Here is a 72,089-nt window from a genome sequence, read left to right on the forward strand (position 1 = left end):
GAGGGAAAAAATCTCAAAAAACAAGCTCTTATCTATGAGTTTAAGGGTATGGCCCAGTTTAACTTTTTAAATGATTCGATCTCCAAAACATGGAGCATGCACATTTATAAAACTAAATGGACTTTTCTCTATGCTATAAGGGTTCTTATATAGTTATGTAGATCTAGAGAAGATAGAACCTTTATTCGTACAATGAAAGGTCACTGGTGTTGGAATACGCACCTATTGTTGCAAAAATTCTAATTTCTTGAGTCCAATAAGTTATCGTACCTTTCTCAATTATGTCAATAAGGGTGCACCTTCCTAACCTCCCTTTGCAACATTGGTTAGATGTTTGATGTTAAGGAATATGAAATCTGTCATGCAATTTCATGGCATTACATCCTAAAACTAGTGGTCTTGTGCACTCTACATCGGCAAGAACACAAGTTTGAGTTTGACATAACTAAAGGACTGCCAGCACTAGTATAGTTGCAAGTAGGTGAAAAAACATGAAAACAAACCTTGAATCATGCAAGTATTCATTTTTGGTGCCGAAAATGCTTCTTATTATCATTTATCAATTAAAAGCAGGGCATCAAAGATGACAGGTAGTTCAGCTGAGATGTCTTCTCCAAAGGGTAGAATTGAGATGGCTGCTTAATGGTATAAAGCTCTTCCCCCTTTCTTCTCCACTACAATTTGTGGCTATAGTTCATGCTTCCTCTCCTCAGGAGAGAGTGGTCAAGAAAAATTGCATTTTGATCAAAGAAAATAGAACTGATTTGGAGAAGTTGAGAAGAAAAAGATACAATTTAGAATATGTTCAAAGATGTTTTGACTCCAAAAAACACTAGTGTAGGTGATTTCATTTCTGAATCCGTTTCTAACTCCAAAATTCAATCTATTATGGAGTAGAGGAGGTAACTGAAGGCTGGAAGTGGTCTTATGGTACTTTGTTTTCAGGACAAAAATGGCTACTTTAATGTAAGCATGCTATGTTATTGTGGATAGTTCATACTTTATTGTATTGTGTGTTTTTAAGATGGTCTGCATCTAAAACTTATACAAAGTAATTGGCTTTTATCAAAAATAATATGTGCTTTGACAATATTATCTGCCATATGAGATGCGTTGTCACATCTAATGCAAACACTATCATGCCTTTATAAATAGACGATCAGGCATATAGCCATTTACAAAAAGAATATCCTTCCAAATGAAAACGATTAAAAAATAAACTATAAATGACAAAATAACAATATGCCAAAAATATGCTTGGAAGTTAACCACTACTTTATCACAAGTATACAACGAGATCAACATGACACAAATAAGCAGAAAAATTATCATTTTCTTTTACCACTTGCTCCAGCTATATTGCCCAACTGACTAAAAAAAATGGAAATCGCCAAAACAAAATTTACACATTTTTCATAACCATGACAGTGGAGAAACCTGAATATTCAATGATGCTAAAAAAAATTCAAGTCTTCAAATAAAAATTTGAGAAATTTGCTGGAAATCGGTATTCCTCAAAATTATCACTACCTGTTCAAATTAATATATTGGATTAATTTCACAACTAAAAAGCTGAAATAGCTTTTACACAATCCATTGACCCACCAGAATGGCAATCGTGTTCTTCTATATTGTATATTTTCATATCTATTATCCTTTTGCTATTCCATATAATTTGTTAAATAGTGGGAATAAAAACTGAAGTGCAGCTGCTTTTTTCTCGAGCAATGACATTTCTACTGATAAAAATAGAATAATATTACAAAATTGGAGAACCGGAAGCATTAATGACATTCCAGAAGGATATCTGTCACAACACTGTAATCTATCCATGGTTGTCACCTTCGGCAGAAACAAAATTTTCATATCCAACATTGCACGGCTGAATACCACATTTCCCCTCCAACTTTTGTTAGGTATGTTCCCAAGTTTCAGACACTTCTGTACATTCTTATGATATATTTGCTGCTGCTTCTGATAAAGACATGTTATGCTTGTAAAAAGTGCCTTCATTGGCATTGATTTTTTTGAGAGACAAGAGAAACACCTCTAATAAAAGCATTCATTTATCTAATGATAAGACAAGTTATGCATTTTCATATAGAGGATAATTTGACAAAACCATCTTTAGAGAATACTATGCTTCAGCCACTACGGTAACCTCTGTGTCTTCAACATCTGTATCAGAGACAGCTTTCTCCATGGAAGCATTTAAAGATTTCTCAAGGTCATCATGTTTATCTCTTAAATCCTCTAAAACTTTTGCTTTTACATTCTCTGCGAGTTCCTGGCAGGTGTCTGGATTCTCTGCAAGATATGCTTTGGCTTTATCTCTACCATTGAATTTTACACCATTCAAACTATAATGATTCCCTGATTTTGGGATTAATCCATGTTTATGACCTAAATCCAAGACCTCAGCTGCAGAAGAAATTCCTTTGCCAAATTCGATTTCAAATTCTGCCGTTTTGAAAGGAGGTGCCAGTTTGTTCTTCACAACTTTTACTTGAACGTTGCTTCCAACCATCTGGCAAAACAATTAAAATAGAAATATGAATAAAACTACATAATAAATGTGATTAGGCACAATAAGACCCTTCAGGAAACCATATGCAGACATGAACATAATTGCCATATCATGGGCAAATAAGACTATGAGCAAGCTCTTCACAAGAAAGCAACATAAATAGCCAGAGTGACTAAATTTAAAGACAAAAAACAATAGCATATATAATTTTTTCTATTTAATTTTATAACAATAAAGTTCATAGTTTCTAAAAAGTACCATCTTGAAAAAAATCCAATTGTCAATTTAGCAGAAAATCATTAAAACCGGTCTCTTGAAACAAATTTCTGTATCCATCTTGCCTTACAATTAATTAGTTTCTTGATCAAGAAACGAAAACAAACTATATATAATTATTCCTATCAAATCTAACAACACTCAAGATCTCTGCTGGCTGTAATATCTACTTTCTACCACTTCCAAAGATAATTGGTAAAAATTGATGCACAACTCTCAAAATATCATTTTTGAACTTTTGAAAAAATGAGGACTGTTAGCCAATTCTTTAAATACAAGGTAAAGACTGTATATATGGAGAAATTTATTTTTTTCGACAGTAAATATTCTTTTCAGCTCCAGAAATATTGCTTTCTTGAAAATTGCATTCACCTATCTTGAGGCATCTTCAACTCTTGGAATGATTCCCAGGAAACACATATCACACAACTCTTTCTTTGAATAAACAATTCTACATTGAACTAACAGAAAACTTTGCGAAAAAGAGGACAGCAAAGATAGGTTCAATTATCTGTCCTAAGAATGCTATCCATTTTCCCCACCAATGTCCATCCATAAAGTAGTACTAATTATTGCAATACTCAAAAGTCAAGAAGCAAAGTACCCAACAAGACTGGTGTGGATCAGATAAGATAATGAGCATATTCAATTAGCTCAGCTAATACATGGCATAACTCAAATAAACTAATCAAGATTTGGATGACTTGCAAGTACTTTCCCAATAGTGAGGTTATGCTGCTTAGAGTACAGAAGACCTCAAAGAACCTTATTTCTTTTATTTTTATCAAGCTGTACCCCAAGGTTATAAATTTATAACACATAACATCACACATCACCAACTGATCCTGTCCAAGTATCAGTTCAGGCATAGATTCCTGCAGGAGCATCCAAAGTTGTAAATGATGTAGTACCGTTGCCAGAAGCTTAACAAGCTAGACAAAAAGAAGTGGAGTAACTAGATGTTATTGACAGGGTTAAAGGCAAGAGAATGCTAGAGAATTTGCTAGGGGGAGCATGTTGTTACAAGCTACACAAAAAGAAGTGGCATAACTAGATGGTATCTGTAGGGTTACAGGTAAGTAATTTAGGGATGTAATCAGAGGCATTTACACTCTTACAAGAAGCAAGCCTGGAGAAACAAGTAACTGAGAGTATCTACACTCTAACAAGCAAAGCCTAGCAAACAATTAAGGATCGCAATGATCCCACAGACGATGGGTGGTTGAATTGTAGGATGGAATATGGAGAACTTGGAAGTAAATGAAGCATCCTGGATCATGGAGAATCACCAGTTGACAACTAAAAGCTGATGGTATGGCATGATGGTCAAACTAATAATTATGAAATACAAAACCAGTTCAGCATGCACATACACATAAAATTTTCAATTTATAAGTTCTGCAGAAATATGACAACTTACAACTAGATAAAAGAAAACACAATACAAAATGTGTCTACTATTCAAAACTGATTTAGATAATCATACTTGACGTTCTTGGTCTTCAATGTGGTACAAAACTATTTTGTGGTGCCTTTCCTCCAGCTCTGCTATTCATCATCTGTGGGATCGATACAATGATAATTGCGTTTCTCCAGGCTTACTTGTAAAGTTTGAATAACCATGACTACCTTCAAGTGTGAATTTTCCCACCTTACCATGAATAGTTCTATTATCATGAACAAACCAGTCTGAGTTCAATAACATAGATAAGCAATCTGGGTTTCGTACATGCCAATTACATTGAGATCAACTCATCTTAATGCCCATGAAATCAACCTCTACTCCTGCCATGATTCCTATTGATGACGAGGGAGTTCAATCTGCCAACATAAATTATTTGCTGACTGCTGAAAGAAGGAAAATACAATGCTTGCATACGCCTCATAAAAATCCCATTTATGTCTGCTCTGGATTTTAAAATGGCATCCATCTCTGACATGTTACTTGCTATCTATTTGAAAATAAATTATAGTTACGATGTATGTTCCCCTTTTCCAGCATGGGTGTGAGTTATACAATGGCTACTCGGTAGAAGGTAATTGCTTAATGTGCTAGCTTGATCCCTATATTATTTCAAGATGACAACTCTTCATGATAGTCAAATTTCTAGACCAAATTTTTGAAAATTCATCCCAGCTTTTATATAAAACTTAAAAAACATTTAAAATTCTGAAATATTTCAAAATATTAGCCAAATGATAAAGAAATATTTAACTGAAGCAGATGCTTTTAGCTTTTAGCCCTAATCACACTTAACTTCACCTATCTATAAATGTTTTAAAATTCTTTTAACTTAAAAGACAGAATGAATCTATGCTTCTAGCGTTGTGGGATATTTGAAATGTAGTTTTGTCAGTTGGAAGCCCTGATGCCATACAATTCTTATGTACACTTCAATTTTTTTCTCGGTCAAGGAATGTTTTCATCTAAATTTTCCTAAAAGATGGTAGCAAGCATTTTTTCAGTCAACTATGCCATGTAGATTGTCAATTTATGCACATGAAGCTCATTCTTTAGTCATCTTGTAAATGACAAAAAATTGTAGGGAAGGAACTTTAATTGCCATCTGACAAGGATTCTGCATCTGAACTCTATTTTAGTTCTGCTGCTTATCACTACATTCTGTCCAGAGTCAATACTTGTCATTTAATACTTCTTTAGAGCTCATGTGCATTGCTTGCATAATTTTGGGATTTTTTGTAGACTTTCTCCTCAAGTTTGACACAAAAATTGTAGCAGAAGTTACATGATATGCACATTGATGTGTACTCCAAATAAACTTCGAAACCATAAACATTATTTTTGTTCTTCAATCTCTGGGTGTACTTAAGGTTACATGCTTGTGATTTTACTGTCAAGCTTCATACGAATAACTTTTACTTTCAATCTCTATCTCTCTTGAAACCCTAAACAATGGGAATCGTATGCATGATTCTCCCATCAATACTTCTACTAGTTGGTCACATCTTCATGAGTAATGTAATGAAAAATAAACCACATGGATACTAGATTTTCACTCCAAAAGTCTTGCATGTCAATATGGCCTAAACTTTGACCTTTCCATTACTGAGTCATTCTTATGATGGAAGTTCAGTAATTTATTATTACAAACAACCGTAAAGGAAAGGAAAGGCTGGCATTTAGTTCGATTATTTTTCTCTCTTTTACATTAAAACATTCTATTCCTACCCACAACTATCCAGTCCAATTGGATAGGTACAACTGTGTCCAGAATCAGACATATTATGATCAGAAAAAATGTAGATATCTGTTGAATATTTCAATAAAAATTATAATTCTTAAAAGAGAGTTTCGGGAATTTTCTTCCTTGCAACCTTGTTCTTTCTAACCACAGAAATATCTCTTCATTGCTCGGCTGACCCAACAACCATTTTTCCAAAAATTATTTCCTTCTGAGACAAGATGAACCTTGGAGGAAAGCCAACTTATACAAAACCCAAGCATAGGAATATATTTCCTGATTTGTGATATGTTGATTCAAACTTGCCATTTTAGGATTTATTATTTCTAAACAAAAAAAATGAACAGAAACAATCGAAAGCTCCTAAAATCCAAAGATATTTAAGTACATACCTCTTCCCCTTTCTTTACACCTCCAATTCTACGGATATTTAATCGGACAGATGCATAAAACTTCAATGCATTTCCTCCAGACGTAACTTCTAATGGGCCTCCAAAGCCAAAACCACCTAACTTTGCTCTCACCTGCAATAATAAACCACGGAATAATCATATTCTCAGATGTTTCATTGACAAATCACCCAAAACAGCATTAAACATAATCAATTGAAGAAAGATATACTTCTTACCTGATTTATAAAAATGAGAAGTGTTTGTGAACAAGATAAAGCATGGGTCAACTTCCGCAGGCATTGGCTCATCAATCTTGCCTGCAGTGCCACATGAGTATCCCCAACTTCACCATCCAGTTCAGTTTTAGGTACAAGCGCTGCTACCTGTTATTGTCAGAAAAACAACATTTAACTATAATCATAAAAAATGAAAGCGCTTGATAACAAAAAAAAGCATAACCAGTGGCAGAAATTATTTAACAATCCATGTTAAAGGAATAGTCAAAGATGGAAAGCAAGTCGATATCCCATCAAAGCTACCTAGATAGAACTACAATTCTAACTGTTATAGCAAAAAATAAATCAAAATTTATAAAAAAAATCTTATCATGTTTCCTACTACATGAGAAAGGCCAAAAAAGTTGCAAAAGCAACCATAAGATACAACACCAACTCCTTTAAGTATTTTGACTGTGCCATGACCATCAATTTAATTGTACTGGCTATATTGGGTAGATTCGACATTAATCTAGAGGTTTAATGCCACCAAGGCTATCCATTATTAAATGATTGAATAAGAAATAAACACATCAAACACCCACACCCCTGTAAATACCAAATGCTTAGTCAAACCTGTCATCCGACGCAACTAAATGTGACATGGTAGCAAGCCAATTAAAACTTTCAATAGTGAATTTTTCATTTTAATAAAGATCAGAAATATACACAATACACAGGTATTCTAAGAATTATATAGAGAGAGAATTTTAGTAAAACTTTGCCCACAAGAAAATTATAGTTTTGGGAAATTGGTAAAGGAAGCTATGCATTTTGCAAATGGTAGCCCAGAAGGTTTTCCATACAGAATACCAAGGACACAAATGATAGATATTTTCATCTTTACAATGATAGAGTTGACAAGGAACACTGCAGATGGGATCTCTAGAATTTACACAACATGTAGATTATCTTCTAACCAAATCAACATCAAATAATAGGTCAACTGTATTCTACAGATTAATCATTCACAATCCTTGCTGAATAAAATAAGTTTATAAACTTGTAATACCTGCTTACCCAACAAAATAACGTTACAAGAAGGACACTCATCTAGATTTCTGCGAAACAATTTTGATTTAGAATCATCAGGGCTCATTGTAGGATTATATATTATTGTTTGAAACTGGCTTAAAAATAGGTTTTCTCTATTGGTTGAGACACATGAAAACATGCTCCATAATTATTAAAAATCCTTCTTATAGCACTAAGATCAGCCGTGTCATTGTTTAGCCATCTTTAACTTTTCTGCTGAGAAAAAAAAATAGAGAAAGCTAGGAAGCAGTTGTACTTACACTATCAACCACAATAACATCAATCGATCCACTCCGAATAAAAGTATCTACGAGACAGAGAGCCTGCTCACCACAATCAGGCTGAGCAAGCAGTAGATTTTTTGTGTCAACACCTATAGCTTCTGCCAGTGTTGGGTCAAGAGAATGTTCTGCATCAACAAAAACACAGTAGCCTGCCAACAAACAAGAACAAGAGAATAAGAAACATAAGCAAGAAAAAAACATGATATATAATCCATCATCTTCAAGGACCTGTCAACCTAATGGCTTATTGTTCTTCTAAATCCATTAACTCTTGATCATCAAGTATTTTTAACTCTTTGACTTTAAGTTCTCAGTGCTGCTCAATTGAAGACTCAACTTTAGTACATTGATAAAATACTCTAACAACACTAAGACATAAATGATGGGCAAACAGGATGGTATGTATAATTGATCGAAGGGTGCAATACATTTGCATTCATATTTTTATTTGTTTCAAAGATGATTATTATATCCACCAACTGCTCCAACAATGATAGCGGGCCATAGGAATAATAGCTCACTTGCAAATAATTACTTTGACTTATTTCTGTTTTCTCATGGGTTGCATATTTAGTAATAACTGTTCTGTTTGAACTTAATACAGGAACTCCATAGATAAGAATCAATAAGCATTGTGTTTCAAGTACAATAAGTATCCTTTGTAATGCCTTTTTCCATACTTACATTCTGCCTGAACTGCCAAAATTCATTCTCCTCCAATTCGAACAATGCTGTGAACATTTTCCTTTGTACGATATATTTTATAACTTTTAATTAACCAAACAAAAAGACATTTGCTGGAACTCCTAACATTAAATGTTATAAGAATTACGTTTAATATTACCTTTATTATGGCATACAGTTTACAATGTTAATTTCCCAACAGACCCTGTTTGTGTGTAAGTAAATTTGACTTTAACCCACCTCTTACAAAAACAGATACACAAAAAAAATGGTTTCTAGGGTTCAAAAGCTCCTATCTTCCCTTCTACACCCATTTCTTGCACTATCACCATCAGCTCCAAGCCAATTCTCTTCACATTGTAACCACCTGCCTTCTATTGATCAGATCCCTGAATCATCTGTCCCAGAGACACCAGGGAAGTCCTCTATCACCCAAAAGTATTATGGAGGTAGGCTTTCTCTCATCTGTGTGACCTTGTTCAATCCAACCCACCTTTTAACTGGAAGTTCATTAATACCTATTACCGTATGCTTTTCACTTTGCTAATATCACTCTTCCTCTGCACCTGGAGTGACATCTATTGCAAGATGGATGCCTTTAAGCTTACAGATTTTGTCTTTCTTCATTTCCCTTTATCTTTCTCTAAATGATTCTCCTTTATACTGAGCAATACTGTTCTGATCCTACTTTGACTTCCTTTTACATTACAAGGGTTTGCCCTGTCCACTTCATCACAGGTCACTTATCTTCGGCAAGCAATGCAATGATCAAATTATCTAGTGCTTGCATGGGAAAATAACTTACAGTACAATACAATTGTTGTCGTTTGTGCACAAACTATGTAGCAAATGTATTTCTTGATTTTTCAAAAACAAAATGCTTTGCATCTTCATATTAGGCAAAGAATCAGCAAACTAAAAACACAACGAATTATAGAGATATTTTAAGATTTAAAGCTGCTAATTTGCACCCTTCACTTAATAAACTTTGAAGGCATAATAAAACAATCAATTAAAAGCTTCTTTGATTATATACCCAAGTATACATCGAACAAATGAGTACAGAAGCAGACTTGAGTTGAAGGAAACAAGATTTTTAAATATAAAAATATCCTTGAGTGCCTTCGGTGAATAAAACTCATTGATATCCCTTGCATCAAATATAAAAAAATACACGATGCAGTCATGAACTATAGCAGCGAGGAGCCTATATCACTTGGCCCAGCCTCACTCTATGTGGATTCCTATGCATGTGTCTCAAACAAATCCGCAATGCTGCTGCACTCATAGTTGCATTACTCAGAATTGGGATTGACTCAACAAAACAAAAGCATAGAGATTTAATTGGGAAGAACTTGAGAGAATTGAAAGGATTGTTATTTTTCCTTTATAGCACGGCTCAAAATCTTTTTTTATTTTTATTTTTGCTTTTTAAAGTTAGAGCAGGGGTCAAGGGGCAGAACACCCAACAACATCGAGGGATAGCATCACTTACAGCATCCAAGGGATATGAACTTACCACACTCACATGCATGCCATTTTTCATAATTTTATCACTGTTAACCTATGTTGTTGGTTCAAGTTTGAGTTTGCACATCCAATTTATGGATCCATCAAAAAAAACATTAGGGTTAGGTTCATTCTAGGTTTGCAATACCAAAAACATGTTGCAAGGTTCGGCCATTCTAATGCGTGCACCCGCACTGGGTTCAGCCCTTCTGATGCACACACCTGCACCAAGTTTGCCCAGGTACAAGTTCGCCTAGGTACGTGTTGTGACGCTTTCACACATCGCCCCATTGCAAATGGGGACCCCCACTTTTCACATTTTAGGTAGGTGTCTTGCTTAGATTTTCTTGGCTTAGCAATAGTTTCTTAGTCTTTAACCTTTTACTGAGAGGAGGTTGATTCGATCAGGTAAAGGTTCCAAGTGTTGTCAATATTGCAAAAGATGTCAAAAATTGCTGTCATCATTGTCATAGGCATAAGGTTTGTTAATTGGAATAGATATACAAGCCAGGAGGGGTGTAATTTATCCATCTTGGTGAGCCAGCAAGGTTTGTGCACCTGACCATGCATTATGTGCCCAAGATCACTAGATACTCGATGCACACAACCCGGAATGAATGGGACCTTTGAGGAAATCAAAATGACTAGTTTTAGGTTTGTTGATTGGAATTGGTATACAAGCCAAGAGAGGTGTAATTTGTCTAAGTGGTGGGAGTCTATCTTGGTGCGCCAGCAGGGTTTGTGCACCTGACTATGTATTATGCGCCCAAGATCACTAGATGCACACAACCTGGAATGAATGGGACCTTTGAGGAGATTAAAATGACTAGTTTGATTAAATGATTGAAAGTTTGAGTGGAGGAGTAAAATTGACTAAGTCTAGAGAAAACAATGCCTCAACATCTTGTGCAAATACATCATCATAATGCACCCAACTCTCTCCAATCTTAAGCACAATTAAGGGATCTGAAACCTATCACTGAGCAAGATAAAGACAACAAAATAGAGAGAGATAACATCCAAGTTGGAAGGAAACGAAAATTTGACTAAGTATGAAAGGTGGGCGCACATTGCATTTGCCGCCCTAGTTGTGCAATACCGTGTAAGATTTGCGCCATACAGCATGAAGCATAGGATTGTTTGAGGTGATCTAATGGTTGTGCTAATTGCTTCCCAATGATAAAATCGATCCAAGAAAGACGATGAGCAACGGCAACAAGTTCATGGAGTATGAGGATAACATCACCAAAATCTTGCCTAAGTCTAGAGGGAGGTGCTCAGTGCATGTTCATATGCACATTGTGCCCTAAGTTGTACAAAGGAAGGTAAGATTTCTGCCTAACCTAGAAGGGATATTAAAGTCTTTGTGTCACCTAGAACTTCACAAGAACCTAGCAACATATCAATCAAGGTGCCAAAAGTTGACGGAAAGGAGACACAATTTTGCCAAGTTTGAGCACATAGTGCATGCCCTCATGCACATTACGCCCCATATTGTGTATGTCCAGGAGTAGAATGTGCCCCATTTGTGCAGAGGCAGGTGTAAAATGCGCCCTCCTTGAAGATATGACTCAAACACCCATGCACTAAGTGTAGCAACAAGTTAAGTAGGAAATCAGTATAATATATGTGAAATTTTGCCCAAGTCCTACCTAGGGCGCATTATACACACCCCCATGCATTATGCGCTTCATGTTGTGCAAGGTCACAGACACAATGCACTCATCATGATGAAGGTAAAGAATCAACCAGAGCAAGAGGGAAGTATAATCAGACCTGCAACACATGAAGTGATGATCAGACCTTAAACAGTGATTAATAAGACCTAAATGGGAGAAAGAACAAGATTTCAGCAAGGCATTCAATATGAAATCAGAGAAGGAGAAACACAAAATTTTGACTGAGTGATGATCTTGGTGCATAGAGCAGGCCCACTTATATTCTCTGTGCTCAGAAAGCAAAAGCAACATTTTGTGCACACTCAAGTGAAATTTGCTCCCTATTTTGTGCTTAACACTAGGTAAAATGCACCATAGCAACAATTTGTGTAGTACTCCTTGCAAATTGTGCCCACCCCCAAAGCTTGTGCAATTAAATATATGATTTGTGCCCATCTTTGTGCATAGGGAGGGTTATAATGTGCTCAACCATGAAATAGGGTTCTGACCTAAGTCAAACGTGTGGCATAGGGCAGATCAAAAATGAAATGTGTAAGGTTAAGACCCAAGGGTGGCGTGTTGATCTTAATTAAGATGAACAGACCTAAACTGAAACATGTAGCCTTGCTTAAGGCAAGTGAATACAAGGAAAAACAATTAGATGAAGAGCTGAAATGTATGGGCCCAAAGCATGTGGCATGAGGACCTAATTGAAACGTGCAGATCTTAATGAAAACATAAGGAGTATTAAACATAGGGGCCGGACCTAAATGAGGCATGTGAGATTGAAATCAGACCTAGTCCTGAATGCAACATACATTTTATACTTAAACTTGTGAATCATTTAATGACTATTTCTTTGATTCATAATGTTTTAATTCATATTATTTTTCTTTTGCAAGTCTGATTGTAAGTGGATACAAAGGGAAGCATAAAGAGGTTAAAGCAAGAATTCACTTCATCAACATGTACAAGGATATTAATGGAGCTTGTTGACGATTATAGCGGCGAGAGACTCCTTGGCCAACTACGATCAAATATGCAATTAGCCTTTTGGCTTTGCATATTTATGTTGACCAATAATTAATAAAGGGTGATTCATTTTTGTTTAGCAAAATATTTAAAGGGCCGACTTGGGAAAATCAGCCACCCTTGAGAAGAGTCATGTTGATTCGAAGGGAGCTGACCCTTGAAGAAGAGACACCTTTGCTAGGGTATAAGGGGAGATCAATTCTCCTCTCCTTGGATTGAATCTCATCCACTGCAGTTCGTATATCTTCTACAGCAGTTTGTATTGTTTCATCTAGCTTCAAGGAGTGAAGCGATTTTGTAAAGACATCTTGCACTTTGATAAATATAATAAGAGATCTTGTTGCTGGGTTTTTCCTCCCTCATGTTGGAGGGTTTTCCCAAAGTATTTTGATGTGTCAATTATTCAATATTGTTTGAGCTCTGCTTAATCTAATTCTGATCATAAAAATAACATGGTATCAGAGCAGGTTTAAGAAAGATCGTGAGTAGAATTGATTAAGCATCAAACCCTCTGTTGTTGTTCTCATTTTTTTAGTGCGTCTATCTTAGCATCTATTAGAACATATTCGATTCTGTGCCTATTCTTTAGAAATTATATCAAGCTGTATGTTGGGCTACTGAGGCGTATTTTAGATTGGCTTATTAATGGCGACATCACTGTTGGAGAAAACCCAGGGGTGTGGAAGCCGTAGAAACGACTGGCACAGTTGTGTTACATTAACTCAGGTTGCGGAATTGACTCACTGCCGCTACATATTCATACTTTTTTTTCATGGTGTTGAGAGTGGAATATTCATACTCTTTCTACGAGCGTTATTGGCAACTTCATATCAGATCTAAGGCACTCTTTATCCTTATTCTTGAGGAGGCGATATCATTGTCTAAGCCGGATTGACCCCTCTATTTGTTTGAGAAGAGGTCGTGGCGTATTTTGAAGGCTCGAACTTCTTTCTCATTATTTGATTGGCATACATCACCAGACACAAGTTTGAGGATTTTAGCATCATTAGAGAAGCTAACTTGGGTGGCATGAGAAGCTAGCTTTTGCTGTTGGGGTGCACTTGGATTATCATCGAGAGAGGCCGTAAGGGAAAAACAGTGAGGAGAATACGAGCTGCAATTTGCTAATATTTTTTCCCCTTCATCGCATAGCCTTGGCATGATCAGGATGGAAGTTATCTGTTGGCGCAACAACTTGATCTGGACAACTTTATTATTGATGGCAGGACTTCTATTATTCATCGAGATTTCTTAACCATTGACCTGTGAGTGGCATAAGTTCCAGATTATCGGCTCATTCCTTCCAGCGTGAGTCTTATGTGAAGGCAAGGCCTGGGAGTTCCATACTGCGAGCGCCTTTCAACTGGCTGAAGGGTGATTGTTTGGTTTGTGTGCCTGTGACTTCCAACGCAGGCCATATCGACTTGTATCAGCACTCATAGGAAGGACGATCCCCTATCGCTGCTGTGCAGATTGGTCAAGTTCGAGTTCTCTGCAATGCTCGTCACCGGTGGAAGTTAAGTTGTAAGCTGTGAATGTTTCGTCAAACGAAATGATGTGTTCGTCCCCATATTATCTGTTGCTTCAGTGATTGGCGCCGCAGAGATTGTTTGTGTAGGAGTTTTAATTATTATTGAAGATCGAGTTCCGAAGCTCCAACAATAGGAATCGCGGCCAAACTGAATTGGAAATTTGACGACAGGACTGAGTTGATCCTCGAGCCACAACTGTTGATTGCTGATGTCATTTCCAACGCTCCTTCAAAAGGAGTTCAAGAAGATGCAGTGTCCAGATTTGTAAGGCTTCTTCATTGGAATAAATAAATCAAGTTTCGGAGCCTATGAGCAGGTGTGTATGATTTGGACATATGCATATTGGCAGCCCATTTGACAATCAATAGATCAAGTTCTGGTGCATAGTTGTTTTTATGAAGTCTTGACCATAGCTGTATGCTAAGTGTCAGGACCATGGAAAGGGCAGAACCACATCTAGGCATCATGCAAGAAGAGTTCTGTAGGCTGGTGATATGTTTCTTTATTTTTTTTATTTTTTATTTTGTAACTGTATAGCTCTCTAAATGAGATATACCGAGACAAGGTGGTCTCGAAGTAGAGTTTTTAGAATAAATTTATAATTACTCTATCATTAGTCTGAGTTTATGGGGGTGCAGCTATTCTGGCTCTGAGTAAAATGTTCCGCCTACATAGTGTGAGAATTGAGGCAATGATAACAGAGTGGTGTGGTCCGAGGGATATCACCGCTGTTGTTTCTTGACAGCAGAGGAGAGACCTGATAAACCCCTTTGGTACAACACAAACAAAATCTCTGAAAGCTCAAGAGCTTGGTAACAATCAGATTGCCTTATCTTCGTAGACTTCAGGTTTGCTGAAAATATTCAGGTTGAGAATTTGTTTGTAGTTGATTCCAATTGGTTCATCGATAAATTTGAATGGTCAAAGACCATATTTAAATTTACCTAGCCATCACTTCAAATCTCTGTGTTATGTATTTTGGGTCACTGTTAATACTGGGACATGGGCCTGTGATCCTGCCATGAACCTGTAGAAGGAAGGTTGTGGTCTGATCTGAGCGCAAGAGCAGCAAGTTATATTGAATGCAGTGATTAGTATTTATCAGGATCAATAAAGAGATAAGCATCCAATGCTCATGAATTTTTATGCAGTTATTAATTCATACAATAACATTAGGATAGTGTATGCTTCTGGCATTGGTATGTCTCTTCTGGATAATTTAGCTCTATGAACTATTATTAAACTCTCTAAAAATGCTTTCAGGACGGACCAAGAAGCATAAGGCCGACGAGAGAGAGTTTGCATTCAAGGGAGAAAGAGCTTGATGCATCCTCTGAGGAAGACACGCAGGCTGAAGAATGGAGACACAGCTTGCTGCCATAGGACTGAGTGAGTGGCTGAGGACTTATTGTCATCAATTTCTTCGAAGAGAAGGAAATAACATTCAGAGGGAGTCTGACAAACCAACAGAGGCAACCTTGGACAAGGAGGTTAGATGGTTGATGCAAGAACTTGAAGCTTCAGAGGGAGCCACATCATCATGAGGGTTTGTTGTTAATGCATTCTTCTTTGTGAGAGAGAAGTTTGAGATGCAAGCCCTTGTTAATGCATTCTTCTCTGTGAGAGAGAAGTTTCAGGTGCAAGCCCTTGTTAATGCATTTGTCTCTGTGAGAGAGAAGTTTGAGGTGAAAGCCCTTGTTCCACCCTCTGGGAGTAGCCAAGGTGGATGTCATGTTGAGAGACTCCATGACAACATCACTTGTGTTTGTTCACCCTCTGGGAGTAACCATGGTGACTATCATGATGAAATGACGACATCACGGTGAGTGACTCCATGATGGGCACTTGTGTACATATTCATTTCCATACATGGGAGTAGCCATGATGGATGTCATCACGTTGAATGCCTCCGTGATGAACTTTGTTCCACCCTCTGGGAGTAGCCATGGTGAATGCCATTCCATGACATAGATATCAAAGAGGAGTCCTCCCTAGCTAAGAGGGAGTGTTGACAATTGTAGTGACGGGAGAGTCCTTGGCCGACTATGATCAAATATGCAATTAGCCTTTTGGCTTTGCATATTTATGTTGACCGATAATTAATAAAGGGTGATTCATTTTTGTTTAGCAAAATATTTAAAGGGCTGACTTGGGAAAATCAGCCACCCTTGAGAAGAGTCATGTTGATTCGAAGGGAGCTGACCCTTGAAGAAGAGACACCTTCGCTAGGGTATAAGGGGAGATCAATTCTCCTCTCCTTTGATTGAATCTCATCCACTGCAGTTCGTATATCATCCACTGCAGTTCGTATATCTTCTACAGCAATTCGTATTGTTTCATACATCCAGCTTCAAGGAGTGAAGCGATTTTGTAAAGACATCTTGCAATTTGATAAATATAATAAGAGGTCTTGTTGCTGGGTTTTTTCTCCCTCATGTTGGAGGGTTTTCCCAAAGTATTTTGCTGTGTCCATTATTCAATATTGTTTGAGCTCTGCTTAATCTTAATTCTGATCATAAACATAACAGAGTTGGCATCAAAGCCTCAATGATGTTATGTCAAAGGGTCAACATGTCAAGTCATGAACGAGGATGGTAACAAAGACAAAGATGTTTACAATCTTGAGAATCATTGTTAGTACTCTAAGGTGAAAGATTTCAAAACAACTCAATTTGGAATCAAACTTTGTCAAGAAGTGAACTAGTTCATGATCCCCAAACATGAGGATGGAAATGCAAGTGTGATCAAATCAGAAGAGTTAATCAAAGTTAGAAGTTCGGTTTGATCAAGATGATGCAATTTGGGAATATGCCTTCATCACACCACACCGGGCTTGAAGATGTTGAATATCAAGAGATATTGCCTGAGGCATCAACACTCCTTCAAGATGATGTATCAAATCTACAATGCAAGCTGAGATGGCATCCCAATCATCATTCCACCAATCACAAGATTCTAAGTCAAGATGTCTAGATGCAATGTACTTGACTCACCCTATGGATGCACAAAGTTCGAGATACCTAACCTATTTTATCATTGGTGTGCATTCAAGAGCACGTGTCCATCAACCTGTAATTATTTCATTGGCCGAGAGGGAATTTGTTATAACTAACCCTAATTAGGGTTTTGTCATGTAATCTCAGCCATTGATCTTGAATTGATCTGAGCCTTTGAATTGTAAAGGTTAATAGTTAATAAATAAGAGTTTATAGATAGCAATTAGATAGCAAGTAGAGTAGAGTAGGAGGAGGAAAGAAGGAATTGTTGCCAAGACTTGTTGATTTTAATACATGATTTTCATTAAGAATGGTAGATTTCTATGTGTAATGTCTACATGTTGCATGGTTTCTTTATACTTCTTAAGTTTTAGTTGAAGTTCACTGATTATGATGCAGAAGTGTGTGGATGTTGATAGTTCCTTGGTTCATACTTTTTGTGGTTTGCTGATTGTAAGCTACAGTGCAAAGTTAGCCTGAACCTCGTTATTGTGCCAAGTTCAATTGTGGATATGTGTTCAAGTTGCGCCACATTCGGTTATCTAAATGGATGTTCATGATATGAAAACCTTTATCATCCTTAGAAGATCAAACTAGTTTTATGAAGTTGTTCCTAGCATGGCAAAGCAAAGCTTAGTTTAAGGAATGTGTCCATCTAAACATCATCCATTGCTATCATTGATCTTAGAATTAGAATAGTTTCTTAAACCCTAATTGCTTTTGCTATTTGTTTTTTCAAGTTAAGCAAGTCTAAGCAACATTCATGTACAATATAAGCCCCCCTTGTGATTCCAGCAAAATCACATCATATCACTGATTCTATATCCAACATAAAGTCAAGACTTGACTATCGGAACCTTGGAGTCGTCTTGTTTGATCACATAGTTTAGCATCTGAGAGGTCTTTGTTCAAGAGGGGATAAGATACTTAGTATTTTATTCTTTGTTTAAAGGTGTCATAAAAAACACATCAACAATACGCCCTAGGTATGTACCCAAGTGTCTAGGAACACCCAAGGTACGTACCAGGCATACTCGTACATAATAAAACTTGAACAACTTCAAAGAGGTGGGGGATACCTTTTGAATTGTAATGTGTAAAACCAACTTTAAAAGCTCGTATTATTGAGTGAGACTTCACTTTTGTGGCATTGGTGGGAAAGGGATTAGAGTATGTGAAGGCCCAAATAAGAAAGAGTTGTCAAGCGAAAAAATTGTGACAATCATTAGAGAACAAGAATGTAATGTCTCTTTCTTGGATTACCTTGTATTTTGCCCTAAATTCACAAAATCCAAATGAAACAAGGAACATAATTTAGTTAGAGAGATAATCCTTACCTAAGAAAAGAATGAGGTAAGTCTATCTTGGAAACTTGCAACCTAGTTAGATAATAATGTAGACATAATACATATAATATATCTATCTCTAAGGTTAAAGGAGAAACACACGTATAGCACATAAATCCAAATAATCTCAGACTCAAACATAACGAGGATGGAGATGGGATGGTCATGATGAGGTGCCCTAAATATCCCTGACCCTAGGCCCAAGAGTAGAACCCTGTCCCTCTTGGCCTCATGTGGTCCTTTACCATTCTCATGAGGTGGCGTACCTAGTGAAGCCTGTACATCGTTCCCCTCTATCATGCTATTCTTCTTTCACCTTATGATTGAGGATCCCCTTTCTTGTCTACCTCAAAAACTAACACCTATAGGGTTTGGAGGGAAGATTGCAATAGGGTGGCCTTGACTCAACCCTAGGCCCCAGATTAGGACCTTATCCTTTTTGGCCTCGTGGTCCTTAATCGATGGTCCTTAACCATCATCATGAGGTGGCCTCGTGCTCCTTAACCATCTTTATGAAGCACCATACCTAGTGAGGAATCTTTCATTGTTCCCCCTACTATGTCCCTTATCCCACTACCACAATTGAAAGCATCAATAATATACAAATTATGCATCACGATTCACAATACACAAAAATTATGCAAAATTATCTTTATCATCAAGATACATAGAGAATGTTTGCAAAGATATGAAGTGCATGGAGATTAGATTATTCCAAGAAGGTAGTTTATAAATGCATAACATTATATGTGCATAAATATTACAAGTGCATGGGTATTATAAGTGCATACAGATTATTATATTGTTTTCCTCTTTTCATACCAAATTGCAAGGGTTAATGTCCTTCGTGCTAGATGCCTAAAATATGATGTTTCTTCCTTTTCTCCCCTCTTCTTCAATGTTGGTCTTGTCTTATCATACCTTTCCATCAATTTGTAGGGTGACATCCCTCCTCTAAGGTTGTGACCGATGGGAGGGGTCATATCTTTTTGTTGTTCACCTAAGTTCTTCAACATTTAATCACTCCTTCTACTCCGAATTTGTTAATGCTTAATCCTCCATCGCTTAGTGTTTAATTAGTGCTGATCATTTTGTTGGTTAAGCGAGAATCATAATTCATAGAGAAGAGAGACAGTGCTCCATCAAGCAATCGTTCCTTGCTATGATCAATACACAATAATAAATGTCTATGATTTGCTCCAAGTGGTAAATCGATAAATTGTGGAGTCTCCCTATCGTGAGACAATTTCTTATTGGATTTTGTTGAATCATGTCGAGGTCATGACAAAGAAACTAATGCTACAGTTCAAAGAGAAAAACTAAGATCTCATCCTTTCAGCAAAGAAAAAATCAATTACTTTACCTACAGATTCTCAACCGATAACGGCCCCCCAATATCCTTTCTTGGAGACACCTTCTATCCAAGTAGAAGATCCCACTCCTTCCCACAAAAGAGGCCCATTGGACAAGGCAATTACAAATTTGCAACAGAAAAAGTTGCACGTTGCATTTATGCCAATGGTCTTCCTTTCAACTTGGTGAGATCACCATATTGGTGGCAACAATTAATATTGCACCTTCAAAATAAATATTTAGTTACATGTATAAACTATTGATTGGACCAAGCTTATATATGTATATTTTTTTTCATACATTTGCAATATCCATTTTGTCACTTATCTAATTGGTCCACATTCAATATAACTACATTTTCCTCACTATTTATTTTGAGCAAGCCCTTTCAAAATAAATAGTGCACCTTCTAGTTTCACAACATCTACGTATGAAATGGTGCGCAACACCTTATTGGCAAGAGAAAATAATTTTGTAGAGACATCACTCAAACCAATTAGGGATTCTTGGATTGAAATGCGAGTTTCTATTGTTTTTGATTGATGGAAAGATTGCAAAAACTGTCCTTTAATAAATGTTAAAGCAGTGTCCCCCAAAGGGGCAATGGTTTTTAAGGCAATTAATTGTGAGGGGCAAATCAAAGATGCAAATTTCATTTCTGAAATCTTCATTGAGTCCATAGAGATGGTGGGTCCTGAAAATGTTGTCCAAATAATTATAGACATGCAAAAAATTGTAGGGAAGCAAGTGCTTTGGTTGGGAAAGATATACCACACTTTTGGACACCATGCATTGTATGCTCCCTTAAATGGTGATGCAAGCAATTGACACTCAAATAGAGTGGGTGAAAGATATATACCAAGAGGGTGATGAGATCCAAATGTTTGTGACAAACCACCATATGTCACAAGGCACTTCCAAGACTTTCTCAAGGTTGGAATTGTTGAAAGTATATTTAATTTATTTTTTAATTTTATTTATGCCATGTTTAATATGTAAGTGATATTTTTTAATGTGTTATTAACATATTTTTTACATGATCCTACGTTGTTGAGACCCGATTTGCATCACATAGTTGTTTTGAGATGACTTTTGAAGGTGCAAGAGGAATTTGGTGCCATGGTTATTAGTAACCACTGGAGTGTTTCAAAGCAATCAAATTCAAAGAGGGCTTAGACATTTAGGTCATTGATCCTAAATGACGATTGGTGTGCTCATGTGGAATGTCTTGAATTTCATCGAGCCTATCATGAGTATGATCAAGTATACTGATACCAATCAGCAATGTTTCAAAGAAATCTATGATGACATGGACTCCATGATAGAAAAAATCAAAGGCATATAAGCACAAAAAGAGGAAGACCCCGAAGAATTTTTTTTCCGAAGTGTGGAAAAAATCATCCATCACTGCTGGAACAAGATGAACAAATCTTTGCAACTCCTTGCGTAGAGCTATAGCACTCAGATACTTGCTTTGCCAAAAGTGGTTGAACATGTTAGGTAAAAATTTGGGTTGTTCATCTCAAGACAAGATCATAATCCTTGTGCTCTTAACAACCAATACATTATAGATGCTTGTACATGGTACCTCCAAGGGCAAGATTATTTGTTCCTCCAACCTCTTGCAATCAAGATTATATCAAGAGTATTTTTTATTTTTTAACATTTGTATTGTAGATTTTAGTACTTAACATTCTTTAATTTATTTTGCATTTTATATTTTTAAGTTGTGTTGGTCTCTCCAATTTCAATAGGTTGCAAGTTCTTTCACTAGACGGAATTGGCATACATACTCCTTTATCCACTCAATGAAGTGTAACTGATTGTTTACAAAGAAAGAAAAAGACTTGGTTTATGTTCATTCCATTTCGCGTCTTCTATCACATAAGCAAGAACACTACAAGAATGGGTCAACGAAGCATTGGGATATAGCCCTTGAATATACCAATTTGGATGCATCTATTCAAGAGCTTGCAAGAGTCGAGACACTTACACACAGGCCTGGAATTTGACGGCCACCCATGTCTGTCATATGATTTTTTTATGACGGTTTAGTCATTCTAATGCCTTTCGTTTTACGTTTTTAAAAAAGTGTCAATTTTTTTATTTGTGAATAGTTTAATATAAATTTTTTAAGGTTCATAGAATTGAAGTTCAAGTAAAATACAATTGGGAAAAAAAATGTAAAAATTTAAAAAACAATGATAAATTAGTAATGCACTAAAAAAATCATAAATTTACTTGTAAGTTTCTAAATTCAGATCCAAAAATCTTGTTTATTATAGAAATAGAAACTATTTTAAAATTTTTTATTACAATATTTTAAAAAATTAGAAATGATTATATCTTATCATTTCAATTGTTAGAAGTTTCTATATTGATATTTAAGACAATCTTATAAAAAACATTAAAAAATAAATTGACAATGTTTCTAAATTTATATAAGAAAAAACATACTAAAAATTCATATAAAATAATATAAAATTAGAAACAATTATATCTTAATCCTACCATTTTAAAATATTTTAAATAAATTCATATATTTATAATAAACGTTGTAAAATAATATATATCAATATATATTACCTATTATAATTTTTTACCGATTATTAATAAATTTAAGTGTCTTATATACGATTTTTGGAAAAAATAGCATGTCGATACATATGATCCACTAATTTGATTAGTTGTAATATACTGTCTAAAAGTACAAAAACGGTCATATAGCCAATCAAATTCCAAGCCTGCTTACACATGATGCACCTAGTGGGAGTGGCACTGCATTTACTTGTGGTTCAAATGATCTTGAACTTGAAGCAAAGATGATCTTGATCTAGAGATCCTTTCGATGATTGATGCAGATTGAAGACAATTATTATTTTTTATTGTCAATTTTGTAATTGTAATATTTTCACTTGAACTGTGACCCTAGACATATATGATATATATTATATGGCATATGACAATATTGAAATTCTAAACTATCAATTGGCATTTGGTATTTATCTTTATCACTTCTATTTTGGCATTTTAGTTTTACAATTCTATATAGTTCTTTAAATTTTTTGTGTATATATATATCAAAGATGAAAAACTATGTGATTTTTGAAAAACAGTATTCGCATGCCATTTTTGGCTGCGAGCCCAAGTTTTGCCCTAACTCGCCACAAGTTAAACAACTGAAAATAAAGGAAAATCGTGTGGTTTTGGGTCAAAAATCGACAGTAAAAACAAAAAACACTTTAACTTGCAAAAACCTAAAAAAATTCACTTATTTCCCAACCATTTGACAAAGGTTTTTAACTTCTTACAATGCAAAATAAACACAGAGATAGCACGCAACACAAATTCAGCGCACAATCACACGATTTCGTTAGGGCACAGCCACAAATTCTTCATAGTTATTACAATTTAATTCAAAAGTCCCACAATTTCGTGAAGGCTTGAATACTTCATACGATTTATGGAGCACAGTCACACTTCAATCTCTTTGTTCTTCAGATTTTTGGGCTCTTCAATAAGGTTTGGAGTCTATTTCAGTAAAAAAAAAATTACCATAAAACCATTTCAATGTTAATAATCATAGATGGTCATAAGTAAACATAGTGTTTCTATGTAACCATAAAAGTTAAAAAATTTAAACCACTTTTCCCATTAACCATTAAGCCCTTTTTTTCATTATTTTATGCCATTTAAAAAATGTGCACTCCGGTAGAATGATTTGTTGGGTAGGTTTTAAACTTTTACATGATATTCATATTTGTTTATCATATGTCCATAACATTAAAAAATTTCTTCATAGGTTTCCGTTTTACCAATATTGCTCTTACCTTGTTAATCTTTAGAGCAACACTGGTATTTTTCTTAACTAATTTTTCGTTAAAAATCTGTTGTTATAAACATAAGCATATCTCTAAGCTCTCGTTAAGATCCATATGATTTATTACATCAACAGTTTTTCTTTCATGTTAAATGATTTATTTCATAAGTAACCACTGAATTTATCAGATGTCATTTGGTAAGTAACCATTGAATTTATCGGATGCCATTTGGTAGATAACATGCTGTAATTGTTGTCACAGAAAATTGACAGAATATTAAGTCTCAAATTCTCAATTGGGATCAAAATAATGCTAGGAAAATTGAAAGAAGTAGGAGAGAATCCAAAAGATTTATGGTTAAAATCTGTTGTTCATAACACTTGCCGTCCATAAGATTACATAGCATTTCTTGCAGTTTCTAAAAGACTCAAAGTGAAAACAATTTTCAATCATTTGAATGTCAAATCTGTCATACCTGTACTATTTTTTATGTTGACTCCCTCTTTTGCTAGGTTCTCTTCCTACTTTTTTGAACAAAAATGGCTTCTATAGGTAAAGGTGGTGGCAGAAAGAGAGACCCATGTTGCAAACATGGGACACCAAGTCCAACACAAGATGTCATTTGTATCCATTGCACTAAGCTTATGAAAGGTGGCATTAATCAGCTCAAATATCACCTTGCAAAAATTGAATGTCGAGATATCAGACTATGTAAGTTGTGTCCTAAAGAGGGTACGAGGGATGCAATAGCAACACTTGAAGCATATGATCAAAAGAAAGCAACAAAAAAGAGAACAGCAGAGGCAATGGCAACCTCAAGGGCAGATTTGAGTTCTATAGGGTCACATGCAAATGTGGGGGCATCTAGTTCTTCCCTTGGGCCATGGATATGAGGATTAGAAGTGTGGGCAGCCATATGGAAAACTATTTTGTTCCACATAGTCCTGGTGCACAACCTGGATTGCAAGGCACTGCATGGAATAAAGAGGCTTACCATCAAGCAAAGTTGGTGTGTGCTAGATTTTGGTTCTACAACAATATTTTGTTCAATGTTGTTTCTTGTCCGTATTGGGAGCAATTGGTCACTGCATTGACCGTGGCAAGTAAGGGGTTAAAGTCCCCAAGTCATTATGAGATGAGTGGGCCATTATTGCAAGATGAGGTCCAAAACACTCACCAATTAATGGAAGAGCAAAGGAGTATTTGAGAAAATAATGCCTGCACCATTCTATCTGATGGGTGGACGGATGGTATGAATAGGACACTCATCAAATTTCTAGCTGCTTCAAGGTCACGGTATTTTTAAAATCAATTGATGCCTCCAATCGAGTGAAGAATGCAGAGACATTGTGCAACATGTTAATAGTCTTTAGCAGCACTAGGGATTTACTTTTTCAAGAGAGGATAGGATACTCGGCATTCTATTATGTGTTGACAAAGGATCAACGCGTACTTTTCCCACATCAACAAAAGCATTGTGTCAGTTAAAAGGCAAATTATGTTCACCCAAAGGCAATAAATGAGAAGGAAAACCTACCAATTCCATTGTTCAGATCTATTATAATAAAAAATTTAAGTATCATTCTTCAAAAACTAGCTAAATTTTGATATACAAATTCCAGTTGTCAAAAGTCCTTGCTAAACTATACATCCTTAATATCGTTAAGCTTCACTACACAGCTGGTATATAAACATTCGAGACAGTAAAAATTACCTCCACTTTTTTGGGCTTGTGCTACTGCATGAAGAGCAAGGGTTGTTTTCCCCGAAGCCTCCGGGCCATAGATTTCAACTACACGTCCCTGCACAATATTCCAAGTGAACTAAGCAATTGCATTTTTATTTTTATATTTGAATGGCACCATGAAATAAAAAAGGAAAAGTACTACGCAAAGCACTTATATATATTATCAAATGCTCAATACTTGAAATTTAAATGCATATGCTTTCATCAAAAATCAAAAAAACAAACCTTCGGAAGCCCCCCAACTCCTAGTGCAATGTCTAGCCCAACAGACCCAGTTGAAATGACAGGCACCTGTCTTCTGCCAGAAGTTCGGCCAAGCCACATAACAGTCTCCTTCCCAAAATCCTTGGCTATTTGATTCAAGGTTGCTTCAAGGGCAGCTTCCTTTTCAGACATCTCATCACCAGATTCTTGACTGGAGTCTGATTTGTTCTTCTTCCTACCTAAAAGATACAAACTAGTAAATTTTGAATATTTAACTCCAACTAAAACTTAGTCAATAAAGTACTGAAAAATGCTTTAATTCAATATTAGAAACAAAAGACATTTTACTACATCACCAAACAAATAAGCTTGTTTCCTTTCTATGGGTACTACATCCCACAGGGAAAACACTGATAGTTTAGCATTCTGTCACCCAACAATTTCATAAATGTCTCTCTGAGGCATTCTTTGACAACCTCATTAAAAGAGAACAACTGTTAATCACTGGTAAGTTTAAGTGACAACAACAACCAAGAATTCACACAAAAAACATTAGCATGTAGAGTCTACGCGCTTAATACCAGTTTCAATAATCATACTAGAAAAATGTTTTAATTCAATATTAGAAACAAAAGACATTGTACTACACTGCCAAACAAATAAGCTTGTTTCCTTTCCATGGGTACTACATTCAAGGGGGAAAACGCTGATAGTTTAGCATTCTGTCACCCAACAATTTTAGAAATGTCTATCTGAGAACAACCGCTAATCACTGGTAAGTTTAAGTGACAACAACAATCAAGAATTCACAAAAAATTATTAGCATGTAGAGTCAATGAGCTTAATACCAGTTTCAATAATCATATAATAGCCAGCTTTCAACTTCATCTATACACCAAATAACTACTCTGATTAATGTGTAGGTGTTAATTGCCATACCAGATAACCAGTTAAAAAGCCAGTCATCTGAATACAGAATGAGGTCCTAGATCCAATTGGTTTATTGCCACAGTCTCCAAACGTCAAGGAGTCTTGATCTTGCCACTTTACAATAGAGAAGTGGGGGACTTTCGTCATCGTATCAAAGATATATAGAAAATTGCAATTTTTTGGATCCAGCAAAAGCCTTACGATAGGGACCTTGACATAATATAAATTGGACTAATGCAAATGTTTCTTTAAGTCACAAATCAATGTTCAGCATTCCAATGAAAGATTAATCAAAAGGCCAAAAATATGTCTTAGTAAGTTCAGTTTGATGCAAAAGTATGCCTTTAACAGTTATATTCTAGAGTATTTTATCCACGTATTAAACTAAACAATCTATAAATGTTTTTTTTTCTTATGAAGGAGGTATTAAATGGAAATAATCATCTAGCCCAATATGACCAATTATTTATCATTTATAACTATAAACTCTGAGAATCTACTGAACCATTGTTTAAGGAGAACAGAAATGAAAAGACAATCAGAAAATGTTTGGTCCAAAATGAAAGAGGGTTTTTAAGTAGGATGGATTGCAGGGGTAACTGCAAGGCCAACCTCAAGCTGACAATGAAGGTTATTGTTCTAAAGTCTTGAGGAAAGTAAAGAGTCAAATGCAATGCATTATGTAGAGACTTGTATAATTGTATTATTATAGCTGCAATCTGGGAACAGCAGTTGCTGATAAATTTTTCTACCATGGAGGAAAATGGGGAGGCATCAACTCCTCTGCAAATGATTTCTCATATGATATAATCCTATTAGGAAAAATTATACTCTCAACGCAGAAGAACTGAAAGCCAATGTACATCAGCACAAAATACTGGAACTGTGGTTGAACAAAAAAATACAAAAGAACAGAATTGAATATTTAAACCAGAGCAAAGTCAATTTTACTTTTTCGGCTTTTAATATTTAATGAAGTGTAAGTGAGGCATGCATTTTATTTGAGACACTCTCACATTTAAAATTTAGGAAATTAGTGGAAGGAAAAATAACACTTTATAATGGAAAATGAAAGTGAAGTTTGGGTTTCCACAGGTTGCCATCCTCATGCAATGCAATATTTTCTAAATGAGTAAATTACCTATAGGTACCTATCTACTAGGAATTCTTCTTCTGATCAATGAAAATTGTCTCCCCAAACACAGCTTGGGAACCCACCTTCTCCAATTCCTTCATGTGGTAGCAAGGCCTTCACAATCATTGTAAAGTTAAAACACAAAGTTGTGGTAATTTGATGGAGCTGAATTATTTTTTCGAGTTTTTGTGTGTTGTGGTGAAAGAGTGCTCAATTTCCTAGTCATTTAAAGGAAGAAAAAAAAAAAGACATAATTGTCTATGATATAAGGAGCCAAGTGGTAACTCTTGGTTCAAGAAAAGATGATGGCTGCATATGCAGCTTCATTGTATAATACCCTATGCTCTGATGCAAATAAGTGCAAGTAACAGGTTTGAAGGGTGCTGCATGGAAGAAGGCATCCAGCAGCAAGGAATGCACAGCAACAAGCAAGGAATGCCGCAGCAACAAGGAAAGTGCACATAAAAGAGCCAAAAAGTAGGAGAAAGAAGGTACAGTAGCTTGAAGGAGCAGTGAACAGCAATGAAGGAGGACAAACAGCAAGATAAGAGCAATGCACAACGGTGGATGGGGACAAACAACAATCATTTCAAATGCCACTTTAAAGAAAATCTAGGCAGCAAACCCTTTTGACCAGATATTTCACAAACTCTTTTTTAAGATAAAATTCTTTCCTGTTTTTAAGGAGACATGGAATTTTGGTACTTAATTTTTGCAATTGGGATATAAATAACTTTTCTTTGCTAAGATTTGTTTTTATCTGTTTGTAAAGGAATTTTCTTACAGAGTTTGAAATCTACTTTTTTCTCTTTGTAAACTGTAGGCGAGATCAGTGCAAGCCAACCTAACTATACTACATCATGACAAAGTTTTAAATCAAAAGACTGGATAATGGGACAGAAGATGCTTATGCATTGATGTAATTAAAGAATAGGTCATAGGACTAAAGACAGACAAAAAAATCAGGTAAAAAATGAAGAATGGAAAGAACTCATTAAAGACAGTAAGAAATAGCTTATATGAAAAAATAGTTAGAGCAAATGAGAAAAGGGACAAGGAACAACACTTGTTAACAGGAAAAAGCTATGGTTCACTGCAAGCCTATTCAGTGAAGATAACAATTTTTTGTCTAAAGCACAATATTAAGTGAGAGCAACAGGAAAGCTTTGATACTAGCAGTTTGCTAGATTTTTCTCTTTTTCAAATGTTTTTATTTTTGTTTCTTCAGAAATCAAAATTTGCACACTATTTAGAGTCCAATCAATTCATAGGGTCAAATTACATGAAATGGAAGAAATTCATTAAAGGAAACTTTAATGATCTATGGAGCATGATAGAAAGCAAAATTGGCCCAACAATTCATACAGAGGCCACAAACAAAGATGCATTTGAACTCCAATCAAAAAGCTATAGACATATTTCAATGTTCATGTGCATATAAAACCTATGTCCATGTCCATTCATCTGAAAATAGTTGGAAAGCTTGGCATACAACCACAGTACAAAACAAATCAACTTGATATTGCAATTGTATAAACAGAAGTTTTCTAAGAGTGTAAAATCAGTTTTTCTCAAAAAACAAAAAAAATTACATCATGCATAATAATAGCCAAAATAGATCAAACCATGATAACAGTAACCTTGAATGGTCATCCCTCTATGTACAAAAAAATAGTAAAAACCCTGTAATTCATATATAAATTGAGCAACGGATATATGACAATCCATGAGTTATTGATACACATTCCTACAGTCTACCTTGTCATATAGCCAAAACAGGAGAAGATGCCTTTACAGAAACACAAGCAGAGACAGTAATGGCAAAGGTGTAAGAAAAGGTCGTGCAATAGAGGCAATAATTTTATCAGAGGAAGGAGTAGTCAAATTGGTAAAAGTTCACATCCTAGTCATGAAGAAGAAAGCCATTACAAAGCAAGAAGCACAAATAATGACCATGGTAATCGAAGATTATGTACTGGCAAAAAGAAGGTAACGTGATATAGATGCAGTAAAACAAGACATTATGCTTCTGACCATTAAACATCATTTGAAAAACTTCCAGAGAAACATGATTCAACAAATTATGCCTTATACAAAGATGATTACATCAACCATGGTGGAGGAGAAACTAATTTTGAAGCCACTTTTAGAGTAATGAAGGAAGATACAGAATGTGTTATCCTGGGAAAAAAAGATGATATGGCTGATGTTTGGGTGATGAATAAGGGTGCAATAAAGCACATAATATAGGAAAGCTTTTTCTGGACCTTTTTGAAGGAAATTTCAGTCTAATAAACTGGCAGAACAAACAATTCATAAAGCGGTTGGATTTGGAAGTGTTAGTGACATTTGTAGATGACTCAAACTATTTCATTATGTGTGGTACATGCCCACACTGAAAAAGCATTTGCCATCCCTGAAGACTATTTGAAAAATGGAACACTAGATTGTACTTGAAGATGGAATACTAAAAATCAATTTAGTAAAAGACGGATACAAGATAAGTATAAAGGTTATGAAAATGAAAATATGTTACATGTATGTCGTAGAATAATGCCAGCAGATGACAAAATACAGTCAAGACAAGCAAATTTTTTCCACAGTGATCATGGCACTGAAGCCATGGCCATTTAAACATCCAAAGTTTGGAGATTCACAAAAACAGGGAATAATCAGCTGATTAGCTACCTTTCTAAGATGGTGTTTTGTGTGCAACTTGAATCATGGGAAAACAAAACCAGGAGCAGTTTCCAAAGAACTCAAATTGGAGAAAAAATCAATGTTTGCAATAATTCACAATGATGTTTGTGGCATGGGTGACTTTCCCCAGAAAATACTTGCATTTTGTTCTTGTCATTGACAACCACTCTAGGATTAGATGGATGTGTTTTCTAAAATATGAAGCAGAAGTGTTTGCTAGGTTTGTGGAATTCCAAAACCTAGTTGAAAAAACAAACATGAAAATTCTCACATTGTTACCAGACAACGGAAGACAATATGTAACAAGGAATAAAGAGGATATTGGCAAACTCACATATGCATGAAAATGCTGACATTGATACCAAATGATGGTGTTAAGTTCTTTCAAAATTCTGTGATCAAAATAGAAGAGATGGAGATATGATCTGAAAGTTGTATTTTATCTGCTATAGCGTGTTTTAAAGATGCACCACACTTATCAATTTCGGTATGTTCATCCTCCTCAATGTGAGGATGCTATATAAGTGGATGAGGGGTTACGTAGTGAAGAGATATGTCTTCCCACGTGGGAAGACACATCTCTTCCCTACGTACCTCTCACCACAGTATATAAACTAATCACCGTTTACTTACCCGATCGGAATGAGTGCGACATGTTTGAGAATCGCTTTACCACCCGATACCATGAACGGTGTAACCGTGGGTCAAACACGATAAGTTAACTTTCGTTTTATTTATCATTAGTTAACGTTAACATATTAGTATATGTAATCAAATTAATATATATATATATATATATCGGAAGCATGAAATAGTACGACCGACTTTACAAAATTAACACTCCCTCTTAACTAGGGAGGACACATTTCATATTAGAGAAAACATCACAATTCATCCATTGATTGTGAAGAGAGGAGATATCACACCATAGTGATATTCAGAGATATGGTTCAACAATGAATATCAAGTCTCATGATACTCACCATAACTCATAGTTATCAAGTAAGGTATGTGCACTGGCATCAAGTCACATGATGCCTACCATACTGATAATGATTTCATGGCATGTCCATGAATATTATGTTCATAATATTCACCATGAAGATCTCTATCATAATTATGGTTTATTTAATGATATCAACCAACAGATATCTACCATAATGTCTCAGAGATATATATGCTATCATGACACGTCCACAGATATCAAGTCACATGATATCCATCAAGATAGTTAAATTGATAATTGTAAAATCGTCACCTTACAATATCAATTTGAAACAAGTGTTCATTATTGAAAAGTCGTCACCCTTCAATAATGTTCACAAAAGGCCCATGCAGTCATGGAGTCACACACATGACAAATAAAAGAGTTTACAGTTTACACACTAAACATCTTTAAATATATTAGTATATCAGAATAAATGAGACTATATCTCAAAATTAAATAACATTTTCAACCATACCAAGTTTATCTCTAAAGTGTTCAATCTTGATCCTGGAGAGAGGCTTGGTAAGAATGTCTGCAATCTAATCACCTGTACTAATATAATTCAGTCGGATCACATTCCTTTCACACCATATCTCGAACATAGTGATAAGGAATCTTAATGTGTTTAGACCTGTCATGAAATACTGGATTCATTGAAAGTTTGATGCAACTCTGATTGTCACAGTAGATAACAGTAGGATTTAAGGGCTGACCAAACAATCCTACAAGCAATTTCCGGAGCCATACAGCTTCTCTTGCTCCCATGGAGGCTGCAATGTATTCAACTTCTTTAGAACTCTGAGCAACTAAAGACTGTTTTCTACATATCCATGAGATCATTCCTAATCCTAAACTGAAGCAACATCCTGATGTGCTTTTCCTGTTAACTATGCTTCCAACCCAATCAAAATCGGTGAATCCATGTAGGTCAAGTTCTACATGTTTATATTTCAAATCAAAACCAATAGCTCCTCGAAGATATCTTAGAAAATGCTTTGCAACAACAAGATGTATTTCCCTGGGTTCACACATGAACTGACTTAGTGCATTTACAGCATAACATATATTAGGTCTTGTGTTTACCAAATACATCAGAGATCCAATAATCTATCTGTAGAGTGTAGGATCTACAAACTCTGATTCTACAGCTGTTTCCTTTAGCTTGTGCAGATTTGTCTCCATAGGTGTGGTCATGGATCTACAATCCAACATTCTAAATCTCTTGAGTATATCGATGGTGCATTTTCCTTGATTAAGGATTATACCATCTGCCTGCTGCCAAACTTCCAATCCAAGGAAGTAGTGAAGAATTCCAAAATCTTTCGTATCAAACTCAGAGGCTAATTCTTTCTTACATCGAGAAATACAATTATCCTCTCCTGTGATTAGTAGATCATCAACATAAAGAATAAGAATTAATAATTCACCATTGATTACCTTGTCGTAGAGATTTGGATCTACTTCATTCTTGAAAAACCCTAATTCCAAGAGATAGTGATCAATTCTTTCATACCATGCTCTGGGGGCCTGTTTCAGTCCATAAAGAGCTTTCTTTAATCTGCAGACATGTGATTCAGCCTTGTGAATCACAAAACCTTCAGGTTGCTCCAAATAAACTTCTTCTTCAATCTTACCATTCAGAAAAGCAGTCTTGACATCCATTTGATGGACTTTCCATCCTTTAGATGTTGCAATAGCCAAAACTGCTCGAACAGAAGTGTATCTAGCAACAGGAGCAAATATCTCTTCATAGTCAATACCTTCTTTCTGTAAGAAGCCTCTGGCAACAAACCTTTCTTTGTGCTTCTCAATGCTGCCATCTGCTGCATGTTTGATTTTGAAGAGCCATTTAGAAGATACCACAGATTTGCCTTTAGGCCTAGGCACAATATCCTAGACATCATTTTTCAGAATTGACTGATACTCTTCTGACATAGCATCTTTCCAAACTTGATGCTTGAGCACATCTCCAACACAAGAAGGTTCTGCATCAATGATCTCACTCATCAAGGCAGTATAACTAGAAAAAAGGTTAGGTCTCTTACTTTCTCTGAAGGTCCCCTTTGGAGCAGCATAATTTTCAGCTTCTTTAAGCATCTTTTTAGCCCAAAGTGGTCTCTTCCTAGTTTCGAAATAATTTTCTTCTAAAGGTAAGCCTTGAACTTCATGCTCAGCATCTTCAGGGGTCTGCCTCTGAATCTCAGGGGTGGAATCCTCATCCAAGCTTGTAGGAGGATCTTGGTGTTCTAATTCATTAGAGCTTTTGGACCTCCTGAATGCTATGTCTTCCTCAAAGATGACATCTCTGCTTAGTTCAATTTGTCTTTGACCAGGTATGTATATTTTGTAGGCTTTAGAGGTTTCACTGTATATTTTGTAGGCTTTAGAGGTTTCACTGTACCCAACAAATACTCCTTTCTTTCCAGAAGGTTCTAACTTTGACCTCTTTTCTTTGGGGACATGAATATAGACTGGACACCCAAAGATCCGGAAATGACTTATGTCAGGTTTGTTGCCAGTAAAGGCTTCTTCAGGGGTTTTATTGTCAAGAAGAGAATGAGGACATCTATTTTGAATGTACACAACTATCCTAGATGCTTCAGCCCAAAATGAGGTTTCTATATTTTGGTCAAACAACATAGCCCTAGCAGCTTCTACTATAGCCATATTCTTTCTTTCAGCTACCCCATTTTGTTGTGGGTTATAAGGTACAGTTAACTCCCTCTTAATCCCAACATTTATACAATAATCTTTAAACATATCAAAAGAGTATTCCCCCCCATTGTCTGTTCATAAGGTTATGATTTTCTTACCTGTCATATTTTCTGCAAGAGCTTTGAATTCCTTAAATTTAGAAAGGATTTCTTCAGACTCTTTGTACCTCAAAAAATATATCCAAGTCTTCCTAGAACAATCATCTACAAATATTACATAATATAAAATTCCCCTAATGAGGGTACAGACATGGGTCCACATAAATCAGAATGAACTAATTCTAATATATTTTTGGATTTATTGTTGCTAGAATTAAAAGACCCTTTAGTATTCTTTCCCAAGGCACACCCTTTGCAGGCTCCTTCAGATTTTTGACTTAGCTTGGGTAAGTCGATCACCATCTTCTCTATCTTAGGTAGGGCATGGAAATGAAGGTGCCCTAATCTTCTGTGCCAAAGTTCATTCGAATCTGGAGTCTCATGAATCAAGGCTAGAGGTGGAGTGGTGCAAAGTCTGTAGAGGCTCCCTTGTCTTACTCCAATGGTGTGGGCTTTCTTGATGGTGGAGCTCTTTGGCCAAGCAAGTACCTTTCCTTCCATAAAGGTTAATATGTAACCCTTATCTTCAAATGCAGAAACTGACACAAAGTTTCTCTTTATACCAAGTACAAATATAACTCCAGTCAGCTATAGGGATATGCCTGACTTTAGGTTGATATTGCAGGTTCCTATTCCCATAACTGGATAATTTGAGTCATCACCAATTGTCACTTCTTCATTTGAACTTTCCACAAGTGTATCTAGGTGCTCACGAAATCCAGTGATGTGTCAAGATGCTCCGCTGTCAATCACCCATGTGTTGAAACTGGAGGTGACTTGATTAGAGAGGGCTGAGTAGAAGACTAGCTTCTCGGAATTACTCCCTTTCTTAATTCTGCCATTGAAGCTTGTTGTTTGATCCTGTTTGGACAATTCATTACATAGTGCCCATATTGGTCACATCTGAAACATTGTACTTCAGAAATGTCTCTCTTCTTCTTGGAAGACCTCTTCCCATTTGAGTTGTTGTCCCTCTTTCTCTTAAAGTTCTTCTTTCCTTTCTTGTGGGAATTAGAGTTTAGAACTTGAATGTCTTCATTACCATTGTTTTGTTTTATTCCTCTTGTGACAAGTCAAGATTCCTCTTGAATGCAATCGGTTTTCAATCTATCAAACTTGGGAAATTAGAACGAGCACTGATTCCTTGAATGAACGATTCCCACGAGGTAGGAAGTCCATTTAGGGCCATCATAGCAAGTTCTTTGTTGTCTACTAGATGTCCAATAGTGGATAGTTGATCCCTAAACTCAGTGATCCTCAAGAAATAGGATGTAACTGTTTCTCCTTTATTCATCTTTATATGGTGTAGTTGATTCTTTAGGGTGAGAGCCCTGCTAGTGTTGTTGATTTCATATATGTCAGCTAGTGCTTTGAACATCTGAAAGGTCATCTCATATTTAGAAATAACTGGTACAATGTGGTCTCTTACTGAATCCACAATTATCTTAAGGGCCTTCTCACTGTCCTTGCTCCACTGGATTTTCTCTATATCATTAGAGGGTTCAGGAATTTAACTTTTGACATGGGAGTCAATTTTATTTTCTTTCAAAACAAGCATGATCCTGAAGTTCTAAGATACAAAATTTGATGCTCCATCTAATCTATCTACAAACCTAACTCCAGTTGCCATTAGGATCATGGGAATGTGATCTTAGTAAGAGCCTGGTGAAAGTTTATGAGATCGTTATAGAATTTTAATATGATCTTCCTTAACTTCGCTTTGATACCATGTTAAGTTCTTTCAAAATTCTATGATCAAAATAGAAGAGATGGAGATACGATCTGAAAGTTGTATTTTATCTGCTATAGTGTGTTTTAAAGATGCACCACACTTATCAATTTCGGTATGTTCATCCTCCTCAATGTAAGCATACTATATAAGTGGATGAGGGGTTACGTAGGGAAGAGATGTGTCTTCCCATTTCGGTATGTTCATCCTCCTCAATGTAAGCATACTATATAAGTGGATGAGGGGTTACGTAGTGAAGAGATATGTCTTCCCACGTGGGAAGACACATCTCTTCCCTACGTACCTCTCACCACAGTATATAAACTAATCACCGTTTACTTACCCGATCGGAAGGAGTGCGACATGTTTGAGAATCGCTTTACCACCCGATACCATGAACGGTGTAACCGTTGGTCAAACGCGATAAGTTAACTTTGGTTTTATTTATCATTAGTTAACGTTAACATATTAGTATATGTAATCAAATTTTATATATATATATATATATATATATATATATATATATCGGAAGCATGAAATAGTACGACCGACGTTACAAAATTAACAAATAGAAGATAATATATTTCAGATGAGCTCAAAAGTTTTTGTAAGGAGCAAGGAATAAGGAGGCTATAGACAGATTATATACACCAAAACAGAATGAAGTGGTAAGAAGTTAGATGCAAAAAGCATCAAATCTATTTTTCTACAGTCCTCGAAAGGAAAAAAGGTCTATCATTTACTGGGAGAAGAACAAACAAGTTCATCATCAGCCTAGATGTGATTTTTGATAAAATGAAAAATAAGCATAAGTCTAACTTGATTGGAAATTATTATAGGCTGAGAAGAATGTTGAAAGAAAGAAAAAATAAGGAAAGCAGGAGAGCTTGTGCCTCTGGAGATTGTGGAAAATGTTTGACTGGTATAGAAGTTTAATGCCTCCACCAACAACTTAAAGCTCAACTTGTGGATCAGGTTAAAGTCCTGAATCATAATTGGTATGGGTACAGGAATGTGGGTAAAACATACCAATACCACAGTAAAAGTAGCGGGCTGGGTATGTCTATCCAAAAAAAAAACATAATTATATTATAAAATAATATTAATATGCTAAAATGTTAATAAAATAATAATAATGTATTGTATGAAATAACATATACAACTAAGTAGTAAATGTGCATATTTAAATATAATTTAATGATAATATTAATATTAATATATACATAAAAGCATAAAACTAAAACACTATAATATAAAGTTTAAGATTTATAGTAATGTAAAGATCTCAGAGAAGAAATCCTTGACAGAAAAGGAAGCAGCTTGGATAGCGATGCAATCAAGGTTGGAATTAATCAGAGCCAGATTTGCTGGGGCTAGATATATCCGTCAAAAAAGATTAAAAAAATCATAAATATATATATGTATGCTAAAATGCTTAAATAAAACATCAGTGCAAAAAGAATTTCAGCAGAAGTGCAGGGAGAGTTGGAGGAGCAGAGCAGACTTATTCAGCAATGACAAGAGAAATATAGAATGATGAAGAGAGAAGAAGAAAGTTGCAGCAGAATAGGAGAGGGCCAATTGAAACGACAGCATACAAGGGTCACTTTGCGAGACAATATGATTTAAACCCACCGACTAGTGTTATACCAAGCAAAAGTCTCCAATCATATGGAGACCAAAGGAGAAGGAAAGCAACCCACAAAAAAAATTCATCTTTGATAGAAAACACATCATGAAAACACAACTATGATAGAAAAAGAGCAAGCCCTACCAACTTTTGCTACAATGGCAAACTAGACCCCTTTGGGAAGTCAAAAAGCTAAGGAAGACCAATGCAAGCCACTAACAATTCAAAATAAGCAGGAACTAAGCAAATCAAAATCACATTTGAAGACAACTACTTTTTTTAAATGAGCAAATCTTTGCATACCCTGGATTGCATACAAAAAGTGCAAGGATAAGTGGGGACAAATAATTTAAAATTCAAAACATATGTAGGATTTTTTTTCAAATTGAATGTTAATCCCATGAAAGGAAAGGAGAATTTTTTAACAAGGGCTGTAGGTATGTTTGTCGTTGCGCCAAAAGCTTGAGCTATCAACGCCCACCACAAACACCAGACTTACCCAGATCCACGAGAGGCAATTAAGCTATGTCGCGAACCCCGAAGGCGGTGCTGACCACCAAGTCAACAGGGGCCCCTAGCCGATGGATGGAGTAGGTTTCTACATAAAGAATTGGGAACCAAATTTTGACCTTCTAAACCATAATGGATCCATAGCTCAAATGTGGATAAGGCCTTATAATCTACCTTTTGAAAACAGAAGAACCCCAATACTTGCAAAGATCAACAATTTCATTGGGACTTTCATATCAATAGATGAAAGCACAACAGAAAAGGAAATTGGTTTGTATGTGTGCATATATGTTTATCTAAACAATTGGGAGCCAAATTTTTAAGCTCTAAAACATAATGTATATAATCTGCCTTTTGAATACTAGAGCCCTCCAATACTTGCAAAGATCGACAATTTCATTGGGACCTTCATCTCAATAGATGAAAGCACAGCAGAAAAAGAACTCGGATTGTATGTGTGCATATGTGTTTATCTAAACTTGGCAAAATATTTTTCTCCTCTTGAAATTCAAACTAAAGAAGTATCAGATTCAAAAAAATTGAAGTTGAGAGGCTGTTGGAGACCTGCCCTTATTGTTTGAAATATGGGCATTTGAAAGAACAATGTAAAGAAGTGAAAAATGAAAAAAATGAGGGAAATTTTGTATAAAATGAACTATAGGGAGGAAGATAGCACAAGGAGTATACACCACGTGAGAACCCTGGACTTTTTCAAAAAGCAATGTCTCTAACACAGCATTGGAAAAGGTCTTGTGTCCTCTTCTCTCCCTCTTCCTCATGTTGAGTAAGAGTAGTCTATTGATTGAGATCGAGACCTATGTTTCCTACCAGTTCAAAGCTCCAATCAAGAGCCTTGTCTCAAACCATGGAATTTTTCAAAAAGCAATGTCTTTAACACAGCATTGGAAAAGGTCTTGTGTCCTCTACTCTCCCTCTTCCTCATGTCGAGTAAGAGTAGTCTTTTGTTTGAGATCGAGACCTATGTTTCTTTCCAGTTCAAAGCTCTGGTCAAGAGCCTTGTCTCTGCTTTCTCTTTGGTTTCTTTAATAGTCTCACAGCTTGTGAGATCCCTCTTTTCTACATAGTTGGCTGGTATGTAAGGGCTCAAACTCTCTCCCAATTTACCTAATCAGAACATGGAATTGGAAGTGTTTGGAATAACAAACAATATCATGAATTAACATCCTCTCAAGAAAAAAGAGAAAGATAGCCAAAAGGAGAAAAGTAATAAGGATACAAATAAAGAAAAGGAGCAAGTTTATGTTCCACAAAGTTTCAGGAATGAAGACGGTGGGACGTATTTCTACTATGGGGGGAATTTTGGGCCATTTTTAGGGGACGATTGTTAAAAAAAATAGGGGGATGAGGAAAGTCCTCTCTATTTTCATGTGTAGGATAGGAATACTTAGCAGAGATATAAGACTTTGCAAGTCTAGCCTAGACTCTGTGAGTCTAAAGGCCGGTCAACTCTGCAAAGTCCAAACGACCTTGGACTCAGACTTGGTCGAGTCTGGACGAGTTTTCTCAGACTCACCAAGTTTGTCAGAATCGCCAAGTCTTGAGCCTGAGACTCTGTCGTGCCCAGCAAAACATTAAAAAAAAAAAATATTAAAAAATGCTTTGTTTTAACTTGGACAAAAGGTGAATATGTTTGCCTTCTTACCCTAAAAAGTCATTTTTATTGTTTGCAAACAAAAGGAGAGAAAAAGAGGCATTTTAGCAAAAATATTGAAGCATTGAAGAGCGGACCAACAGATCGATTGAAGAAAAGATAGTGATTGTTGATTTTTTTGCAAGTTAGTAGCTTGCATTCAAGCATTTAAAGGAGTTAAAGAAGGATTTGGAAGAGGCCTCTACAAATTTGAAAGTGCATTTTTAAAATTTTGGAGCGAATTTAAAGAGGTAAGTTACATTTTTTTTTTTTGTTTTTTGGCTTTTTTACTTTCATATTTCCATTTTATTGTACATTTGTTTTGGTTTTGTTTCATTTTAAGTTGATAGAAAAAATATGAAACCCTACTTATGTTTTCTCTTTCTTTTATTTATTTTTAAGTTTTAACTTAATTAGAATCAGAGACATTGTACTGATTTTTTTCATTTATAAGATATTGCAGCATAATTGTCTAAACCTACCAGTAGTGGAAGTGGTGCCCCAAAGGCAGCCCCAGTTAGAAAGGATAAGGCTTGGAAACATGCCATCCCTGGATCAAAAAAAGAAGCAACATGTATTCATTGCAAAACAAAATATAATGGGGGAGGCATTAACCGATTGAAATATCACATTGCACGAATAGAACACCATGATGCCAAACCATGCAAAAGAGCACCCCCTAAGGCTATACGTGAAGTGCAAGCTCAATTAGAGGAATTTGAAGAGAAAAAAGAATTAAAAAGGAAGCAAATGGAAGAAATGGCAAACATTGGTGGAGAGGCTTCTTCAAATCCTTAGCCTCCATTTCCTGCATTTGGAAGTAGTGGTAGTGTGAGTGTGACCATTGGGCCTCGGATTAGTAAAAATAAATACACATTAGATTTAGTTTTTGTTCCATGCACGACTCAGGGTGCCCAACCATCGCTTGGGAGCATGGGTTGGGATAAGGAGAAGCATGATGCTGCAAAAAATGCAATTGGAGATTTTTGGTTCTACAACACCATTCCATTTCATGCAACGAGGTATTCATTATTCTTTTGATTTCTCTGTCTTTATTTTTTTGCTTTCAAGAAATTAAGAAATTAAGAGTATGCCACATTGATTATTTTAATTTTTAAAGTTACAAATAAACCTTAAAAGTTAATAGTAAATACTTATTTTGTTTATTTAATTTGTTTTAGGTCTCCTTATTGGCAAATTACGGTAGATGCCATTACTGTTTGTGGTCCGAGGTTCAAAGCCCTTAATGATGAGGAGATAAAAGGTCCTATTTTGAGTCAAAAGGTGGCTGATGTCAAAGCAAAAATTGTCAAGCAGTGTGAGATATGGAGGAAGGGTTGCACCATCCTAACTGATGGTTGGATCAACAAAAGAAATAGAACATTGCTGAATTTTCTTGTCTCCTCATCAAGTAATTGTACTTTGTATTTTGTAAAGTATATTGATTTAGTGATTAAGTTTTTCAGTTTTTATTTTACTAAATCACTTTTTCTTCTTTCTTGGGTAGCACAGTGTTTTTGAAGTCAATTGATGCTTCAAGAAAAATGAAAAATGTTGAGTATCTCTATGGAGTGTTGGAGGAAGTTTCAGAGGAGGTGGGTGAGGAGAATGTAGGGCAAATAGTGATTGATAATGCAGCAAATTATGTTCCTATAGGTAAACTTCTTATGGAGAGGCACCCCACCTTGTTTTGAACGCCTTGTGTTGCTCATTGTATTGACCTCATATTGGAGGATCTTGTTAAAATTCCATGGATTAAAACATGTGTAGAGAACAGAAGGAATATTTGTAAATACATATATAATCATCAGTGTTCCACAAGGACGTGTCCCCCCCCTTTTTGGGCACGTCCCCCCGTCGGGGACGTCTTGGGGACGGGGGGACGCAGACGCAGACGCGACGTCCCCCGTTGTCCCGCCACCGCCACCCAATCGCCGCCGGGACATGGAGACGTCTCCTCGGAGAGGTCTGGGCATCTCCTTGGGAGATGCCTGGGCGTCTCCCGCGTTCCCACGCCTAAATAAACCAAAAAAGCCATTTTTTAAAAAACATGTGCCTTTTGGGGGGGTTAAGGGGTAACCCTAATTGGACGTGGGCCCCACCCAACCCCCCAAAACAACACAAAAGCATGTTTCTTTTAGATTTAACTCTCATTTTGGAAAACTGATTTTTTTTCCAGCAAGCTGAAGAGGAGGAAAAACTTGAAGAAGACTAATTGAAGGGGTGAGAAAAGCTGATTGCAAGCGTGATAGGAGCTAGAAGAAGCAAGAAGAAGAGGAAGAAGAAGATTCTTCTACATTTTGGAGAGATTTTTCAAGCACAAGGTAGGGTTTTTCAACTTTTTCTTGTTTTTTTTTTGTTTTATTTTCTGATTTTCATTGTTCTCTGTCATTTTTGGATTTTGTTTCCCTATTCAACATCAAATCTCATTTTGAGATGAATAAGAAAAAAATTTTAAAATATATTGTTAAACTAGGCTGATTTTATTTTTATTTTTATTTTGTGAAATGCAGTGTCAATTTCACAATGAGCTCCCAAGGCATGAGTGAAGATGACATGGAAATCCATTCTCATGAGAATGATTCAGAATATGAACCTGAAAATGAGGGGGGTGACCATGGGGCTGATCCTGGAGCCCAATCTAGTTCTATGGCAAGTGCACCAGCTAGTACAGGTTGCCCTTCAGAGTTGTTGGCACCATATGCTAGGGGTCATTTTGATCCTAAGTCTCCTCTAAAACAGTTTGCTTCACGAATATTAGTACAAGGCACATCACATTCAAGTGGGGGAACAAGGAAGTGGAAATGCAATATTTGTGACACAGAATGGTTCGGTAGCATTAGTAGGGTGAATGCACACTTTCTGTTTTGGAGAGGAAAAGGCGTGAAACATTGTATATTTTTGGAGGAAGCCAAAAATATACAGTACAGAATTGAGTTTAACAGGCTTTGGGGGGTTCCAGATGACACAAATATTTCAATGCCTACTACTTTGTCTGCTAGGGCAGCACTTCAGGGCAACCAAAATGTGCCACATACTTCTCATGCTTCGCAGACGGGAGGAATGATGTTTGGATCTCCATCCACTTCCACTTCTACTGCCGCCAGGGCTGGGAAACGTAAGTTGCAGACACCACAGAGCAACCCCATCGCTGATATGTTTAATGTGCAACTGAGAGATGAGATAGATGAATCCATTGGCAAGTTCTTCTTTGCCAATGGCATTCCATTTCATGTTACACGATCTCCTTATTATAGGGAGATGATGGCTATGGTGGCCAAGGGAGGACCATCTTATGTGCCACCAAGGGAGACGAAAATGAGCACCTCGATCTTGGATAAATGCTATTCCAAGATCAATATTTTGATGGAGAAGATGAAGGCATGTTGGGTGGCATCGGGGTGCAGCATAGTTATGGATGGGTGGACAGACATTAGCCATCGTCCACTCATCAACGTCATGGTCACATGTGCAGAGGGCCCATACTTAGAGCAGTTGATTGTACAGGGCATCGTAAAGATGCTGATTTCCAGTTTCAGGTCCTCAAGGAGGCTATTGAGGAGGTTGGGCCACAAAATGTGGTCCAAGTAGTGACAGATGCAGCCCATGTGTGTAGAGCAGCAGGGAGACTCATTGAGGCAGCCTATAGACACATTTGGTGGACCCCGTGTTGTGTGCATGCCATGAACAATGCACTAAAGGACATGGGGAAGATAAACTGGATTAGAGGAGTGGTCACTGATGCGAGAGATGTGCAGATGTTTATCTGCAACCACCACACTTCACATGCACTCTTCAGGACCTTCGCGAAGAGGTTCTTGAAACCAGTTGAGACTAGATATGCATCCTATTTCATTCTCTTGGAGAGAATGATTGAGGCGCAAGAGGCATTGCAACTCATGGTTATGACTAATGAGTGGAATAGGTGGGCTGAGGCCAAGACAGAGCAGGGGAGAAGGGTGAAGGAGATAGTGAAGAGTGATGTGTTTTGGATTGATTCGAAATACATTGTCTCTATCATTTCTCTAGTATTCCAGGTGATCAGATATGGGGATGGGGATGCACCTAACCTTGGAGAGGTGTATGAGTGCATTGACTCTATGCTTGACCAGATGAGGGCTGCTGTGCGAGTGAAGGACCCCTCTTTAGCATTCTACAATGAGCAAATCCAACCTATCATTCAGCGTAGATGGGACAAGTTGAACACTCCTTTGCACATGGCTGCCTTTGCCTTGAATCCTAAGTGGTACAAGGCTAGACCGGATAGACTGACACCGATTCAGGATGATGAGGTGAAGGCGGGTTTCTTTAGGTGCATAGAGAAGATGTTTGATTCCAGAGATGCCGGCACAATGCGCACTGAGTGGGGAAGATTTGCCACTCTTAGAGGTTATTTAGATGCGGCAAAGATGGATATAGACAGCATGGCACAGGAGGACCCATTTTTATGGTGGAATTGTCATGGCCCGAAATCTTTGACCACCACTCTAGCCATCCGTCTGCTATCCCAGGTTTCCAGTTCTTCAGCTGCTGAGAGGAACTGGTCTACATATAGCTTCATCCACTCTCTTAAGAGGAACAGACTTACCTCTAAGAGAGCAGAGAAGCTTGTGGCTGTACACAGTGCTTTGCATCTCATGGACCGCAATACACTTGTGTACAAGGAGAGTCCAACGGCACGATGGGATGTAGAGCCAGAGGAACCTTCACAGATTGATGAGGATGATCCTACCACTTCAGATGCAGGGCTAGTTGGTGTGAGCTTGAGGGACCTTGATCCTCAGGAGTCCAGCAGTTCCAGTGAGGAGGAGTTTGCAGATGATTAGAGGCCTCCATTAGCTACATTTTGAGTTTTCAATTTTGTCATTTTGTATTTGACACTAGTCTCTTTTGTAATGCTATTGCTACACGTATTTGTATTTGGCTACTCATTGTAATGATGAATCATGTAATCATCTTTATTATTATAGACTTTGCAATGGCATCAGATATTCATATTTTCGTTTTCCTTTTTCGATATTCATATGATAGAAATGAGAAATCTCCAATTTGACAATTTCATTTGTCAAATTTTATTTACTTTTAGCAATTAGTTATGTATTACTAATCTAAGTAATCTTGGTATTTCCTATAGTTTCATTTGAAAATTTGAAATCTAATTGTTATACTGTTATACTGTTATACATCTTTTCAAAACTAGTTTTTCAAGTACTATATGTATATGTATAAGTATATGAGCACCACCACCCCGCCACCCCCCGTCGTCGTCCCGCCACCGTCCCCCCGTCGTCCCCAAATTTAGACCCTTGGTCCCCCCGTCCCCAACGCCCGTGGGACACTGATAATCATACCTAGATCCTCAACCTTATGAGAAATTCCACACAAATAAGAAAGAGTTGGCTCGTCCAGGAATTACCCGATTTGCAACAAATTTTATCACGTTGCAATCCTTGCTTCAGTACAAGGCCGGTTTGAAACGCATGTTTGTAAGTGAAGAGTGGACCACATCATCATATGCAAAGACCACTACAAGGATTGAGATGGTTGATCGGTTTTTGATGAGCATGGCTTTTGGCAACCGGCCAAGGAGATTGTGCAACTAATTTTCTATTATATTTATTTATTTTTCATTTCCTTATTTTTATTAACACTTGTTTATGTAGAACTTAAAACTTAAAGATTAATGTTCAACTTTCACAATGATCACAGTTCATAGAGCCTCTTGTTGTTCTCCTACGAGTTGTTGATGGAGAGAAGCCCGCAATGGGCTACATTTATGAGGGCATGGACAGGTGAAGGAGGCCATTAGAGCTATTTATTTAGGGAATCAGGGTAAATACAATCCCATATGGGTCATTGATTGATGATGGCACAATCTGCTTCACGGGCCTATACATGCAGCTGCCTACTACCTTAATCTGGTGTTCCAATTTTGCCCAAATTTGAAGGCCGATGACAAGGTGTGGAGTAGGCTCTACGAAGTTATAGAGCGAATAACATCTGATTCATCAATTGGATCACACATAGTTCGTGAGATAGAGATGTTTAGGAATGCACAAGGAGACTTCTTCTCATGAGAAATATGCAAGCAAAACCGAACACAAATGATGCCAAGTAAAAATCTATTCAAGGCATAGTTTAAAATTTAAATCTTAAACTTTTCTATCCATGATTCTATTACCATTATCGTAAACTCAAAGTTATAGAATAGAAATGATTTTTTTTCTTGTTTCAGATGCATGGTGGGAGATGTTTGGTAATAAGGTGTCAAATATACAGAAGATTGAAGTTTGTATCTTGAGCCAGCTATGTAGTACTTCAGGATGTGAGCACAATTGGAACATGTTCAAGCATATTCACTCCAAAAAGCACAACAGGATGGCGGTGCAAAGGTTGAATGATCTTGTGTATGTTCATTACAACCTTTACCTCCGTCATAGATAGATCTTGGGTACTGACACATCTCCTATCACTATAGAGGAGGTTGATCCCCAGGCAAAGTGGAACATTGAGGTTGATGATCCTATCTTTGACGATGAAGACTTGAAATGGGTTGATCGAATGGATCGAGAGGCAGAGGCATTAGCAATGGCAAAGGAAGCTAGAGAACGAGGAGACCCATTTGAGGACCCCGAGGATGATGTGGATGTCATTGAAGTTGAGCTTGAGATAGGCAAATATCATAGTTGAAAAACTATCCAAGACCTATCTTAGGCGCACATGTAGGAGTGTTGAGGGATTGAGTGGTCATTGATATTGGCTCCTCTGAGCCTTAAACTTCTAGGCTCTAGCTTTTATTTTGAACTTTTGATGCCATGAATTTCATTTTCCATGAATTTTGTAGACATTTGACACTATTCATATTTCTAATGTGTTATTTAGTTTACTTTATTTCCTTCAGCTCAAGCCTAAAATTTGCATTTATACTTATGTGATCAATATAAACTTGTGAATGTGTTCAAAGTAGCTTCTATTTGATGAGATGATTGTGTCGTTAAGGTTTAAAGAGTGCATGAAACAAGTTTAAAATCGTTCAAAATCTTTGAATTTCTTGGGTTTTTCAATTTGTCAAGTCTTGGCCGAGTTTTTGCCGAGTCTGGGCGTCAAGACTGAGTCCAAGTCAAAAATCAGCTTGTCGAGTCCAAGCCGAGTCTAAGTCTTGCAACTATGATATTTAGCACCACCTCCCTTGACTATGAAATGCATGAAGAGCAACTATTGAAATTATGTTGTCAAAATGCAATGTTAGCTTATTTAGTCCAGGAAGAGTATGCAATGGTCGTTTGGTCTTAGAATTTATTTTGTAGATAATACAACCATCTCAATTTTTTTGTGTCAATTCTCACCCAATGGTTAATGCTACTTGCAACCTAAGTCGCAAGGTTCGAATTCGAATTCGTGTTCAGCAACAATAAAATTCGGATGAAATTCAACAAGTAAAAAATTCAAGCAAAAAATCAACTAATATAAATAAATAAATCCACAAAATTACCAAAATAAATAAACTTTAATAAATATATTAAATTTTATATATTAATAATTTAAATAAATAAAATATATAAAAAAACTTAATTTTTCATGTACAACATTATAATATATTAAAGAAGGTTAAAACAAAAAAAAACAATATTGATATTTGTACAACCTGAGTTGGCCTAGTGGTGGAGAACTTGTGCTCTTGAAAGAGAGGTCACAAGTTCAAATCCCACAAGGGGGTAGTATGTACACTTTATCGGCCTCGACCCATTATCTATAAAAAAAAAACAATATTGGTATTTTTTTTTAAATTAAATTTTATAAAAATAGAAAATAAGAGCCACTTTTAGTAGCTAACCAAATAATTTAATCTCAAAGTTTTGGATCACTTACTTTTATAAAGAAGATAAAAACATTAAACATAAAGGTTTTATTCAACGGACAGGAACAAGAAAATAAACATAAAAGGTTTTATTCAACAAACGAGAACAAGAAATTGATCACCTACATACTAAATGGGAAGATATGACTGCAACGAATGCTGATCTGAATGGAATGGCTCAAAAACATCTGCCAACCCTGCAAAAAATGTCCACTCTACTTTCGACGGATAAGAAACGACAAAAATCCATCCCCACGTCCCCAGTACAAGCACGAGGGTACCAAGCCCAAGGATACGTCCTTGTGGAACATAGGAGCAAGTAAATAAAACAACACACATCCACCAAGCTCAAGCATGGAAAATTTGGAGCATTCTTAGGAAATAAATTCTTTAGAAGATTGTATGCCAATCAAAATAAAATCAACAAGCTGAAGAGCATAGGACAAAAAAAAAAAAAAAAAAAAAGAGAACAATTAAGGAATTGCTCATCAAAGAAGGGGAGGCAAAAGAACAAATAAAGATAAATATGATGCTAAATTCAAGGAAGGAAATACCCCTTCCCAAAGGCAATGAAACTAACGTTGTTGAATGTTAGAGGCCTAAATGCCCCTAACAAAAGATACAAGGTCTTGCCAACACCAATGTTTTTCTTCTACGGGATACAAATATAAACCATAAGGAAGCGAAAATAATGACTCAAAAATGGAAAAAGTGGAATGGATATTTTGTGGAATGCATTTGGTGGCTTGGCTATCCTTTGGAGGCCTTCAACAATAAATGTGGAACTAGTAAATCTTGACCAATATTGGCAAGCAAGTAGATCACCTATATGTTTTCTAATCTCCAGTTTTACTTAGCCAATGTATATGGTCCTATTGTTTGCACACAACCAAAGTAGACTTACAAGACTTAAAACCAGAGATTGAGTGATACACTTGGACCAATTGTCACTTGAAATTCAATAATATAGTTGAGGTTTGAGAGATTTTTTCGTTATGAATATTTACAACCCAAGTGGGTATGGTAGATCCCAATAGAAAAATCAATCGTAATTTGTCCCTGTCTAAGATTATCATCCAACAAAAAAAAGGATTGTCGGCCAAATACATGGGTCTCAATAGCTAAGCCTACAACAAGAAAGATTATCAATGTCCAAGAAACTTTTGGAAGGCCACAATAAATAAAACACCTAGCATAAGGTTTTAAATCATAAGAGAAAGTAAGATGGCCCAACCATTAAGCCATGTAGACCTCTAAGAGAGCTCATCTTAGACTTAATAATCAAACATAGTTGCTAGGAGACTGGTATTAATATTGGTGCTAGTATAAGAGATTAATATTGGTACCAATAAAATATTTTTGAAAAAAGTAGATGGGAGAACATCAAATAAGATATAGCAGGTTAGAATACCATATAAATTTTATCATCTAAAACCTAAATCACACAGAAGAGGTTAGAACAAAATTTAATCAAACATATTTTGAGTGTGCAGAATTGCAAAAGCCCAAAATGCTCCTGCATTGGATCCAATCTAAAACTCACCATTAATTGTTTCTTCACTGCTACCTACCAATCCTTCTATGAAGCTTTTACATAAATTTAGATGCAAAGCCCTATTCGAATCTAACTTATCCACCATTTCCACTTTAATTAGGTTATTAGTGTTGCCATCATCCACAATAACTTAACAACTCTTACTCATAGACTTACAAATAGTTCGGAAGAGAATTCTTTGTATTGTCTTATTGTTCTCATTGGTGTTTTGAACAAACCCCTCTTGATCATGGGGACCTCTCCATGCTTTGGTTCTTGCACAAATGAAGCAACTAATTATTTATCAACTTCCACATTATGAATTCCATTTCCGTTCTTGGTGCATCCTTAAGATTGCATTTGAGGGGAATTTGTAGGCTCTATGACCTATTTGGTCACATTGGGAACATGTTCCAATGAATCTTCTTAACCCTTGAACCATAACCACCCACCTCTTCTTCTAGAACAATTGGACCTCCCTTGCTCATAATTTTGATATTGAGAAAAACAATTCTATTTTTATTTTATTATATTGGCATTTTTGTTTTTCTACATCTAAGGACAAACAAGTAACATTGTACTTTAATTGCTACAAGAATGGGGTCACCCAAAAAATTCAGGAGATGCCTACTTGTATATCCCTCATATATGCAACATGACAAAAATGACAAGAGCCTACCACCCAACATGATCCCACACTTTAAACAAGTTTGCTTGGAGAAGAGATTCATTCTGGTACACAAAATAACTACACCCATACAAAACCTCATAGTTGAAATATCTAATGCCATTAAAAATGCATGCTTCCTGTTATAATACCAATATAAATCACTCCAAACTTCTTGTGAGATCAAAAAATCTTTCTTCTCTACAAGCTTGTAGGAAGGCATCTAGAAATTTGCAACCAAATGTTAATGTATAAAAATTTTGCTGTGAGCATTCCAGTAGCTCAACGAAAATCTCACTTCCACTTTGGCCCTAGATACCTCATAGTTTAGCAAAACATTCATTGTATAGCACAATGCCCAAGGTCATAATATCAAATTAGTAATGTCCAAGAATATTTGCTTTGTAAATTGTATTTTATTTCAAACTTTATCAAAAGTTTTTTCTTCATTTAAGAGAGTCAATTGCGAGTGCACATGTTGTCATATCAACACCAACTCAAGTTAATATCTTCCAAGTGAAAATTCAAAATACTGCAAATAAATAGACATATAAAAGTAGTGATTGCAGCAATCCCCCATTGAAACCAATGGTCCAAATAAATTTTCTTATTCATCCAACCTCTTATATCAAGTGTATCCATCTTGTTACTTAATTTTTATCAAATAATGATAATACCATCTAAAGTCTTCATACATATTTAAATCATATATTATGACAATGCAGTAGAAACAATTTGTCATTAATCATGCACACACACACACACCATTTTTTTCCAAATTTGAAATTAATTTTCACCAAACTATAGAGTTAAAATAAATAATATTAATTACAATAGTTAAAATAAGAAAGTGATTGCAACAATGTATATGATGAAATTGGCACAAGTGTTTTATAATGTCATTAAGAAGAGTTAATTAAATCTCAACCGTCAATGAGATTTTCAAAAGCAAAAAATGGAATTGGAATGAAAGGAAAAAATGCAGGATCTATAAAATTTGAAACTTAAATACATATTCGCAGAATGCTACAAATGCACATTACATGTGTACCTTTGGATGAAAAGTTGCATGATTGCAATGCAATTCCCCAGTTCCTAGCTAGTAACCCTCGCTGTACAATGCAATACAATGAGAGTATATAAGTACAAACTAAAAGAAATCTGAATTACACAACAGTAAGCAAACTAAAGCAATCTTTTGAAGGCAGCTTAACAATATAGAAGAGCAAATTTAACCACTCCAGATTGAAAGAAAATTAAGTGGCTAAAGCTCATGTGCCTGCATACTTAAAAAAAGATTCTAGTGATAATTTGAAAACTAAATATTTATATTTTTCCATTTCCAAAAAGAGCCTGTGCATGTTCTGAAACAGGGCATCACATTCCACAAAAATATGTCAAATTAAATTTCAAACTCAATACTCAAATGCACCAAAAAATAAAGTCCGTACATCAAATAAAATATAGGAGTTAAGAATCAGTATTTTATACATCTGAGCAAAAACCAAACTGAGATTGAGAGATGTTATCATATCTTTAGAAATAAACATCACTGAAATGTCTGGAACTTTTTGAATAGAGAAAATGGTTAGTGTTTTGAGGGAAATAGTTCAAGCAATGAAAAGAGAAGACAAAATAATCATGATAAGAATTTAATATTTATAAATAGAATCATTTATATTCTGCATGCAAGTTCATATTATTATTACGGTTTCCCAGTAAGGACAAAGGTAGATCCCCACAACTGCAAGAGGGAGTATGGTATTTAAAGGGTCTATGCATGGAATCATATAATGTTGAGAAAGGTATGGGAATTCAAGTTGGAATTGATTTGGGTCAAATCTAGCTATCATGTCCTATCACTTCTAGCCAATTGCTTAAGGAAAGATAATAAAGCCTATCTGGAAAATTGCAGGCTTGAAAACCTGGTCCTTTAAATATGAAGATGGGCGGATCAAGGGGGCACCCAATCAAAGTCTTTTGGTGTTTACAATGGACCTTGTAAATGTGTGTTAGTAAAAAGTCTAGTTAATGCAAAGGAAATCATGGAAAATGTGGGTTATCTATTTGACTTCTGATTTCTTATAAGTTTGAATATCTAGAAGATTAACTGAATTCTCTTAAAGAACTAAGCATTTATGGCAAAGTTGTATGGACATTGATACAGAATTGGTATCAGATATGGATACGGCCATTTTTTAAGACCCCCACATATATTTAACACAATTTTCTACGTTATTAGAGGAGATTTTCATTACTTCAAAAGCAAAATAGACACATAATTGCTACATAAATAATTATAAGTTGATTTAACAATTTACAATATGCAAAAATAGTAGAGTTGCATTAAAGGATAACCCAAAAAATGGGTCGCTGAAATAGAAAAACATTTCATTTGTCTTTCTCATTTGATGTAGGTTTTGTTTACACCAATATTTTAAAAAAATGCATGAATGAAGTTTTTTTTAAATTAAATTTAGGAAGATTTATGTCAAATTTTTAAATAATTAAATCACATAGTATTTGGCACAGTTGAAAAATCAAGGTTTTTTGGGCGCACGTGGGTATAGTATCTAACATGTATCCGGGCCGTTTTGGATACAAGGATACATGCGCCCAAGAAGGGATAGAGGAGTACCCAACTACTTCGATTTATGAAAATTAACGTGGTCCAAGGGAAGAATCTAATGAGAACAAGTGTTGCATAGAGACTTGCCCCTGCAATTATAACATAGCCAATAGTAACTAGTTAAAGGACTTGCAAACATTGGTTGGTCTAATAACCCATTTGCTTTAAAATTTGCAATACAAAATAAAAAAAATAAGTATCTTTTAGCCATTGACTTAATCAAACAATTTAAATTTTTTCGATTGTAGTGATTAAATCGTTGTCAAATTTTCATATCAAAATCTTCTATAAAAATTATTAAATTGTCCAAATTTTTATTGGATATTACATTATTGTCAATATCAATCAAATAATAATTACCAGCTTGAAATTTAATTAGGCATGTGTTTCAAACGAATTACATTTATAAATATATATATATATATATATATATATATATATATATATATATATATATATATATATATATATATATATATATATATATATATATATATATATATATATATATATATATATATTATAAGTATTTTTTTGACAATAGATAAAAGGGAGTTTTGAAAGGGCCAACCTCTTTTACAACAGGCAATAAATAGACAAGAAGAGCTTACTTACAATAGAAGAGAAAAACAAACCACAAAAAGAAGTTTCGATGCAACATTGCAAGCCAACCACAGATAAAAAAGAAAACAACACACAAATAGCAAAGTCAATCAGCTTATAGCTTGGCAAAAGGCTAGTTCTTCAAGGAGTCAAATAGCATTCTACCCTTTATGTGGGAATCCAAATTGATCCTTCAAAGTCTCATTGTCCAAGTTGGTCACCATGCTCTCCACCCAATTCAATTGTAACCTTTTCCTTTTGCTTGGGCCCTCCTCCTAAGGTAATTTTTTTAACAAGTTATCATGGAGCATTATAATGTTGGTTGTAGAATTTTTTATGGTTAGCCTGCTCAAACTCTATAACCTTATTTAAAGAAGCCTTCAACTTGATAGCTTTCGATTCTATCTGATCTATCTTCTAAATCACCCAATTCCTTTCATATATCACTAAATACCTTAATCAAATTCCATTTATCATTGTTGACTTTAACCCTAATTTTGTATTCAAGCAAGCCCCTATTGACTTGCATGTAGAATTTATTCAAAATAGTTTTCATTCTTTCATTTCCAAGCACGAACCACTTCAAAATGCTATGTTGGAGATTATAATTGTTCTCCACAGATTCCACCTTCATAGCTGACTTAAAGTAGGATCCCACCCTCTCCAAGACCAACAACAATACCTATCAATTCACCTTCTCTATAAGAGTCGTCAATTTTGTAGCTACATGACTCAAAAGACTTATGAGGTAAAACCATTTGAAGAGGACAAACCTCCAAAATCCTTTTGCCTTTTATTCCAAGAAGTGACCCTACCAATCACCTTGGGACCTAATTGGAATTTACTCTCCATAGTAGCAAGGACCACATTTCTCTTAGCAGCCCTAGTGATCAGCTTCTAAACAAGGGGTTTCTCCATAGGTATCTCAATGGTTATAAATCAAGGGGTAGGGTTAACCATTTAAGGGTTCAAGACAATGGCACATTCGGCTAAGCATTTCAACCACCACCACTCGAGTAGGCCAATGCATGGGCAAGGCTTTCGCTTTGGCTATTTGATATGACAAAAAATGAGCCATTGGCATAGTAGTATATTTCCACTTTATTGAGCCACACATCAACAACAATAATTTGAGACATGAGTAGGTAAAAGAGGAATCTTACCAATCTATAATGTTGAAGATGATTTGAGAAGGGTGAAATGTTGTGAGAACACACATTTGTATTTGCCCTCCAAAGTTATGTATTGGCTCGATGAATGCTTATATCATCCCACAATGTAGGTAGGGATTCTCTTCGGTATCCATCTTGAAATTTCACAAAATTGTCTTTTTCTTTGAGAAAAATTCCAATTTCATCCTTCTTAGTTTTGGTAACTTTGTAAACTTCAATTCCTCAAGAGATAAGCCAAACACCTTTGCAATACTCTCCTTGATGACTTTGAAGTTAAGCCCATAAACAAAGTTTGATTCCTAATTTGATGCAGAGGATGGAGGATTTAGTTGCAAACTTGTAACTTAAGTGGAATATGGACCCAAACCCCAACACTCCTATGGTGTTTCAAATGCTCAAAGTGCCTCAATAGGCTCAAAACTTGTCTTCACCTTAATCAGGTGTTTCCTCCACCTCCACACACATCAAATAACTTCAACTAACATGTCTCTAAGGTTTTCAAACCCTCAACTCATCAACTAATACAAAAACCCAAATCTAGCCCTTCACTAGGCCTAGTCTCCTAGTAGCCTGCTAGACTGTTTTTGGCTCTTTTCACACACATTTCCCAAAACACCAACCAATGTTATGACTGATTTAGATACCCAATATCAACCTCTATCAACACCCAAAATATTGCCTATGATTGTTTTGGAACAAATCATTCAAAAAACTGATGTCCCTAGTCACCGTGAGGGCTAATTAGGTCACTTTTGTGAAGGAAGTACCCTCCAAACTCACTTCCAGACTTCACCCTTCCGTACAGTCTCTTGTTATGGTCTCAATCCAAGGATTTTTCAGGTTTTAAGTTCTGGTTGCACTCCTAGATACCCAAACTCCAAAAACCTCACTAAATCCACCTTACAACTAGGGCTTTCTCAAAATCCCACCTCCAGTCACTTTTGAGGCTCAACCAAATTTAAAACACCTTCACAATGGTGTGTCTAGACACTTCAATGCATAAAATACCCCCCTTGTTCAAGTAGATTCTCTGCTGCTACACCCTAGCCTTCATTTTCACACATTTTCAGTCACTTTCCATGGTGTACACCTGCACTCTTCACTCCTTCCTGTCAATAAAAGGTTAGGAAATTATTGTACATGTTATTAGGCATCCACCCTATGAGAATCAGACATTTACATTCATAGGATGGATCCACACATGCTTGGAAACTCACAAAATTAGTGAGAAATCACTGGTTTTCCTGGGACAGTCACCAATAAAACAAAAATGATATCTTTTCAGAACTTCAAAACGTGTTAGTCATGTAAAGAACAGTCTATGGAGTCCCTAAAACATAATAATATCAGCCCCTTCACTTAGCAATGCAAGAAAAACATGAAAACACAAGATTTTGACAGCAAATAAAGAGGTTTTTTATTGATTTTCTGGAACAATCCGTACAAATCCGTACCAACATCATCCAACCACACAAAAATGACATAAGAGACTTTATAAGTCCTTCCCCAACCAACTCCAACCAATCCCCAACTGATTAGAATGATTAAAGTGCTTAAACAAGTCATAATCTACTTTCCCTCCAAAACTGAAACTAACCGTTGGAAATCAAGTTTTTAAATTTAAACTTCATTTCTAATGCTTCAATCAACTAAAACCTATCAAATCAATGGGTTTTAATCATGATATGATCATTTAAAGCATATTAGACCCCTATCTAGACTCCTAGGCATCATTTGCCCAATTACATAGCATTTTGGTCCTTAGGCCTTTATTAGGACCTTTAGGACTTTTATACATTACATATGATTTATCGCTTTCAAAAGCCATGATTGGCTCCAAAACTCTCCAATCAACTTGATTTGCTTCATAAAACCTTCCTGGTATCTTCATTGTCTTCATGGTTTTGTAGGTTGGCCTGGGTGCTCCTGCACCAAAATTCCCTAGAGAGAAAAAGGTCATACCCATTGGTTAGTTCACTCCACGAAGATAGTAAGATTGTCCCTTCACAAAATGTGCCAAATGGTGGCTTTGTTCTTGATCACATCACATGACAAGTGCTCAATTCTCGCCTATCTACTCCCATGACACTAAAATAAAAGATGAGAAAATCCCTCTAGATAAATGGCAGCTAGAAGACAAAGCAAAAGCACAAGATTGAAAACCCTCAACTTTGAACTACACTTGGTAGAGACCAAGTCAAAGTGAGGACATTGGGAGAAAATGATGAAAAGACACGATTAAAAGAAACGATATGCTCTAGATGATAAAGAGCAATGATTGGCAACGCTATAATAATAAATCCATTAGAGAATTCAACTAAGAATAGCATTTCAATCAAAATGATACAAGAGAAACTATAGAAATGATGGAGAATCCCATATACATAAATAAGAAAGAGGGAGTTTAAGAGGCCTCATCACCTAGGCCCTAAACAATTTCATTGGGTAGGATCCAAGTTCCCCCATCTCATAAGACCGACTTCCCCAACTCTAATACTTACCAATCTGTTAACCAATTTATTTCCCCCCCAATAGCTATGACAAAGTTTAACTCCTTTGAAGCCCTTTAGGATTTCCAAGGCATCCACCATAATGTTCTTAATTGTCTATTCTAAGGCATTTAACAATGTTAAAAGACTCGACTTCAAGGACAAGATGAGAGGCACCTCAATATCTTTACTTAGATGTATTCCCCAAAAAGCAACTCTAGATTCAACAACGTGATTATTTTGAACTCTCATGATTCCCTCATACACCAATACAAACCCCCATGTTGTTCCATGACAACCCCACTTCTAGCCTTATCTAAGCTCCCCTTCACAATCCCATCAAAATTCAATTTAAACCAATTAGGTTCTCGACATGTCTAAATAATAGCTTTCCTAAGAGAGAGATTAGGATTCATGGAAACATTAAGATTTATGGATAAAGCCCAATAAGTAACAATTCTAAATTCCAATTTTGATAGGATTTTGATAGGAGGGAAGGCTGCATGTTGACCTTCACAATGGAGAAGTTTCCCACAAATGCATTGCAAATTTTGAAACCCACACTCTCTTGAGACAACATTTTACCTTTAAATATTCTAGAACTATGTTCCAACACATAAAATTAGTTGCAATTCTAAGTTACAAATAATTATAATTCAAAAGTTGTGATCAAAAAAGTGGACAGCTATCTATCAACTATCAAAATCAACTAAGTATTTACATTTCTGTTTATTTCCCGGTTTTCAAATTCTATTACCCTCTAAATTATGTTAATTGATTGCTATATTCATTAAAAACTATTTTTGATAAAGAAATCCTTATCTCTTCACAAAAATTAAAGGAAACTAAGACCTCACAATGATCCCTACATAAAATTTCAAATAGAAAAAGGGTGTCTCACCATCCACAGGCCTAGAAAGCGTAATATTGTAGCATAAAATGAGCTTAATTTTAGAACATTTCTATAAAATTATGGGATGAGCATAGCACCAAGGTGTGCGAAAAATTGTACACTAACTCCAAAGGTTACAAACAAACAAATAGTTACTTTGGCAGTTGCTAATAAAAAAACACTCTAAGAAGAAAGACATAATAACAATACATATAGCCTCAACTATTTAGAACAAATTCTAACTTGAACATTAGTTTTACGTTACTTAAAAATAGAAAGGCATGGCTAATCCAGAAACCGATATAGCTTTAAAAATACTCCCTTTATATATGTGCAAGCGAAGGAGATTAATTTTTCCATTCACCTTAACTATTGTTCAAATTTTGTTCCGCCAGGCTTCAACCTCACAACAAAACTTTGGAGCGAAGCAAACCTTGGCAATCCACCTGGGCCAAAGCACTAAATTCCACTAGCTATTGAAAATAAACTTTGGAACAATATCCAAGGATAGTGTTCCAACTTGACTATGATAGTCAGACATTACTAACTTAAGCAGATATCAATGTAGATAAAATCCCAGTCACGATTCTTAATTTTCCCTAACCTTGGGCACATTACTAGAATATAACAACTACCGCTATTAACTTTCTATCAACTAGTCAAGAATCAAACTTAGGACCTTACTTTTGCCATTGAAGTGCCCTGCCACTGATGAACGACTCGATTCTCCCTAAGGTTGGGAGTGTCTACCGTTCCCAACACCCTTTTATACAGACCCGGTTATGCAACATTGTACTCATGCTAATCAACATGCATGGTACTTATCGACATATAAAGCTATGTAAAATAATACAAAACGCCCTTCATTCTTAATCAAAAAAAGAATTTAAATTACTTCTCCAATGTCGGGGTAGTTGTGAAGGTGCGGTTAGAGAGTTCTTAGACATGTACGAATATGTAAAACTCTCTAGTTTTATAAAAAAGGAAACCAAGTCCCGCAGTTGTAGAACATAAAAAACAGAGTTAAAATGACGAACAGAGGAGATGCTACCGATTACCAGCAAGTGCAAAAGACATGAAAGCATGAATAAAAACCTCGGCAATTAATGGCTTCCATAAAACGCGAGACGAGGAAGCTGAGGTCAGCGCATCTTCAGTAAGAAAGCGGCGAAAGCATCTGAGAGCTGCTGCCATTGTCTTTAAACCCTTCACAGACAAAAAACTTTCATTTATGTTCAATTGCCGCGCTTCTCAGCTTGAAAGCAAGTCAAGGGGTTTTAAGTGTAACCCACATTTGGGCTTTTTAAGAGAGGGAAAAGGCAGCCTTCTCGTTTAGGGTTTTACTTGTAAATTACGGCGGATAATTATACTCCTTTTATACCGAGGGCCTCTTTGTTTTTATTAAATTGGGTTTTTTATACATGGGCCTGCCTGCCACCTCATAATTTTGTTCCCGGACCAAATGCTGGTGTTATTCTAAACCCCTGTCATTATTCCTACGTTGTAAGAGAGAGTAAGGTCGAAAAATGCACATGTTATGATAAGTCCAATTTCTAGAAATATGACTATATATATATATATATTATTTATTTTTATTAAATAATAAAAAAAAATTGTTTAATAGATTATTCAATTTTTAAAATTTAAAAATAATAATAATGTATGAGAAGGGTAAAATAAAGAATAGAAAATACAAAAGATAATTCATGACTTCTAACACATTGACAAAATAAAATGTAGGACGATCATAATATAAATAAATGTTATCATGTTTCATATATGATTATTCATTTGGTGTATATTTTATATTCCACTAGTGTCAGCGTCTCCATAATATTCATGGTAGAACAATTTCTTGAGGTAATAGGAAAATTCAACTAGTTTGTCACTTGTTGCATGGCAATTCTTTGTTGCTTCCTCTGTTGCAATGACTTCATTTTCTTTAATACCATGCACACTATACGTTGTTCTTTTAACTCATTCAATCATATCCTTACAATGAAATGAATTATTTTTTGCAATATTTTTTTTATTGCGTTGAGAGGCGTATTATACTCAAAAATGCAAAACATATGAAGAATGTTCTATGTAGCTTCTAGATTAGATTGTGTGAGCAATTTTTAACCATCAACGTTTTGAATCACACTTTGTGATTCATCATCAGGATGCAAGAGAGCATAAGGAGTTGAAAGATGATGAATCACGGAGTGTGATTCGAAACGTTGATGGTTGAAAATTGCTCACACGATCTAATCTAGAAGCTACATAGAAAATTTGAATGGATTGTGGAAATCTTATAGCTTTGATATGAAGAATTTTTTTTTTTTAAATAGAGACAACTTTCTTATTGTGTCATTAAAAAAAAAAAAAAGATAAGAGTGGTGATTTCTTCTCATCCAATTAAAAATAGAAACTTTCCTTCCATTGTGGATTTCCTTTCTCGTCCTCTTTTTACCTATAAACATGTTCATGATTTGGAAAATTGGGTATATGTTTTTCTGAGAGCAATTTTTTATTGAAGCACAAACAATAAGTGATGCACATTGAAACAAACAATAAGTGAGGTACATTGAATGGTGCTCATGTGCATAGTGTTGATGTAGTGAAACCCTCCCTTCTTTGATGAGCTTACAAGATAGATCACAATAACTATTATTTACATTTAGGATATGTTAAATTTGGTTTCATTAGTTATCTATTCAGTGATGGTGACAAGGGTGAAGATTGTGTTCTTTATATTTTTTATTTCAAGTTTTAAATAATTTGAACTTAGATGCAATTGTTATATTATGAAGTTAAAGATGGTGTCTCTATGAACTGCTAGTGGATTCCGCTCAAGTAACAATGCTTGCAAAAAAATATTTTATGTGTTTTCAAGCTTCAATATTCCTAACTATAATAGAATATGTTTTACGGAATCTTATGGTTTTTTATAAGATGTTTCCAAATCGCTCTAAGTATTCATACTTTCCTTGGATGAAACCCTTTTGAGTCTAAAGTATATGACTGGTTTTGCAAGTCAAATCAATTGCATGTAGGTACTAATCTATTTCTTTATAAAATAAAAATGAGTGTATACATGTTAAATTTATTAAAACAAGTGCATGCATGTTTGATTTTGAACATGGTTATTTAGTAATTTAAAAGGTCAATGTAGTGCATGAGGCTCACATATTTTCTCAAAACACTTTTTTACCTCTATATTTCATGTCAAAATAAATGAATAAAGCAATTATGCAAAAATACACATCTTCTTTTTACATGTTTGTGTCTTTATTATTTTTCATACTAAAAAAGAATGACTTAATGTTTTTTGAGTATCTCATTTAAGAATATATTCAATATCCTATTTGTACACTTTTATGGTTCTAAGTATCTTGAATATGGCTCAATAAAATTCACTAAGATTTTCTCAATCTATCTAAATTAATAGCCTTTTTTAACTCTAAGCTAATAGCCTTTTTTTCCTTTGTAGATTTCATAGTTTTAGATTAAATAAGTAGTTATATAAAAGTAATTAATGAAATTAGAGATGTTTCTATATTCCAAATTGGATTTTTTATGTTTCTATGTTTTGAGTTCAATAAAATAATTAATTCAATTCTAAGTCAAACTCTAAACTAAGGTTGGGGTCAGGGGTGTCATGGAGGGGCTTCCTTAAAAATAGAGTTGAAGTTGTTGAGATTTTTTAGGAATACTTTAAAGTCAGTGATCCCATGAATTTTGTAATGTAGTTTAGCTTAAAAGATTAAGCTCCTAAATTTAAGGAATTTGGTGATTCCTTGAAATTTGTAGTGCAGTTCAACTCAAAAATAAGTAAATAAATTTCATTTTCCCCCTAAATTTTTTTGGCGGGATTCATCTTTTTTTTATGGGAATCATCAGATGATCAACAAGTGGCAAATAATATTCCTAAGCATGTGGGACAATTTCTAACCCCACGGCCCCCACCCCATTTTCATTGCTCAAACATACAACCCTAAAAAGTGGGAGTTTCTATTTTGTAGGAAAAGATTCCAAATAATCCCATAGCCAAAAAATTCTCCATGGAACCTCCTCTTCCTTAAAAATGTAAGCTTAAGCCCCCATGGGACCCTTGCCTAATAGCCTTTTTTATGTTTTGGATTCCATAGTTTTAAATTAAATAAGTTTATTCAATCTGATTCAATTAAATATTTTCTTAATTTATTAATTCAAGTAAGTGCTTTTTTTATGTTTCTATAATTTAATGATTTATTTCAAAAACATTTTCTCATATTTACAAATGCTAATAGAGTAACAAAATTACTTTTAAGTTATATAAAAAAGTAATTAATAAGGTTAAAGATATTTGTAATATATATTTGTTGCCGTACTTTTAATTATCAATTCCAAGGTGTTTTTATAATTTAATTACTTAAAATAAATTAAGATTATATCAAAAATAGCTTTCCGTATTTATAAATATTAATATAGTAACAAAATTATTCCTTTTAAATATCTATTTATTGTTTTACATTCAACTCTCAATTCGATGACATTTATATAATTTAATTACTTAAAATAAATTAAGGTTATATCAAAAATATCTTTCCAGATTTATAATTACCAATATAGTAACAAAATTATTGTTTCTAAAAAAATTTATTAAAAATTTATTTTTGCCTATAATATATAATCTTTTATGATTAAGTTAGATAAGTTATATAAAAAATTAATAATGAGAATAAATATGTTTCTATATTTTAAATAGGATTAAAAACTATATATTATCTTTCTATGATTATGTGTTATATTGTAATTAAATAAAATAACAATTAAATAACTAGATCTATTATAAATTTTATACTATTAATATTTAGTAATAGAATTTAAAAATATAGTAATATAAGTCTAATGTAATACTAATATAAAAATAATAATAAAGTTAAATTATGGTAAAAATATTTTTTTTAATTTGGGGTTCTAAACATAGTGTGTTGGTTAAGTGGTGGTGGTGGTGATGTGGCCACCAAGGTTCAAACCTTCGTTGGGCTATTGTGATCACAAGAAGCTTATGTGTTCGTCGATCCATGGTGCTAGTGTGTTTGAGCCTAAATCCATGGTGCTTGAGCCTGAATCCATGGTGCTCGTGGGTTTGAGCCTAAATCCATGGTTCTCATAGGTTTGAGCCTGAATGCATGGTTCTCATGGGTTTGAGCTTGAGCTTTAATAAACAAGAATAAGATCCCCTATTAAAAGTTTAATGTTGACTACAAACCAAATTGAACCCTAACCATAAACCAAATTAAGCATTAAACCAAATCAAATCTTAACACTAAACCAAAATTAAACCATAATCTTTAATGGAAAAATGGTATCAAGGCGAAGGCTCGGTCTACAACCAAGGGATTTCAGGGATTTCAGGGATTTTAGATAGAGAGAACAATCTAGATTCCATGTCCGACTAGCTTTCAAGCCATGTTCGAAACCAAAATGGGTTTGGGAGGATCATAATAGGTTGTAGTTTCCCTCGCAACTGCATTTGGATAATACTAACGGTCGAAATAAGGGTTTTGGTTGGCGCACAAATGATCCCTCAGGGACTTTTAAGGGCTTTAATGGCTTCCCATATGGCTTGAAGGTAGACTAGAAATAGGTCTGTGACAACGAGTGGTAATCGAAAAAGATCCCAAGAGTGGAAAATGAGAAGGAAGGGCAATCCTGCCCAAAAGTAAAAAAATTGTCTTTTTTCTTGGACAATAGCCCTAAATGAAAATGAGAAGGAAGGGCAATCCTGCCCTAAATGTTTCTTTATTTAGGGCGAGAGGCTTCTTCATGAGATGGGTCAAGGAGTGGTCTGCGATCAGCCAAGTTAAGAAGGTGTGTGCAAAGAACTAGCCTTTCAAAGTAGAGATTAAATCCATGTTGAATGGTTTTTTCTTAGGGATCGCGGAGGACAGTGACAGTAAAAACTGGGTTTTCAACGATGGTCCCTTTTTTTATGGGGGGCAAGGGTTTGCTTGTGAAAGAATGTGAGCCAAACTTTAACCCTCTGAAAGCCCATTTAGAAGAGGTTCTAGTCTAGTTGAGACTTTATAACCTCTCGCAGGAGTATTCGAATGAAGAGACTTTTAGGACCATTGGCAACAAACTAGGTTTCTACATCAAATTAGATGAGGCAATAGAAGAGAAGGACTTTAGTATGTATGCATGGATTTGCATTAGGTGGAAGCCACATTTTCCCTTACCCTCCATTATTGAGATCAACACTAATGAGGGTTGTTGGATTCAACAGATCAAGATTGAGAAAAAGATGGAACATTATAAAAACTGCAAAAAAGATGGCCACTCAGATGAGGTGTGTCTGGTTGGCAAAAAGGGTAAGGCAATGGAAGCTAAAGAGGGGTTTGATCAAGTTAAGACTATGCAGGAGGAGGAAGACACTCATCAGGAGAAACATGTGGGTGATGGGGCCTCGACTTCTTCAAGTTTTGCTCAGGGTTATGAGATTAATGGGGGTAAGCTACCAGACCTAAATGGGGAGGAGCATTTGGTACAAGGTGTTGCCGGGAATAATCATTATGTTATGTTGTTATATTATGTTTATGTTGTCGTTGGTAATAATGAGTTACAGCGGTCAGTAAACCACTTGATGAACCACCTCCCCCGGCTGCTTGCATAGGCATCGCTGGCACAACAGGCCCGCTTGGAGGAGATTGCCCAGGAAGAGCGACGACAACAAATCCTGCAACGCTACGAAGAGAACAGCCGACGGGAAATGGAACGAGATGGCGCCAGGCTAGGAGGAAATTGAACCTTGTAATAATCCCGACACATTGCTGATATAAATTGTGGCCGAAAGGCAAAATAAAAATAAAAATAATAAAAGTTTTTTTTGTGTACATGGCGTGTGTTTGTTGTGTATGGAAGCGACTTATGCCCAATAGACTAAATAAGGACAAAAATAAAAAGATACAGAGTGACGAATGGGAAGTGGCACAAACCGCGTTGAATCTCAGACAACAGATAGAACGAAGGCGTAGGCTAAGGCAGCTTGTCGAGGGACGACCGGCCGAGGGGTTGCCCGAAGGGAACCCAGGAGGTGTCACGGAAGTTGTGGAGGCAGAGGTAGACGGAGAGAACTACACTGTCTACACTGTTGTAGGGCTACCAGAAGGAGTCACGGAGGGTGCCGAAGGAGAACTCTACAGTTCGCCAGAATACCACAGTAGGGTAAGAAGCCGCGAAGAGTTGATGGAACAAACAAGGCGAAGTCTAAACCTGATCGACACTACCAGAGAATTGCTAAAGAATTTGTCCATTTCAGAGGACAACCGGAGGGAGACAACCAACCAGAGGGAGACAATGGAAGGTGACGGTACGACCGAAGGTGTCGAGGGAGCACAAGGGTACCGTACGGGAGGCAATTTGTTTGGTTCGGTGTCAGCAACTTTTTTCGGAGGACCCACGAGTGGAGGTTCAGTTGCATGAGGCGGAGGATCTCCAGGTACAAGCACACAAGGAATTAGAGGAGTGAGACCCAGCGACGGGATGGCGAGTAAACAAAAATTGCCAAAGTTCACAGGGGAGGGCAAGGAAGACCCCTTACGGCACTGCCGTACACGTGAAGTGAAACCATTTGGTCCGCCAACGGAGTAACAGACCAGGATGACTGGGTACAGCAGTTCCCAGCCACGTTACGAGGAGTTGCCATAGATTGGTACTCCAATGTGGACAAGCAAAAAGTGGCCACGTGGGCCAATCTACGGAAGGAATTCACGGGGGAGTTTCGGTTGCTCCGTGATGACAATGAAATTGTAACGGAGATATATAGTACCAAACAAGGTAGCAGGGAGACAGTACGGGCATACAGTCGGAGGCTGAAAGAACTCTTGGGTAAAATGGAAAGCCAACCTGCAGATGGATTGAAGAAACAATGGTTCGTTGAAGGGTTGAAATCCTCCCTATGGAGGAAGATGAAAATTGTACCCCCGACGTCATATGACGACGCTTATAATAGGGCGATGGACCTGGAGAGAAAACAAAAAACATCAAAGAAGAAGAAAAATAATAAATCCTCATCCGAGGACGATGACTCTTCACAGGAAAGCAGCAGCGACGACGAGGCTGGCAAACGGGTGCAAGCGCTCCAGAAAGACATGGAGCAAATGAGAAAGGAATTCAAAATAATGAGAAGCACTGGTCGGAATGAAGGGGACATATGGTGCACTGAGTGCAAAGAGGAAGGGCACACAAAGGGTACTTGCCAAAAGAAGGCATTCTGTGAGATTTGCCAAGTGATGGGACACTCCACCAAGGAGTGCCCATACAACATGAAAACCCGAAGTACGCAAATGAACCAGGTGCTATTCACGGAGCAGGCCACAACATCCGCACCAGCGGGTACCAGCCAACATACTAACACAACAGCATCATCTGGAGGATACCGAGACAACAGATGCGGCGGCGGAAGGAATAGCAACAATAACAATAATGGAAGCCGTATCCAGTATGACACCAAGGGCTGACCAATTATCCAATGTAGGGCCTGTAATCAATGGGGGCACTTCGCCCGTGATTGCACGAAGGAAGCCACCCCTCAGCACCTATGTCGTTGGTGTGGGCAAGGCGACCATGAGGATGCAAATTGCCCGCAGGTAGGGGTTAATCTCCTCAACATTGAGAAGGCTGAGAAGACTGGTGAGAAAGAAGTACTAGTGATCACCTGTGCCCAGACGAAAAAAGCCACTTATCTCGACCCCCGTACGGAGAAGGAGAGATTACGGGAGGCAAAGGCCAATATTGAACATGAGATGACGACCGAACGACGGGACAACGAGGTGGCGAGTACATCATCCCGTACGGAAGCGGAAAATAACATCATTGGGCAAATCTTGCAAATAGAGGTGCCGATAAAGGTAAAAGACCTTCTAGACTCTATGCCACAATTGAGGATTGCCATCCTCACCGATGTGCAAAGCACCGCATTATCGAGTGCACCACAGGTAGGGGTTCCCGCCACTGCATCGTCGAGTGCACCACAGGTAGGGGTTCCCGCCACCGCTTCGAAGTGTACACCACAGGTGGAGGTTTTCGTCAGCCCTTCGACTAACCCGATGTTACTAGCCTTGAGCAGTGGTAGACACCCAACTGTGGTAGAAATGGGTATCTGTGGGACCATTCTGAAGGACACCATTGTGGATGGGGGATCTGGGGTGAATGTACTACCAGAAGAAACATGGAAGCGGCTGGGGAAGCCCACCCTGTGGCCACCCACATTCAACCTGGTGGGAGCGGACCAACATGACATTAAGCCACTCGGCCTGTTGATGGCCCAGCAAGTGACAATTGGTACGCAACCATTCTTGTTAGATTTCGTGGTTATTCCCTCGAAGAAGAAAGGCTATGACGCCATCCTGGGGAGAGCGTGGTTGATCAACGCGAGGGTAAACCACAACTGGAAGAAAAATACACTTTCCATGGAGAAGGGAGGGCGGAAATATACCATTGACCCACACACCCAAGATGTCGGCGAAGAGCTCGCCTCTTCCGACTCGGACTCAGAGGACTCTAATAAAGGGGAAGGGGGTCCCAATGAAAGCAAGGGCAAGAACGCGATGGAGCCGAACAGTGAAGGGGTGCTCGAATTGGAGGGATGTTCTAAAGATGAGGTATGCTCACTTAACGAGCTCTTCCACTGGCAAATGGAGGATTACGAAATGTTCCAAAGCTACAGGCTCAAAGTAGAGGAACCAGAGCAACCAACAGAGGTGTACCTGCCAGAATACAGAGAATATTGGAAGGGAGACGCCCCAAACCTTGGCAACGTAAATAATCCGAAGAGTGTCGGCAACGATTGGAACCCTGTGTGGAAGACCGCAGTCTTCAAAATCTTTATTATTCTTCTTCTTCTTATGTACGGGAAGGAGGTCGTGGTCCCTGTAGAATTTGTGGTTCCAGGTCTTCCGATGGCCATTGAAAATAGACTTGCCACCAACGGGCCCAAATTGAAATCCTACCATGCGAAGCGCGCAGGGAACCTGAGAGGCCGGACGGACACCCGAGAGCCCGGAGGGGGACCCGAGAGGATGGAAGGGGACTCGAGAGGCCAGGCAGGTGACTCAAGAGGCACAGGACCACAATAGGTGACTCTCGGGCGAGGAAAACCGAGAAGAATGAAGGGCAATCCCAGAGACAGGATACCCGAGCAGACGACTCTCTAAGACAACTAAATTAGGAGACGAAAAAAAATGTACGGTCGTACGACAGGCGACCGTATGGTCAAAAATTTATTTATTTTTTATTTTTTAAAACCACACGGGGCCGTACGACAGCGACCGTACGGCAAATATTTTTATATATATGTAAAAAAAAGAACGGACCACCGTGCAGTGGTAACAGCGACGGTGACCACTGGCGGTGGTAACACCGTATGGTGGACACCGGCGGTGGCACCCGCAACTACAAAGCTGCACAGCGCGCAGCCGCACAACTCACCCGCCCGCACACTCACGCGCCGAACAGCTCGCAGCCGCACAGCCATGCAACCGCACAAACACACATGCAGTTGCTTCGTCGTCAATGGTCACTGTACGGTTGAACTGCGTTGGGCGTGCGGAAGGAGGACCGTACAGTGTGCACAGTTGAGCATGTTGTCGGTACGTTGGAGGTGTGTCCGTACGGTAAGGAGGGTGTCGACCGCACGGGAAGGTGGCCGCATGATCGGAGGTGCCAGTGTTGTTGTTGACCGTACAAGGAGGTTGTATGGCCGGGGTGCCATCGGTGACATTACAGTGCCAAAAAAAAAAAAATGACGACGACCAGATTTAAAATGATTCGCTGGAGTTTGAAGCCAGGACACTAGAAATTCAGAGTGGAAAAGAAGGGTTTTTGGCATCTTAAAATATCACAGAAATGTTGTGCGCCATGGACTTTCGTATGGTTCTGAGGGTTGTAAATTGGTGTTGGCTGCAAGGGCGTTGCCCCTCGACCCCGCCTTGTATTGCGAGCTGCCCCAGGACCTCACGAGGGCGTTGCCCCAAACCCCGCGAGGGGTGCTGCCCCTCGACCCCGCGGGGGCGCTGCCCCCAGACCCCCAGTTTATTTTTGAGCTACAGAATACCACGGGAAGTGTTGTGGTTGTCCGTACTGTGAAAAAGAAGCCTGCAGCTAAGCATTGGCGGGGAAGCCATAAGCCGTAGAGGAAGACGGATTTGGAGATTGGGAAGAAACAGAGTTTGAGGGAAGGCATTGCAGGTCCGCGCAGTTGTATGACACCAGGGAGTTATTCAGTTTAGTTTTTAGCCTTTGGGGAGTATGATGGAGGATTTGAGGTGTCTCCTAGCATTTGTGCCAGCGGATTGTGGCCACCTCCAGGCATGACTGGTACGCTTTGAGGAACTCGGAGTATGTCTCGGCTAGACGTGAGGTTGCCTTGGTGGATGCACAGAGGGCTCGGGAGGAGCTGACCACCAGGTTGGAGGCAATAGTCACGTGAGACTTCGTTCAGCGTACCCAGGAGTTGGATGCCGGGAGAGCAGCATGGGTGGCTATCGAGGACAAATTGGCTAGGGAGATAGTATCATTTGAGTAGCAGTTGGTGGAAGCTGAGACTGAAAAACGTGTTTTGCAGACAAGTTTGGGTTAGGCACAGGAGGACTGTGATGGCAAAGGAAGCAATATTGGTGAAATCCGCACTTGAGCATCGGATGGTAGCAGAAAAGGGTTTTCAGGTGAGGATGCAGCAAGTGTATAAGATACGGGCCCGACTGGCGTCAGTAGCTTCTACCGTTCATCTCTATTTTGTATTAAGTCGTCGGAGTCGACTTCTTTTCTTGGGGGGGATGATGTTGTCGGGAATAATCATTATGTTATGTTGTTATATTAAGTTTATGTTGTTGTCGGTAATAATGAGTTACAATGGTCAGTTAGTTAGCTGACGGGTAGCTAGTTGGAGTCGCGACGGTTGTGTCGCACCCCTTCGGGTATTATATATTGTGTACCTTTTCTTCGAAGTAGGATCATGTTAGTCGTGTCAGATGTAATGTTATAAGCACTTATTGTACATGGACTGTGGAATTAATACAGAGGTTGGTTATTTAATATATTTCCATTATGTTCTGTGCATTTACTTTCTGCATTTAACCGTTTACCCGAGAGGGCAAACACAAGGATCTGGTCCCGTCATTAGTAAAGCTGAAGCGAACCATTTAATGGAAGAGGCCCTAGATAGGGTAGAAAAAGTTATGGAAGCCTTGGAAGCGACTAAGAAAGAATAGCAAAAGGATCAAGTTGGTGGTGGTGGTGCAAAAGACGTTGATGTTGGGATGCAATAAAAGGAGGGGGGTGTCAAGTTATACAAACAATGATTCTAATGGTATGTCCTGGGAGGAGGAAGAGGATGTATGGGGTTTGGTGGATGAGGAAGGTATAGCGGAGGTTCAAACTATTAATCAAACAGATTCACATGTCCTGAAAGCCTGTTTGGGGGAAAAGAAATCAAGAGGGTGGAAACCCAATAGAGTCTGGTTGGCAATGGCAGGTAGTGCTAAGGGGAAATGTAAGTTATCAGTAGGGAAGGGGGCATCCCTTCCCGAAGGGAAATGAAAATCATAAGCTAGAATGTCAGGGGATGCAATGCCCCTGACAAGAGGTGTTTGATCAAGGATGGGTTTAATCAAATGAAGCCAGAGTTAGTGTGTTTACAAGAAATGAAGTTGAGCTTGGAAGATGCAGGAAATTAGATGAGATACTGAATGTCGTGGTCAGAGATTTTCTCGGAGGTGAATGGTTTAGCAGGCGGTCTTGGTATTCTTTGGAATTTGACATCCTTAAATGTGGAAGAATTTGTGAATGCTCAATTTTGGTAACTTTGTAAGGCTCACTCTTTCAAGTTAAATTGCGACTTCTTTATTTTAATTTTTTATGGACCTACTAAGACCCGACTCCAACCAGAAGTTTGGTGACAATTATTCTTGATACTTCAAAACTTAGCGAATGAGTTGGTTATTTTGGGTGGAGATTTTAATGCAACCATGGAAATGGCAGATAAGAAAGGGGGGAGAGTGGGCTTTAGTAGTTCGCAGGTGGAATTCCAAAATTTTGTTGTACCAATGGTTTGAGGGAGATTAAAACCTATGGTGGTGCCTTTACCTGGACTAATAGACGGTGGGGTTCAGGGCACATAGCAAAGAAACTGGATAGGATTTTCCTAGGAGGTAAATGGGATAACAAACCATTGTCTGAAGTAGCCATTAAGCCAATTGTTGCCTCCAATCATTTTCCAATTGAGTTGCTCGTCGTGCTTGACAACGCTCCTATCAGGTGCCCTTTTAAGTTTGAAAAGATGTGGCTACAGGATAGTGGCCTTTCAGATTTAGTGAAACAGTGGTGGGTCGAGGCTCTGTTAACTGTGGGAACTCATGCTTTTAATTTTTTTTAAAATTTGTAGTTTTTAAAAGAGAAGTTGAAGGAATGGAATAGGATTAAATTTGGAAAAAAAAAATTCTAACAAAGCTGCTCTAGAATCAGAATCAAGTGCGATCTAGGTGACCATTACGAATCAAGGAATGACAACAATAATTTTTAATAAGGAAAAGATCCTGAAAAGTAAATATGGTAGAGAGGAGATGTTTTGGAGGTAGAAGTCTCAGGAGTGCTAGTTAAAAGAAGGAGATCGCAACACAAAAAATTTCCATAACTCAGACGAAGTTCAAAGATCTTGGAATAAGGTTACCTCAATTAGAGTAAGGGATAACACAAACTTGGATAGTGTGGAAGCCATTAATAAAGAGGCAGTGGAGTTTTTTCAAGATTTACTGAAAAAAATGAGGAGCTTAATGATCAGAAGCAGAATTTGTTGCTGGCTAATATCCCCAAAATTATCACTGATAGTCAAAATCGGGCCCTATATAGGTCTATTACCTTGGAGGAAGTTAAGAAGGTTGTGTTTTTTATGCTTGGGGACAAACCTCCGGGTCCTGACGGGTTTCCTACTTTCTCTTTTCATCACTTTTGGGAGGTTGTTGGATAGGAGGTATGGCTAGTGGTGGAGGAATCCAATAGAGTGCTTGTGCAGCCAAGGAGTTAAATTGCACTTTCATTGCTTTGATACCTAAAGTCGAGAAGGTTGAGACTTTTAGTGATTTTTGGCCTATCTCCTTATGTAATACTCTATATAAAGTGATTACTAAGATCATTATGAACAGAATGAAACCAATCTTGCAGAGTATCATCTCAAAAGAACATAGTGGTTTTATACCTGACAAGTCTATCGTGGAAGGCACAATCATTGCTCATGAAGTCATCCATACAATGAGGAAAAA

At 36.8% G+C, this 72,089-nt stretch overlaps 1 protein-coding gene across 1 annotated transcript; it reads right to left on the reverse strand.

The window, feature by feature from the left end:
• Positions 1-1,531: 1,531 nt before the first annotated feature.
• LOC131073617 (uncharacterized) lies at positions 1,532-59,189 on the reverse strand. Its single transcript, XM_058010094.2, has 8 exons — positions 58,900-59,189; positions 51,071-51,131; positions 25,896-26,113; positions 25,638-25,725; positions 7,969-8,141; positions 6,635-6,781; positions 6,399-6,530; positions 1,532-2,527 (listed from the first exon to the last, which is right to left on the reverse strand). The coding sequence occupies exons 1-8, from the start codon at positions 58,996-58,998 to the stop codon at positions 2,138-2,140; spliced, it is 1,308 nt and encodes a 435-aa protein (XP_057866077.2). The 5' UTR covers positions 58,999-59,189; the 3' UTR covers positions 1,532-2,137.
• Between the last annotated feature and the right edge of the window lie 12,900 nt (positions 59,190-72,089).

Source organism: Cryptomeria japonica, chromosome 11, assembly GCF_030272615.1.
Source record: "Cryptomeria japonica chromosome 11, Sugi_1.0, whole genome shotgun sequence".
In the NCBI taxonomy this organism is placed as follows: domain Eukaryota; kingdom Viridiplantae; phylum Streptophyta; class Pinopsida; order Cupressales; family Cupressaceae; genus Cryptomeria; species Cryptomeria japonica.

Coding starts and splice junctions, on each gene's coding strand:
- LOC131073617 (XM_058010094.2), bottom strand. CDS start 58,998: ATGGCAGCAGCTCTCAGATGCTTTCGCCGCTTTCTTACTGAAGATGCG. Junction 8,142..25,637: donor ACAAGCCCAAAAAAGTGGAG/GTAATTTTTACT, acceptor GTTTGTTGGCAG/GCTACTGTGTTTTTGTTGAT. Junction 6,782..7,968: donor ATGTTATTGTGGTTGATAGT/GTAAGTACAACT, acceptor TGACAATAACAG/GTAGCAGCGCTTGTACCTAA.